Source organism: Cyclopterus lumpus, chromosome 14 (genome assembly GCF_009769545.1).
Source record: "Cyclopterus lumpus isolate fCycLum1 chromosome 14, fCycLum1.pri, whole genome shotgun sequence".
NCBI lineage: Eukaryota > Metazoa > Chordata > Actinopteri > Perciformes > Cyclopteridae > Cyclopterus > Cyclopterus lumpus.
Window position 1 is genome coordinate 12,062,881 of NC_046979.1, and position 72,089 is coordinate 12,134,969.

General features: G+C 41.0%; 2 protein-coding genes across 2 annotated transcripts in view; both read right to left on the reverse strand.

Moving 5' to 3' along the window:
• Positions 1–298: 298 nt before the first annotated feature.
• On the reverse strand, positions 299–53,659 carry LOC117742695 (FRAS1-related extracellular matrix protein 2-like). Its single transcript, XM_034550275.1, has 24 exons — positions 48,519–53,659; positions 45,759–45,848; positions 35,936–36,082; positions 27,528–27,758; positions 22,231–22,356; positions 19,002–19,253; positions 11,859–12,008; positions 11,503–11,712; positions 10,863–11,060; positions 10,283–10,447; positions 9,916–10,098; positions 8,845–8,975; positions 8,251–8,409; positions 7,385–7,688; positions 6,827–6,958; positions 6,147–6,478; positions 3,557–3,749; positions 3,339–3,443; positions 3,030–3,157; positions 2,791–2,925; positions 2,509–2,635; positions 1,699–1,886; positions 1,408–1,554; positions 299–904 (listed from the first exon to the last, which is right to left on the reverse strand). Exons 1-24 carry the CDS (start codon positions 53,491–53,493, stop codon positions 356–358), a joined length of 9,357 nt encoding a protein of 3,118 aa, XP_034406166.1. The 5' UTR covers positions 53,494–53,659; the 3' UTR covers positions 299–355.
• Positions 53,660–65,081: 11,422 nt separating this feature from the next.
• ufm1 (ubiquitin-fold modifier 1) overlaps positions 65,082–72,089 on the reverse strand; it is a 7,366-nt gene continuing 358 nt past the window's right edge. Inside the window, exons 3-6 of the mRNA XM_034550724.1 lie at positions 70,544–70,601; positions 69,042–69,081; positions 67,470–67,502; positions 65,082–65,524 (exon numbers count right to left, since the gene is read on the reverse strand). Of these exons, the coding sequence (XP_034406615.1) occupies positions 65,451–65,524; positions 67,470–67,502; positions 69,042–69,081; positions 70,544–70,601 (205 nt within the window). The 3' untranslated portion in view covers positions 65,082–65,450. The remainder of the gene's footprint in view (positions 65,525–67,469; positions 67,503–69,041; positions 69,082–70,543; positions 70,602–72,089) is intronic.

The following is a 72,089-nucleotide window of genomic DNA, read 5'->3' on the forward strand; positions in this document are numbered from 1 at the left end:
AGCAGCTTCAGGGACTTTAACACCCCGAAGCTCGTGAGTGAGAAATGAAATACTAAATACTATGCTACCAACAGCACAAGTTGGAATGTTAAGTGAAGACACCCAATAGGACTGTACTCTGTTGCAGTGATCAAAGGTTTGTCAAGGATCCAATGCTCTATAAATCCTCCACTAACAGGCACACACACACACACACACACACACACAATAACGCATATGATCAATCTCAGATTTTTGGTGTTATGAAAGCAATTAATTATCAGTAAAAAAAGAAAGAAAAGAAAATCCAAAATTGTATAAAACTCTCACATACTCGTCATCCCTTTGTCCATTTGTGCAGTCACACATCCACAGCTCAGACCTCTGAGCTGTTGTGGCAGTCTTGCATCCTCACCACCAACATGGGCTCTGTACTGACAGACCCTTTGACCACCTCCTCCACCCCCTCCCTCCATCCATCCTTGCCATCCTTCTGTCTGGATCTTAGCACCAGTACAATGGTGACAATGATGAGGATGGTCAGCAGCAGTCCCACCAGTGCCCCCACCATAGTCACCAGACCCTCTTCGTCCTCCTCTGTGTTCAGCTCACTGGGTTCCAGCCCATCGGTAAACAGCTCATTCGACCCCCCCGCCTGTCTCTTGGTGCGGTCCAAAGCGATGTGCATTATATTGGTACCACGGTTGTTGTCTGCTCCGATATCATCAGTAATCTCTGGGACTTCATCGCCAGCCGACCTCCTGGAGCGATGACCTTTTCCGCTCGATGGGGTCAAGGCGATATCATTGCTGGTGGAAACCAAGGAGTGGTACTCCAGGCTGCGCTTTCCAATTCCTCTGTTAGCGTTCTCTTTGGAGCGGACTGTGTAAATAGTGTGAATGTACCACTCACGGCCTGCAGCAACCTGAGAACAAGTGCACATGCATGTTCCAATTTACAAAATGAGAAAACAGAATTGATTACAAGTCCAAAATGACCACACCTTGCAAAAATATCTACATCGATTTTTTTACAAGAGAATTAGACTCATTAGATTTTGGATTTCTGGCAAAAGTGAACTTAACCAGCCTCAAATTGATTTCATGTAATGATGATTAAAAATACAAGACCTCTGCACTGCAGTAGTAACAGCCATCACAATAAAGCCTAATGTCTCTCATCCATTGTGGTCGACACAATACAGCATTCAAACCATCACACGAGGTGGAAGCAAAACATAAAGCACTGAACATACAAAATTGTGGCAAAGCCAACATGTTCCGAGCTCTCCTGTAGCGCAGAATATGTCTCACAATAACACATGTACAGTAAAGCTTTAAAAAAGTGTTATACATTTAACTTACTGGAGCTACCAGTTCAGAATAAAAATCAGCCACTGGCTATGAGAAGCAGTAAGATGATTAATACCTGGAACATGGCTGTCGAGTCCAACCTAAAGCCATCCGAGCCGGGCTGTTTGACGAGGGACATGGCTGATGGATCGTCCACTGCCAGCGCAGCATTAAAACGGACATCACCAAACACACGTGCCTGAGTTTCTGGCTGAGCCTTGTCCTGTTGAGGTGCGTGAGATTGAGGGGAAAAGGGAAGTAAGCAAATCCTTTTTAGTTTGGTTGCAAAATATATTATTATATTATTTTTTATTATGCATCTATCTGCATACTGAAATTGCATTATTAAAAACCTGAATATACTCACAATAATCTTGAATCTATAGAGCAGTGATGGAGAGTCAGCCAGGCAGCCAAATTCAAACCTGGTCGGGTTGTACTTTGGTACATATCCATCAGCACCAGTGCAGAGGAACACCTTCTCGATGCTACAGAAGAAAGAGTCCCCCAGGTTCTGCACAGGGTCCACCATCACACGGCCGTAGATCGTATCACCTAAAATAAAAGATGAAATTAATCCTAAAGCCTCCATTATTATGAACTTTCAATCCAACAGACTATTCAATGGAAGTAAATTGAAATTCATTTAAAAAGGGCCGTAGTCCAGTTTTCAGTAAATGTTTTAGCCAATGAACTGCAAATTCAAGCATTTTACTGTCAAACATTGTCCACGGCATACAACTGCTTTAACATGTATCTTCAAAGTAAATTCACTCTATTCTTTCCATGATGTCAATGTTTTCATATTGGTTGTCTGCCAGGATTGATTTGTGAATGAAATGCTTTGAAGCTAAAATATCCCAAAATAAAATAACTATTTACAAAATAATACAAGCTGATGTAATTATCACTGTGAGGGATTAGCCACAGTAGGTCAAGCAAGGCTTATTTTTGGGGAAGTCAATTTTCATATTGTGCAGACATGAACTCAAACCTACTTCAAAAATGTAGAAAATCAATCTAAAAACTTGGCTAACTTTGCCAAAAATTGACAGAAGTGATGTAAAACAAATTCTACGTGGAGACAATGGGAAACAAACATCTGTAACCACATGTATAGTCTTTTTAAATCTTCCTTGTACTGAAAAGTCTTCAGACATAGGAAGAGGGCACGTACCCTCAGAAAAGGCCACGTCGGTCTCCTGAGCAAAGCCCATGGAGCCATCAGAGAGCCACAAGCTCCTCTTGGACAGCAAGAACATCTGAGTGTTCAGACTGAATTCCACTGCCAGCGGGTCACTCACCTAAAGCGGGACGCATTAAGTGTTGCACAACGAAGCAGGGGAAAGAGACAGTGACAGAGAGAGCGAAAGAAAGAAAATATAATAATAATAATAATAATAATAATAATAATAATAATAATAAAAGAAGCTTAAGGTTGAAACACAGTCTGCCTTACTTGCTGGAATCTGATGTCTAGATCGAAGGTGACTGGTTCTCTGGGACTGCAGACAGGTGGAAGAGTGTATTCCATATTCTGGGCTGTTGTGCAGGGGGTCAGCTTCACTGTGTAGGCCCCAGAGTAGTCTCTCACCTGTACGAGGCAAAGAGGACAGACACAGTGTCAGTCTGGATCTGTCCGTTAAGATGCTTCAGCACAGTGGGACGTTTCAATTTCATGTTTCATGTCACACTTACAGCAAAGTCAGAGGTGAAGGTCCACTGCTGGACTGGCTGGTTGTAGGTGGGCTCACTCCTCACCAAGGTGAGGTTAAAGGTCAGGCCGGGGTGGTCCACACTCATCACCAGGGAGGACATGAAGGTTGCTAGGTGATGAAAGTGAGGGAGAAGTTCATGACGGTAGTCTCATTTACAATCAAAATCAACAGCTATGCCTTAAACTACTCGCTTAAGCAATGCATTTGTATCTTCAGTGACACTCATGTGGATTAGTAAATGTGGCGTGGTTAAAATAATCTGTCTCACCAGCTTTTTTTATTCTGCCACCAGGATGAGACCCCACGAACAGACCCCTGAAACGAGCCTTGGTGCGGAAGTTTACCACCAAACGTCCTTGTTCATTGATGCGCATGCTGGTTGGATACAATGAACCTGACCAAATACAACAAAAACACTGGATTTGACAAAAACCTTTTCTTTTAAATGTGGATGATATCTGGTCAGAAGCAAAACGATGCCACATGCTCACGGCCATGGGCGCTTACCCTGTAACTCGGCCTTTGGGGGACTGCCGATGCCATCCTTCCAGAGAATGGCCGTGTCGTACACAAAAGTGAGGCGCAGCTCCGACTGCAGGTCAAAGTGCTGCCAGCCGCCGGTTCCCACGGGAGAGTGGAACACATACGACACGTAAAGAGGCACACGCAAGGTCACATAGGACTGGACCAGATTCAGCACCTGTAAGGATGTTTCAATCAGTGATGAGTGAAGAACAGTGGCAATTTTAGGCTTTTAATGTAAAATACATTTAAAATGTATTATTGACAAGGCAATTAATAGATCACTGTTTATTTACTTGATATTATGGTTGAAGTTATAAGCAAGAAATCGTAGTATGTATGACTAGAACTGAAGTATCCTTTTAGATAGGGGTGATAGGTTGATATATTAAGTGCTGAGCAGATGTGAAAGATGAACACATTGTTCTCCTCCACGAGACGCTTGAACTCTTTCACTCCTACTCAGTGTTGTCAAACATGCAGAAAATCTTACTGTGGGCAGCGACGTGGGCTCGTATTGTTCTTTTCCATCTTGTTTTTTTGTTGTGACATGATCATATTCACATAGACTTTATAACCTAGAAAAAATAATTCTACCAAACACCTTTTTCTGGATGATTCTATATCATTTGAAAGCAAAGTTAACTTGAATTCTTAGAGGCCAGCCACTAGGTGTCTCTGTTCACCAACATTATACAGTATGTGTGAACTATTTGCTCTCACAAGTTTGACAAACTCAGAGTTTGTCTTAGAAACAGATTGAAAATGCACCACATTGTGTTCGTTGGTCTGTTAATTTGTATTATCAATTACTGCAAATTACTGCACATTACTGTATTGATTGCTGGGCAGGAGATTCATTGTTAGGAGAAACCTTTTTGGGGTTGTTTTTGGTACGTCTCGGATCAACCATTCTTCCTCACTTGAGCACATATATTGTAATATCTAATCTTATTTCTAAAATAACATTGGACCACAAAGCGCCACTACATTAAGAGTCTGGTGTAATGTCATTGCAAACAGAGGGAGTCTCTACCAAAGACCTGAAATGCACTGTGCACACAGCTGAACACCCAGCGAGTTGTGCAAATGCTGAATCAGGATCCAAATGAAAGATTATGTGACTGCTAGCTGTGAGACAAACTACCTTAGCACTAAGGTTTACAAAGCCATCCTTTTATTACAACCTCCTAAAATAAATTCATACTGCATTGAACAGAATAAAGCTAGAGATTGTTCACAGTGGGTTCCCTGGAAATATCATGAACTTTACATTTCTTGCGAGTTCAAACTTTCAATTAGTGCGTGTTCTCACCAGACAAAAATAAATAAATGTATGAAAATACAAAGCTGTCATGAAAATCCAATAATTAAACATTGATCAAGATTCTTAAAATCAAAATCGAATGTTTTTTTTAAAGATGAATTTGGTCTTTTGAGCGGTAGCTGAATTATTTAATTATTTCTGTGTGCTTTGATTCTTGCCCCTGGTAGAAGCTGCAAGATTCTGACTGCTTCTTTTTTTTTTCTCTTTTGGCACTCCTTGATAAAAAACTAAAACATAACCCGAAGGGACAATGTGACAGTGATCTCTCTTAACAAAGTGGACTTGAGGTCTTGGGAAGATGGTGTGCGTCATGTGTAACTATGTGTGCAAGCGGTTCTTGCAGTGACCGGGGACAAATAAACTGATTTCTTTTTTCTTCTTTATCTCCTCCTCACACACACACACACACACACACACACACACAAACACCACACACACTCAGCAGTCTGATTAGCAACAAGAAGCTCACAGATTAAAGGCTGGAGGAACACAAAAGAGCAGCAGGACATGAGCGAGGGAGCAAGGGTCTGTCTCCTAATCCACAATAACAACAAGAACCCAATACTGCAGATCTGTACAGTATCCAACACAAAGAAAAATTGCAATGATGCAACAATGGCAAACGGCTACGAGAAGTTTGTTAGCTTCCATCTAATTGACAGCCGGCACAAAATGACAAAACAGCTGACTTCTTGTGACTTCAACTGTCATGCCACCGAGCTCGTAAAGAAAAACTGGGCAAAGCTGTTGATTGAAAAAAAAGTGACTTCCCTGTCATCATTTCACAGATTTCCTGTAAATCTAAGCTCTACATATTCAGTGTTGCTACAGTAGCAGTGGTGAACATTAGGGGAATGACAGATGGCAGGTTGGTAATGCTTTGTTTATGTGTTTGTTCCTTTGTGCTTTTTGCATGCACACAATCACCAGTTTGGGCACAGAGCTGGCACGCAAACAAACAAACAAACAAACAAACACACACACACACACACACACATAAAAAGCTGGCAAACAGACATGGTAAGTTCTGTCTGTGTGACCCTCTCAATTAGTTGGCTGTAAATAGACTGAACATACAGACAGATGCAAACACAGGTGAACACATACATACACACACACACACACACACACACACACACACACAAAATGTCAACACTCAAACAGATGTACATACAAACCCTCGATTGGAATTTATAAGTTGTAGACGAACGTACACAGAAACACACAGCCATACACACACACACACACCTGTCCATCAGTCCCTATGGTGCCTCCACAGTCTGTGAGCAGCTCAGACATGTGGTAGTAGCTGGTGAACTCCCAGAGACAGGCTTCAAGGTTGAGGTTCCTGTAGAAGCGCAATGTGCTGTTCCCCCGCAGAGAGTTGCTGAACTGATAGGGTGCCGTGTCTCCCATGCTTTCAGAGCTTCGAGTCGAGGCGGTGATGAAGCTGTGACCTGTGGTAACCTCATTGTAGTCAAGCAAGTTGGAGCAGCGGTGGTTTCCGACCCGGATTCCGTCCGGACTTAGAGTCAGTTCAAAGTTCATGAGAGGGCGAGTGGAGATCACCGGAAGCATGCCTGCAAGGCGAAAGGAGACAATGTGATCCTAACTGTGCCCAACTACTGGGAGAAAATTATTATTTCAAATACTCATTGGAAAGAAATAGTTGAATGAAAAGTGATGAAAAGAAAAGCAGGAGAGCAACAGACACAAATGGAAGAAGGAAACCTGGAGGAGACGAGGCAGAAGGAAACTGATTAAAAATCAAGAAGTAAATGTTAAGTAGCGGGTGTGCTGGAGGGGTTCTACAGGGGGGGTTTGATACAATCACGCTCCTGATGATCCACGGACGTGAATATTACACACACACTACATTACTCTTCACTTCCTCTGTGGTACAAGTCCTGCCTCCAGCTCCTACCCACCATCTATATGAGGCATGGTGACAGTCACTTTGATGAGGTTAGGGTGTTTCGGGTCCTCTGCTCCAGTGTAGCGTAGCTTGGCAGAGAAAGGCTCGGCGCCAACGCTCCCCATCTTACGTGGTTGACACATACCTTCATATGACAGAGGAACAGAGAGGAAAGAGTCTGAACGCAAGGACTGACTGCAACACTTTCGAAGGAAAGACGACAAACATACAAAATGTATGAGGGTCTTGTAAAATATGACACAATGTTAACGACACAGTCGTTAAACATGAATGCAACAATGATAGTAATCCTATGAAAAATTATTCATAGGATTCACAGCATACCTTTGCTTTGTATACATTTTGCTCACAATACATTGTTAATTATGCAGCTGTACTGTACAGTGGGTACTGTTCATTCAAAAGCTCTACTACTAAACATTTGTGATGCTTGGAGAACAAAGCCCTTTTGATTCTCATTACAACATTGGGCTAAATCCCCGTTCAATTCTTTCTCCAGAAAACTGGCAACATAAGATATAGAGTCGGATGTTCATTGTTCTGCCCTCACCTTCCTCCTGGCTGATAGTGATGATGGGGCTACTGAGCTCTAAACCCTCATCCCCGTTAGAATTAACAGCTCTAGCAGCACACTGGACCCGGGAGCCTGCCTGGAAGTAGACTGAGTCCAATGTGATCATCTTGGAGGACGTAAAGAAGGTGTCAAAGTCCACCTCCTTCATGGGACTGGTGACGCCATCAGGGCCAGCTGGGGCGCTGATGAGCCAGCGGTAGTGGGTCAAGGTGTCGTTGATGTGCTCGCTGACACAGATAGAGCCCGTCTTGTCATAGTCTGGGTATTTTGTGTTGCAAGCCTGGAGGATGGATAAGGAATAGAGAGAGAGTGGGCGGGTGGGCAGGGACAGCAGAGAGATGGGAAAGATACAGCAGATGCCAGAGGACAAAAGGAGAATAAGGTGCAGAATACAAACGAGTATGCAAGAATTGCCAAGGAAATCCAGATGTTTCAGTGTGCTATGTTTTCATATTCAAGCTCTAAAAATTGAGATATGGGACAAAAGGGTAAGCGTTTAAGTAAGTATTACTTTAAACCTGTTGACACCGTGCCTCTTGAACACGTGTAGCCTAAAAACTGTGTAATGTGTCTTTTGAGGATGAAAAGGCCAACTCCAGAAGGGCATCTTAACTTTGGCTGAAGAAAGTCCTGAGGGATCCCAATGGGCCTTCCACTCCCAGATGATGTGGGTAACTAGCTCCTGCTACCTCATTCCAGAAAAAGCCTACACATTGAACTGTAGTCTGTCAAGTTACAGTTTTACCATTTACAGTGTACTGTTTTTGCAGAGGGAGGAATGCAATTCAAAAGATATCTCCAAAGCAGCTTGTGTCTCAGAGTATAGTTTCAGTTTGACTCACTGTAACACAGATGACAGGGTAGCCGGCTGCTGGATGCAGGTTGTATGGTGTCCTGGCGACATCGTCGTAATAGAGCAGTGACACCACATGAGGCAGAGAGGGGAAGGTGACATCAGCCATGCTGTTGGTCTCCTCGATGTAAACTATCATTTTAGTTACCTGTTCCAGAAAAGAGAGATATAAGACAAATGACAACAACAGACACAGTGCCATTTGTGTTATTATTAATTATTAATGATTAAAGTCATCGCAGAGCTGGATGTGTTTACAATCTCACAATCATGACTGATTCTTGCCTTCTCTTTCTACTCTTCTCTCTCATTTCTCTCACTCTGCTTCATTTCTTTTGCAGGTAATCTATTATTTATTGTGAAATGTTTTCATCGCTCTTTTGGCTGCAACTACAATACAGTTATCTGGGCAAGGACACTCTTGAAAAAGAGATCCCTGGCCTCAGTGGGACTGACCTAAAGAATAAGGGTCAAATCAGAAAAAAATAAAGAGTTAAATAATAGAACAAATTCATCTCTTTTATTTATAACTGGCAGTTTAGACTTTGTGTTTTGTGATGTTTTGGCAGGAACACATCCTGACCTGAGTTTCAGCCACCATGTTTTCATCAGGCTTCAGGTGGAGTGTGAAGGCTTCCCTCATCTCTCGGACGCCATCAAATAGCACCTCCACCTCCACCACGTGTTCCTTATCCCCCTCTTTGAACTCAATGTCTGGCCACACACAAACACAAACACGGACCCCATGAAAAGCTGTTTCAAAACCCATCATCATGAGATGAGCGTGTGTTGCATTGAGGATTTTGGATTTTTACTCTTTTATCTTTTTTGAGTTAAGTTTTCCACAAAAAAACAAGATTCATGTTCTATTACTTTAGTGGAATATCACATCACAAACGCATTGCAGCTTTTTATTTGCATAGTTCCAAAAGTGGTCCATCTTCTGGCGAAGTAAGTAATAGAGCTTTGCATTAGAAATGTGCTGCGCTGAAAAAATAGTGTGTCAATTGAGAAATTCAACGCTGCGTGACTCAAAACTGCTTGGAAATTTGAACGGTGGGTAGTCAGGTATAATTTCAATAGACTGAATGTATGCATATAAATGTTTTAAGCCTTGATGAAGCAAAGAAAGGTTCATTGCGCTTACAGCTGAGTGGCTAGAGAGGGATTTCACCCTGCTGACAAGGCCTGAAATATACTGAAATTCAATTAAAAATTACATGACCCTCCACTGGACGATTGCAGAAATTACCTTTTTCCGCTCGGGATGAAAATAGAAAGTCAATGACCCTCGCCCAAATAAATCCCCCATGCCCATGTGGTGCTGTAAAGGTGGTTTTAGAACATGCATTTATCGTATTAAAAGGCGAAAAAAACAGTGGTTTTGAACGTTTCAGCTTATTTCTTTTGCTAACCATGTTAGTGATGTTTCACACTTTGGGATTCATCCACTGGTTTCCACTCTTTCTTTCTTTCCCTTGTGAACATCAAGTGTGTATTACCTCTGTATGGGAATTATTTTTAATTGCAGCTTGATTTTGAGTCTGCACAGCATTAAACCATTTCTTATATTTAGCTTTTTTTTTTTTATATAAAAAACCCCACAATGTAGCTTTAACCCAGCGAGACAGAAGATGAGGTGTGTGAGGTTTACCTTGAGACACGGGGAAGTAGTCCTCTCCTGAGATAGCTGACCCATCTTTGGTGTGAACACGGACCACTGACACTTTGGATGTGTCACCCAATCGTACCACGGGGATCCTCACAGTTGCCGCGGCGCCGGCTTCCTTCGGTTCACTAACACTGAACTTGGTTTCCAAAAAACGAATGATGGGTTCTGAGATGCATAGAAAGGGAGCACATTATCATAAAACACATTGTTTAATCATCCCTCCCTTTATTATTACTGCTGATGACAATTATGATTTAAAACCATATGTGTTCCATGTGATTCCTTTTTAAAAAATGTTCCATACGTTTCATTCCTCACTCCCCGCCCCTCCTCTGTTCATTACACTTACTGTCAGCTGTGTCCTGGATTTTCAGCAGGGTCTCATTCAGAGCTCCCACGGATGCTCCAAACGGGGAGTCGCTCTTCGCGTTCCCTAAGACCAAACGCAGCTCTTCTCCTTCCTCGTACAGCGTGTCATCAACCAGCGAGAGAATGCATGGCTTCTCCATCTCGCCTAGAGTGTACAGCGAGAAGGTGATGATGGCAAATGTAAAAGAAAATATGAGGTGGAAGAAAGAATAGTATAATTCTTCTTTTTCTTCTTCTTTTTACAGCATGTAGAATTTAATTTATATAACTTAAACCCACAAAACTCTTCCTCAAGAGTTTATCAATCTGTTTGCACATATTTTGGAAAAATAAATACTGAAAAACTGCAGGAGGTAATGTGTGGAACACAGTTAAACTTGCAATAACTTGCAAAATCTGCATACCACTGCAAAAAAAGAAAAGGAAAGTATGACAAAAACAAAACAACATTTCTCGGTTAGAGTTAATTAAAAAGGGTGTCAACTCTCACAACCCACTTAATTGATTAAAACAATTGAGAAAAAAACATGTGTGATATATTTTTGTGATTAATAAAATACCTGGTGAGAAAGTGATGGTAGATGTTTCTGTGTTGGGTCGCTCATCGAAGTCAGAGGCGACCTGAGCAGAACCCTGGCGGGTGTAACAGCGGACCGTGGATTTGTGTCTGATGTCGCCACTGCGGTACAGCGTCGCCGTGATCTGACCGTCACTCTCCTCGCCGGCGTACACCGGCTCGCGGAACTGTACCTTCGGCACTGTTGGTGAAAAAGACAATAATAACACATCAAAGTATGTATTTCATGCTGTTTGGGTTGAATTTAACTCACTGGACTGATTTTAAAGCTAATCAAATAACACAGCTGTCACAACAAGCTTTTTTTATGACTGAAAATAGATAATGAAAGTTGAATACAAAGTTAAAAAAATGTTGCAAGGCTTTCAAGTGTTTCAAGGCTTTCAATGTTTGAGCTAAATGCATTTCGTAGGATTCGTCTTTTGAGGCCCATACATATCTGTACAATCCGTCAGTAAGGCTGACAGACTGACATTGCCATTCCTAGACTCATAACATCAGCATAGAAATAATAATAATGATAATAAAACATTTGATTTGCAAAGTGCTTTAAAATGTACCCAGTAAATACTGAAGGTGAGAAGAGAAACAGTCAAATCTTCTAGGTAAACCAAGTCACTCACAGTCAGACACAGAGTCATTGATGAACACTGTAGCCTTCCCAGGTTCTCCCAGGATGCCGTTCACTGGCATACGAAGGACAAGCTCAAAGTGTTCAGTCCCCTCCAGCTCTGGTTGTCCCAGGTCATCCAGAACGGTGACCCTGAATGTCTGGATGCTGACGCCCGGGGCGAAGTCCAGGTTACGACTGATGCCCACGTAGTCAATCCCGGCTAGAGAGAGGAAGGAAAGAGAGCGGGGATGGAAGGTCAGAAGAAAAAAAGTGAGAAGATGAATAGAATGCAGATGATCTTATTTGTTAATTAAATAATTTCCAATACATCACAAGCAACAACTGACTCTACAACTGGGAGCTTACCTTCTGCAGAGACAGGCTCTGCCTTGCGAGAGCGGACGGTGACGGTGCCGATCTTTGACAGATCGGTCCCTGTCCTCCACACTTTAACCTCCACGTATCCATCACTCTCATCCACATGATACTTTACCCCTCCAAAGTAAAACACCGGAGCTGGAGAGCAAACAAAGTCAACGAGAAATAATCCAATTAGCAGTATTGGTTTATTCCTCTATAAGCTTGTTTATTCTAAAATTAATTTGAGCTTCAACTGTCCAGTGCACATCCGGGCACCGGTGGTTTGTCCTTTGTTAGTTGTCTCATGTTGTTTTGAAGCATAACTCATACTTAACTAAACCATTGATTGATACTTTTGTACCAAACCACTTCTGTTTAATGGCCTTCAACCTCATATGACTCACCTTTGTAGCAAGGTTCAAATGCATTTTATTTATTTATTTATGGTTTAGTGTGTAACTTGTCTCCTCTCCTTATGCATGCCCCTGTGGTAACTGTCAGCAACCATCCGCAGTCTGACATGATTCATTTGTAAAGCCAGCCGCTGGACACAGAGGTCAAACAGCAACAGCCCATTAATCTGAAGTTAAACTGCAGGGAAGCGTGACCTCTCATCCCACCTCACTGTTACCATTGTTCTGACGGAAACCACTGAGTACTTTTAACAAAAAGAAAGATGCAGTTAGCACTGACAAATAAGGCTTCTCTATGTGTGTGTGTGTGTTTGTCTGAATGTGGTATTGTAAGATGGTGAGAGAGAGAGAGAAAGCGGCACCCTAGACTGCTCAAAGGCTTATTTGAACTGGCATTGTTTCCTGAGGCAGCAAAGTGGAGGCAGTCCAGTGTGTATTTGACAGCTTCATCTCTCACAAACCCCCCCGTCAAGTCCCAAAAAAATGACAGAATGAAAGTTCTTCCTTCTCCGTTTTAAGCCTCCACTCTCACTCAGCTCCCTTCTTATATTCTGGCATATAATCCAAAAATAGCATGCGTATTATCATTTTCCTTGTGTCATGATCAAATACTTCAGCAGTCCAGAGATTTCTTTTTTCTCCTGAATAATACTTTTCTAATATATGAACTTTCATATTATATTTATATACTTTAACTGGGCCACATAACAAAAGATATGCACAGTGTAACACATTCTAAGGGAATGAGAAGAAGTACTGCAGTTACGTTTTGACTCTTAATTTAACACAATAAGTGAGTATCACCACATCAAGTGCAGCGCGTCCTCTCGCTCCATCTAAAACCTCGATCCCTCAATGCATCCGTCTTTCTCTCTTACCTTTTCCTCCTACACACTCGGTTTCACCTAACAGATGTAGTGTTGGTTTGTAATGCAAATTTAATTTGTGTATTTACACACTGGCAGCATAAAAAGGGAAATTATAGATTGTGTAGGTGGGAAAAACACATGGATAAAAACATCTCAGCAAATACTCTGGTAAATAGCGCAGGGGCTCGAGTCTTTTGGATAATCATTGTTGCGTAAATGCATGCTTCAAGAATGGTTGCGGAAACGTGGAGCGCACTGTAAACACTATGTCAGCACACATTCCTTTTAAGCCCAGAGGAAACTTCTGCACAAGTGCTAAAATACATGTCTGCGTTCACACATGTCTTGACTGCTGCCGGCGACGACAAATCCTTGACACCACAAGAGGGAGTGAATGATGACTGATGAGTGAGAACTGCATCCCCTCTCCCCTCTGTGGCCACGCCTGTGGTTTAGCACTCTGAAGAGTGTGTGAGGGCCGGGGAAGGTGTCAAGCCAAATTGTGATAATTACCATGTGTGGATGTCTGTAGCCATTTGTGTTTAACTGCACCGTTAAATACAGTGTACAGAGCATTCTCAGCTGTCCTCCAAAGAAGGACCCCTGCTTTTGGAGGTGGGTGACTAATTAGCCCTTACAACATTGTCTGTACATATTAACATGGAACATAAAATACTTGTCTTATCTTTTAAACTGGTGCTTGCACACATCATCATGTATGTTCTGCTACATGCATCATGTTTATTCTTTTAAACTGGTGCTTGCACACATCATCATGTATGTTCTGCTACATGCATCATGTTTATTCTTTCTAACCTTTCTCCAATTTGTGCTTTTAATAATGAAATACTGGCCCAAAGTCAAGAACGGGAGTCCACAAACCAATGGAGGATGTCAAGGTGACTTCGTCCACTTCTTATAAACAGTTCAGGCCTTTAGAAACATATTAAACATCCCAAATGAGCCAGACTAATTTACATATGCAACCTGTCACAGGGGGTTTGCAAGTAGACACTGCTCAACTTTTAGGAGTCACAGGCCAGAAAGGTTGGGAACAACAACGTGATGTGCTGATAATGTTTGCATGCACAGGTCTACTGTATCTTTTATTTGGTTTAACTATTTTGTGCTTCCCTCTGCATAGACCTCTCATGAGTATTTGATAGTCGATCATAACATCCTACTCCATAAACTAGGTCTGAATTAAGCCGTGTTTATGTGGTTCCTTAGAGAGAGAGAGAGAACTCAGCCTGTTGTTGCTGATCGTACTCAATCAAGCGGGCTTACTGTTAGAAAGGGGCACAGTCATCTATCTTTGGTCCATTGCTGTATACATTATACATGAACAACATCATTCTTCCTAATCAATACTTCAATGCTCATTTCTTTTGCCAATTGTTCAGTCCAGCCCTGACTTGTTCCAAGTCTGCCTGTGTTGCTTTCCACTTATCATGCATAATGCAGAAAAGACCAAGTACACGGTATTCCACTCCACCAGTGACCCAGACTTTGCTGCCATTAAGACTCTAAATGTCACTCATATTAATCTTGTTAAGTCATACAAATACTAGGAATGTGGCATACAAATACTAGGAATTTGGCTTGACAAGCAGACTGTCATTCAAGATGCAGCTGTTAGACCCTGTGCATCGTAGCACATTTCGGACTCATTATTGTTCTCTGTAGGTTCTTTGAGGATAGACCTCATGCTGTTCTTCTAGACAGTTCTACTGTAAAGCTTCAAAACTCCCTCTAGTCTCTCCTGTCATTTCAATCTTGTAACTACAGCACACGATCCACTACTTAAACTTAGATATCCGTCTTGCACTAATGTTGGCAGAAGTGGTTTCAGGTACTCTGTGTACCTTTTAAATGGATTGAACTGCAAACTGTCCTCAAATTAAAGTCTTACATTCCCCTTGGAGATTTGTAGCCTTTATGATATATGTGATTGTAAGTGTTTTTAATCCCTTTTTATTGTGTAGTGGTGTTCCTACAGTTTTGTTGATGGTGCTCTTGTGAATGTTTCTTGTTCACAAGATTACATTCTTGTTTCACAGTTTTTTTGTTTGACATTTTCTTTTTATTTCTTAAATTTAATAGGAGGCCACATTAAGGAAGAAAAATGACTTTCTTACTGCTTGCTGCTTGTATGCTATATGAAGATATGTGGTGCAAGATGGCGTTTATGTATAATTAGCAGAATTAAAACAGATAGATTCTCACAACATAGCTCCTAATTTTATTGCTGTGCCTCGTTTCGAGTACGAAGCTCTTTGTACAAATGAGTCGCTATCTTAAATACCCAAATGCACACTTTGTGCTTAAAACGTTACACAGCAATACAGGATCAACAGGATAGATACTTTATTTGAGTTTGAATTATTCTATATATTTATTTGATGTTACGTTAAGTATGTATAATTTGAACATTTGAAAATAAAACACACACACATATATACACACACACACACACACACACACACACACGCACACACACTTCTCATCAACAGCAAGGGTATACTGTACAAACGAGCAAGAAGCTGTTCAATTCTGATGCTCGCTGACTGTGGCCAACACTAAAGCCAGTGAAATATTGAAATGAAGGACTGGGTTTCCAAGAAATACTCAGGGTTAATCTACAATTCTACAAACTCAGCTGTGGTCATATGCACTCAACTACGAAAGTCTGAGTGTCCTCTCTCCTTGGGAGGGCACGAGGAGATGACAACACTCACTTTGAGTCAGAGTGTGCAGCCATGTGGAGCAAGCAACACTCAGGGAGACAGGTACTGTACAGTTTAATCTGATAAAGCACTAAATCTAGCAGACACCCCTGGGTCATTTTTTTTTTTTTTTTTTTTCATCTAAAGTGAGAGAAAGTCTGCGAGCGGAGAGAAAGAGAGAGATAGAGAGAGAGAGAAGTGGGAGCGGGGAAATAGATGGAAAGAGAACGGTGGACTGAACTTGACTTAGACCTGGGGGAAGGAAAAACGGGGCCAGAGCGAGCACTAGCAGTCACACTTAGAGTTTTACAAGTGCTTTTCTCGCCACTTGCCTTTGATGCAGAATTTGAGGTCTAACATTAACTTGGTGTACCCACACACACACACACACACACGCACACACAGACACAGACACAGACACAGACACAGACACACACACACAGACAAACACACACAGACACAGACACAATTAAACACAGAGCGTCGTCACTCTTTTTCTCGGCGAGTTAAGGTTGTATTAAAGTGAAGGGAGGTGCAGTGTGAATGCCTGGGTGCAGGTATTACTGCGCTGTCAGACACTGCATTATCCTCTGGGAGGCTGAAAATGACACATCATCTCTCACTGGAGTCGGGCTTTCACAAACATATTTTCCATTCCTTTGAACTCAGCACCATGACTGAAGTCTTCTGACAATAAACTAACAATAAGACAGTGTGTCATGTTTCTTGTTAACTAGCCCCGAGATGCCTCCACGAGCGAGCGAGCGAACACACACACACCGAACACACACACACACACACACAATTGTATCCCTAAATGAGTTCTCAGTTGTAAGTCATCATTGTTTTATCCATCTCGGTCTGGCAATGGTACGTCCTCTCTGACACTATTACTTCTGATACAAACAATTTGTGACTAAATATAAGGAAGATTGAGAGAAAAAATAGTGAAAGAAAATAGTAAAAGAAATGATTTACAGTAACATCCCCTATTTACAGGATAGAATGGCATAATTCATGTGACATAAGGGAAATAAAACCCATTTAAAACCATTACAGTACATTTAAATCACGCTATACAACTGCATAAGGATGTCATTTCACATGATATAGAGAAAGGTTTTATCCATTAGTTTGGCGCTCTCCAGGTGCTGGTAGCTCACAGGAGAGCTCACTGGATTGCGCTCCCGTGGTGCTCAGTCCTGACAAATACAAACCCAGTGCCAGGATGAATATTCATATCCTCAGACAAGCTAAATAACAACATAAGGTGACTGCTGAAAGAATACATTTATTGCAGCATGACAAATCAGCAAGGAGGTGCGTTGAAACAGGGTTGAAACAGCTGTTTGCGACTTACAGTTCTCAAGGGACATATCTTTAGAAATGGTAAGCACAGCCGATGCCTGCATTTCTTCATCATAGACTAAATAGTTTTTTAATATGCCTTTAATGGAAGTAAAAGTATTTCTGCCAGCTTGTTAAGTGCAATTCAGGCTGCTTACCAACACAGCCACTAGTGGAATGTCTTTGCAGTATTGGATGTAATGTTGATACAGGCAAATGCATAGTAGTAGTAACATAGGTACCACTGTTAAAAATGGGAGTTATGCACTTTGTGCAAGGCTACATGCACCAGTTGAGCTATCTGCAGGCCCCTACTCTTCTATGTTTGCCCCTCTTCTTTTGGCCTTGTGTTTTACTAAATAATTGTTATTGTAAAAGGTTCTAAATTCCATATTAAGAGCATTAATATAACGGCAAACAACTATTTGCAATATAAAGATATAGTGGAGTAATGGCCTGAGGAGAGAATCAAGTCACAATGCCTCTGTGTGTGTGCTAATCCGAGTTTCTCTGTGCACTGTTGCAGTTGTTTGCACTGTTAGGACGATTAGCACTGTTAGCTTCAAGCCGCTGGCTTAGCCGTGGCCATGTTGAGAGCCATGTGGAGGTAATCATAGACTGTCTCTGAATTAGTAGTTTAAGGTTTTCATGATTGATAAGAGCATGCATGACATATGATATGTCTCTTTGATATGAACCTATTTTCTTGTCTTAATAAAGAAATCTTAATATACATCTCAAAATATTGTATTTATTATTATTATTCGCTCATTACTAGCTCAGTCTATCCAACACTGCTGTGTTGTACAACGCTGTCCAGGGTGGGCCAGTATGAAAGAAGTGAGAGGTGAAGTTGACCACTTTAGTTATTTTGAATGGCAGCTAAATGTAGTCAAATCATTTCCCACTACATAATATGAAAAAGTATAAGTACAATTTCTACTGAACAAGTTCAAAAAGGACTCAACTAGGAAAGATGAAAACAAGTATTTACATCAGGAAATCAGGACATTTTCCATAATTTGCATCTCTCTAGTTTGATGCCAGACTGTAAGGACAGGGAAGACATCCTTGAAACTATCTATAAGCCTTGATCATGTAAATTCAAATACTTTTTTTTCAGATTGCTGGGATTTGACCCAAATTTATAACACCAGCACTCTCTTGTCTAGAGAAAAAGGCTGAAGCATGGCATTTAAGAAAAGAAACTTGAGCAGACATTCAATCTTTTTATGTCTATAAAGTAAATCAATGCACAATAGTGAGATGGTGATGAGAACGCCTGTCGATTGGAATAAGTACATCCCAGCATGCTTGTCACTCTCCAGATAAATCCTCCACGCATTGCTCTGCCTGTCAGAATATGTAATCTACTTTGTCCATACAATGTTGTAACGGGATGAAATCAGACCACTTCATAATGTAGTCCCATGGGACTCCTGTGTCTAAATTTAATTAACAATTGTCGATGCCAGGGTGTTTCCAAAATGCCTCAACATCCAGTAGGTCTGTAAACACGCTTAATTGAGTGAACTTCTGTGACATCAAGTGTCTGATGACAATTCCCCGGAACGTCTAGGACTACGGTTACCCAAACACTGTGATCAGCCTCTCTTTGGAGCCAAAACACCTTTTGCAAAGTTTACCATGACCTCTCATCCATGTGATTTGGGTACATCACATTCTAAGGGAAAAGGGTTTAACCAGAGACATTTCTTACTACGAAGTAATTATTACTTGCACAGACAGATCCCTGGAAATAGAAACATGGGAGACAGCACCAGCATGCCTTACCGTCATCCATGTCTTCCAGGATATTGACTTTGGTGGTGGGGTAGTGCATTCCCAGACGTCCCCCGACAGGCAGCGACAGAGTGACATTGAAGCTCTCTTCTCCCTCGTACAAAGAGTCGTCGATAACCACAACCCGACAGTGCTTCTCCCTCTCACCCTTGTCGAAGCGTAGGACGCTGACATGCTCCTCTGGACGGGAGATGTAGTCCGAGTAAGACAGAACGGTATTGGGAATCGTCCCTGAGGCAGAACCTTCAGAGGGACCAGCAAAAGGAGAGAAAGGAAGACATAAAAAGATACTCAACATTTAAAAGATACATAACCTAAACATATAGTTTTTGTAAAACTTGAGCCCTTGGTACAGTTTTTGGTACGGTATTTCTTAGTGCTCAGCTTCAAGTTCATTATTCTTCCTATAATTGATCACTGCATTTGAACTAGTTATCTTCATATACAAAGTCATATTACAATGTAATTTATGTGTAAAATAGTATGATGAAGTTTAGGACATTTAGAGGGGTTAACAAACAACCATGTATAATGTAATAAGATAGATTTTCCTTTTTAGTTTCATAACATTCAGGCTGTAGCCATTGCAGCTTATCGAAATTTGACCTTTAATTGCAGAAAGCATGACAGCCAGTGTATTTGCTTTAATGTCAGAATACAATGGGAACAGACCCCCAGGTTTTCTCAAAATGAAACCTGTGGTGTAGCATTTGGACATTTGACAACAGTGCCTCCATTAGACAAATTAATATATGCATTATCCTTCATGTCTCTAAATGTATTTCATGGGATTTAACTGCCCGAGGAGTACGTACAGGCTAAAATCTGTACATTTTCAAAAACTGTCAGATCTCACCAGCTGCAACTAAGTAAAGTAATTTGAATTCTCACAAAGAGAGTGGTCCTGTTTTCGAGGTTGTATGGAAGCCTGTTATTAGTTTGAATAAACGTCTGTAAAAATTGGAAAAAGCCCCAGATAACAGGTCATTTACATACAGTACTGATGGGCTTAGGCTGCAACTTTCTATTAGTGAGAATGCTAATGCAGGATGAACTCTTCCAGTGTGCTTGAAACACATTTCATTGGCACTGTCAAATGGCACTCCACCATACAAAAGGAAACATTATCATCACAATAACATAATATGGAGACAACATTTTTTACGGAACAGTGTACTTAAACATTAATGAAATGTAAGATATTACTGTTGTCTGGTGATGTTTATGATTATGAATGACAATCTGTGTCAAATAACGTTCAATAATGTTTCATCCATACCTCAAACACTTTCATTATCTATGTAAATACTGGAGGTGTGGTCAAAAAATATTTATTGAGCCTTAAATACAACATTCACCATCTAACATGAGTCAGTCGTGATCAGTCTGACGGGTTAGATGAAGGTAAATGGGTTAGATGAAGGTAAACGGGTTAGATTAAGGTAAATGGGTTAGATGAAGGTAAATGGGTTGGATGAAGGTAAATGGGTTAGATGAAGGTAAACGGGTTAGATGAAGGTAAACGGGTTGGATTAAGGTAAATGGGTTAGATGAGGGTGAACGGGTTAGATGAGGATGAACGGGTTAGATGAAGGTAAAAGGGTTAGATTAAGGCAAATGGGTTAGATGAAGGTAAATGGGTTGGATGAGGGTGAACGGGTTAGATGAGGGTGGATGGGTTAGATGAGGGTGAACGGGTTAGATGAGGGTGAATGGGTTAGATTAGGGTGAATGGGTTAGATGAGTGTGAATGGGTTAGATTAGGGTGAATGGGTTAGATTAGGGTGAATGGGTTAGATGAAGGTAAATGGGTTAGATTAGGGTGAATGGGTTAGATGAAGGTAAACGGGTTAGATTAAGGTAAATGGGTTAGATGAGGGTGAACGGGTTAGATGAGGGTGAAGGGGTTAGATGAAGGTAAATGGGTTAGATTAAGGCAAATGGGTTAGATGAAGGTAAATGGGTTAGATGAGGATGAACGGGTTAGATGAGGGTGGATGGGTTAGATTAGGGTGAATGGGTTAGATGAGGGTAAACGGGTTAGATTAAGGTAAATGGGTTAGATTAAGGCAAATAGGTTAGATGAAGGTAAATGGGTTAGATTAAGGCAAATGGGTTAGATGAGGGTGAATGGGTTAGATGAGGGTAAATGGGTTAGATGAGGGTGAATGGGTTAGATGAGGGTGAATGGGTTGGATGAGGGTGAACGGGTTGGATGAGGGTGAATGGGTTAGATGAGGGTGAACGGGTTAGATGAGGGTGAATGGGTTAGATGAGGGTGAATGAGTTAGATTAGGGTGAATGGGTTAGATTAGGGTGAATGGGTTAGATGAGGGTGAACGGGTTAGATTAGGGTGAATGGGTTAGATGAGTGTGAATGGGTTAGATTAGGGTAAATGGGTTAGATGAGGGTGAATGGGTTAGATTAGGGTGAATGGGTTAGATGAGTGTGAATGGGTTAGATTAGGGTGAATGGGTTAGATTAGGGTGAATGGGTTAGATGAAGGTAAATGGGTTAGATTAGGGTGAATGGGTTAGATGAAGGTAAACAGGTTAGATTAAGGTAAATGGGTTAGATGAGGGTGAACGGGTTAGATGAGGGTGAACGGGTTAGATGAAGGTAAATGGGTTAGATTAAGGCAAATGGGTTAGATGAAGGTAAATGGGTTAGATGAGGATGAACGGGTTAGATGAGGGTGGATGGGTTAGATTAGGGTGAATGGGTTAGATGAGGGTAAACGGGTTAGATTAAGGTAAATGGGTTAGATTAAGGCAAATGGGTTAGATGAAGGTAAATGGGTTAGATTAAGGCAAATGGGTTAGATGAGGGTGAATGGGTTAGATGAGGGTAAATGGGTTAGATGAGGGTGAATGGGTTGGATGAGGGTGAATGGGTTGGATGAGGGTGAACGGGTTAGATGAGGGTGAATGGGTTAGATGAGGGTGAACGGGTTAGATGAGGGTGAATGGGTTAGATGAGGGTGAATGAGTTAGATTAGGGTGAATGGGTTAGATTAGGGTGAATGGGTTAGATGAGGGTGAACGGGTTAGATTAGGGTGAATGGGTTAGATGAGTGTGAATGGGTTAGATTAGGGTAAATGGGTTAGATGAGGGTGAACGGGTTAGATGAGTGTGAATGGGTTAGATTAGGGTAAATGGGTTAGATGAGGGTGAACGGGTTAGATGAGGCCAAACGAGTTAGATGAAGTCTGTCTGTACCCTGCTGCGTGTGGCAGACCACCATGAGCTCCTGGCTGATGTCTCCACTGCGGTGTACCGGGATGAAAAGCTCGCCAACATCTTCCTCCACGGTGTGGATCTGTTCAGGTAAGAACACAGTCGACTCTGTTTGAAGGAAAAAAGAGAACGAGTAGAGGGAGTCAGAGGGAAAAGAGGGCATTGATATGTATTACAATCTACTAACATTCACAGAACATTAGGCCATCAAGGACTGATACAGGCTTTTGTTCTGGCTCTGCATTAGTGAGCTGCAGCTGACATTTTTTTATGCAGATCTATTGAAGTGGTAGTCCTTCAGTGTGCTTATTCATATTCAAAAATAACTCTCCATCACAGTTTCGGTTTGATGCAACCAGAGGTACTCTTCAAAGAGACCCCTCCGGAAGTTTTTCTTACTGCCTGGTATGTCACAGGAAATTACCCATGCAAGCCTCTCAGTTCAGCTGGTAGGTTTGACTCCTCTATACACAGAGGGGTCAGCATTTGTTTTATTATTTTTCTCTTGTTCTCCACGCCTCTCTCCATCTCTGAGAGGAGTTTGTGATTGAGAGAGAGACTTAGAGCCAGTGAAAGCATTATCCATCAAAGCAAAGAATTTACCGGCATTATAGAAACAATAAATGCTGGAGCTTTTTTCCAAAGACGCAAAGGGACCAATACAAAAATAAGCAAGGATAAGTGGACTGAGCTTAAGCTCATCACAGATCTTCTTGTGACTCCCCCTTTGAGTGTTTGACTGAATGAGTGAATGAATGATGGTAGCAGCTTCAAGACACTTTGCTGGTTTACTTGTATAACACACACTTGCATTAAAATGGCGAGGGCTGGAGTGTGAGAAATCAGCGAAAAACAAACAAATGCGGATGTTTAATTCAACACCCAATGTAAAAAGAGACCAACACCTGAGATGACTCTTTAGGATGAAGTCTTCAACATAAGACAAACTTAAGCACCGCATGAAGCCAAAACGGTCTCTTCTCTTACAGTAACTCTCCCTAAATCGTTCTCTCTCCTCTCAATCTTCTCCCTTCTCCTCCATTTCTCCTTTCCATCGTTGCCCACAATCTGTCACTCCCCAGGGGGTACAGGGACGCATAGCAGGGGATTAGGGTCCACTGTTTACTTATTACACACACATACTGCTTTACACTCCTTTTCTTCTCTCTCCCCACACCGCACACCTCCTCATAGTTCTTTCACATGTCACCTCACACTTTGCTCTTCAGGTGCCACCAAATCCACCAAAGTCTTAGAAAAGCAAAATGATAGCCAAGTGGGTCAAGTTCACCTCCTGGTGGAAAACAAACAGCCAGCCATTCTGAAACATTCATGTGGTGAAAAAAAGAAACACGCTTTTGCAGAGGATGTTAAAATAGTAAAACATTTGCACCTGATCTTGCCAAAATGTTATAAAATATAATCAGTTTGGTTGTTATTTATACGCCTAGAACCCCTCCATTATTGATAATTTCATGAATATTCTATAGTTGCAAGGATATTTTCTTTGTTTCTACAGTCTGATTATTGTTTTTTTTATTGCGTTTTATTCTTCACTAGGCATTAAATGTAACTGTAAATGTAAACCAAAACAGCCTTTAGAGGCCTACAGTTGATAGCACTGTGCGACTAAACACTACACAACACACTGTTCAAAGCAGCAGCAAACTTACAAAAAGCAATCCCTCGTCTGATGTGTCCAATATTAGTCAAGGATTGTACATTCTAACTGAGACAAAGCTCTCATGATTACACAAGGATGTGCTTGGCTACAGCCGGCCTTGCGATCTCAGACAAAAAAAAAATGACAAAGCAGAAAACAGTTCTTCATCACTTAGTGGAATGACCTTGGTGTAAAATGCAGTGGAGTACCAGCTCTACTGATATATGGTCGACGCTGCTGTATAGAGGAAGCAAGAAGGAAATGTAGCAAGATGCTGGGATTGCTTGCAGGAAACAGTCAAACAGCAGGCTGCCACCTTCATCTTCAGCACTGTGCATGGATTATATATGAAGAAAAGCCCAAAGTTTTGCAGGAGGAAGGCTGGGCTATATTGCACCCCGTAATCAAAACATTTTTTGGCTGCTGCAGCACTGGTAGCGGGTGCACCACAGGAAACCACACTACAGGACAAGCCCACTCCTTGTTATTAATCAAAGTGGCAACAGGAACATATAGAAGGGTGGTGAAGGGTACGCATTGTTAAAACACTATAAAAAGAAACTAGTAAAAAAAAAGCTCTCGCCTTCGTGCAGGCAAACAGAGACTGAGTGCTTGTTAAGTTCTCCCTAATTTTTTAACACTTTTGGTTAAGGCGTAGCTATCCTCTCGCCTACCCTCTAAAGCTGTTAGCCTAGCTGACATATCCTCTGGGGGTGGGGGAGCAGGGGGGATCCTGAGCTAACCAGAAGACAAGACAAAGCCAGTTTTCATCATTAGAGAAAGAAGCTGGAGTACAGCTAACGCCACAGGCATAGCTGGAGCTTCACTTGCCCATTAGAGTACAGAGTGGCACATCTCTGTCACATTAGACAATCCCTGGAGATGATAGAAAACAAACCAGCCCCTGCCCTCCACACACAACATAATTAACCCACAGGGGAGGATGGTTTGAGGAGGAAGAATGTGAGAGGAGAGATAGAGATAACGACATAGTGAAAGTGAGGGAACGAGAAGACAAATGAGATAGAGAGAGAATGATGACAGCAGCTGTTGTGCGACACTATAATGGAAAATTCAGTGTTTTTTTTGTTGCACATCTATAATTACTTCAAAGTTGCACTCAGGAGAGGCATACATAAAACTGACTGTAAAGCTGCAAAAGAGAAAATCTGACTTTGACGGAGCGGCCAGTTTGTTACACAACACACTATTCTATTAGCATTTCAGTTTAAAGGCAAAGACACAAAGAGTGAAAATGGCAGATGACAATCAATATAAGTTAAAAAAGCGACAGACTGAAGTTGTATGTGGGCGTGCGTCAGACACTTTCTCTACTTAACCATTAAGGTTTGACCAAAGTTGACCACCGCTAAACAGCAATATCAAATTTGGCTGGCAAATACTGTACAAGGTTGTGGATTCAAGTATTCTTGTTTCAAAGCAATTAAAAATCCACAACCATGTATCACATATCACATATGTTGTGTGAAGCATCAGACAACTTGGCACACAGAGAATGAAGGATTGTCCACATAAGCACTGTCTGCTGTAGATATGGAGTCATGTCGAACCTCAGAGGATGCACATGGCATGACAATCAGTGGGGATTTCTTGTCGGGAAAATGATTGTGATGTGTGCTGTGTTTACTCACTCAACGGAAATACTGAGTAGAATGCTTATTCCTAAAACACAATGACACAAACAAGCAGTATGATTAGAGCTTATTTATTTGTCCATTACCGTCCGACCAAACAATATTTGCCAGCCAAATTTAATATTGCTGTTTGAGGACTCAGGATTCAAAAAACACCACAGCACAGAGACAGCATTGGTGAAAATTACTAATGACCTTCTATAATTGCATCAGATAAAGGACTCATCTCATGTAATTTTTTTGTTTGATCCTAGTGCTGCGTTCGACACCATCGACCATGATATTCTATTAGAGAGATTAGATCAGTCGATTGGCATTTCAGGTACTGCACTAAGCTGGTTTAAATCCTATTTATCAGATCGATCTCAATTTGTATTTGTAAACGATGAAGCCTCAATGACCACCAGGGTTAATCACGGAGGTCCACAAGGTTCTGTGCTTGGACCAATTTTATTGACCTTATGCTTCCTTTAGGCAACATTATCAGGAAACACTCCATAAACTTTCATTGCTATGCAGACGATACTCAATTATATCTATCGATCAAACCAGAGGAGACCAACCAGCTCGCTAAACTTCAAGCATGTCTTAAAGGCATAAAAACATGGATGACCTGCAACTTCTTGATGTTAAACTCAGACAAAACTGAAGTTATTTTACTCGGCCCTGAACACCTCAGAGATGAATTATCTGGTGATGTGGTTTCTGTAGATGGCATTGCCCTGGCATCCAACACCACTGTAAAGAATCTCGGCGTTATCTTTGACCGAGACTTGTCCTTTAACGCCCACTTTAAGCAAATCTCAAGGACTGCATTTTTTCATCTACGTACCATTAAAAAAATTAGACACATATTTCACCCGTTTGTTACTTCTGGACTGGATTACTGCAATTTATTATGAGGCTGCTCTAATAAGTCTCTTACATTTCTCCAGTTGATCCAGAATACTGCAGCTCGTGTACTCACAAAAACTAAGAAAAGAGATCACATTACTCCTGTATTAGCTGCTCTGCACTGGCTCCCTGTATAATCAAGAATCACATTTAAAATAGTTAGGGCTGTCTCAGGTTTGCCTGGTCCAGCACCTAGATATGCTGTTATAGGCCTATAGACTGCTGGGGGACATCTTAGGATCCACTGAGCTCCTCTCTCCTCTTCTCTATCTCCTTCTGGACTAATTAATTTCTCTTTATTGCACATTACTAATTCTACTTCTTCCCCGGAGTCTTTGTGCCTTCTCGCCTCACAGGTTTCCATTGGTTGTGGTCCATGCCTACTACTCGTTATTCATAATTTCTGTTATATTCATTTAACGTGTTGTAACTTTGTAATGCTGTTCATTCTGTACACATGACATCTATTGCTTCTGTCCACCCAGGGAGAGGGATCCTCCTCTGTTGCTCTCCTGAAGGTTTCTTCCCTTTTTCCCCCGTGAAAGGTTTTTTTCATGTGAGGTCCTGGGACAGGGATGTCGTATGTGTACAGATTGTAGAGGCTAATTTGTAATTTGAGAATCTTGGCTATACAAAATAAACTGAATTGAATTGAATAAGGTAAAAAAACTCTGGGTTGGATATTCTATGAATACTCCATACTGTCTTTGAGGCAGTTACAGTTTTATTCTAATTTTCAGGAATGAATATCACATGGAAAAGGGATACTAAACTCACACAAGACAAGACAATATAAAAGAAAACTGTGCATCTCTGTTATAGAGGGATGTTGTCAACACCTAATATTCTGCATCTGTATTCAGTAGCTAGAACGTGTTACTGCCAGGAGAGAAAAGAGTATTCAGACTAAATGTGCAAAATATATAAATACATGTCAGCTTTTACAGTCTATTGTGATTAAAATGTGGAGAAAAATACCTCCAATATATTGTCCCCACCAAGCAGTATTCAACGGTCTGAGCCTAAAGTATACATGTGTGTGCTGAGTGCAGAATTTAAGGACTGACCGTCACTAGGATCCAGAATCTCAACTGTTGCTGTGGCAGGGAACTCCATCACTCCCATCACAGGCTCCGATAGCAAAATCTGGAAGGTCTCCGCCTGCTCGTACTTCTCATCAGTCAGTATGCGAACCCGCCACGTGGCTCTGGTCTGTCCCGGGTTGAACTGGACCTGCCTCTGGGACTTGCCCTTGAAATCCTCATCCTTCTTCGCACTACCATCCTGGGTGCCAATGCCTGAAGGATAGAGAAAGTGATTGACGTAAAAAAGGAAAAGGAAAAGAGGTCAGATGAGTGAAAAAACAAGACAGATGGGATAAAGTAAAGATAAAAACAAAGAAAGCAACCATTAAAGGATGACAGAAGGGAGAGAAACAGATGAAAAACAGATTGGATATTCACACCCTGTAAAGTTGTTCAGAGAGTGGTGTGAGAAAAGAGCGTGCTATTTCTCTTCACTGATCACTTACAGAGCCTCAGGAATGTGTGAAATGAATTTGTGACAGCGTTTAAACAACCATCTTCCACCTTCCTGAGATGGATTAGCTCCCGCGATATTTTCCCGAGGGTTAGGTATTCATGCAAGTCTGTGTGTCTCCTTTTGTCTTCAAATGTCTCTTATTTCATTTATAATAGGGCTTTAATTGAAATCCACTTCACAACGATCCATCCAACATGCATGCTCATCAATACACCTTCTTCAAAGTCGCACAGATTACTAGCACGACTGGGTTTCACATCAAATGAACATCAAGGAAACCAAGGTGCCATAAGCCATACAATTATGTATTACATTTGGAAATATGCTGTTCATATTCCTATGTCTACATTCAAAAGAGCCTGGTGACAAACACATGCAGATGAGACTGGAGACTGGAGACTGGAGACATTAGATCATACACACAGTAAGATCTGCATGCGCTGTGAGCATTGTATGCAACATTTAAACTGAGAATAATCATGCACAAAAGCAGTACACACTTTTACGCAGTCACACCAATTCATGCTTGTGTAACTGTGAGGACTTGTAGTGATTATATGCATTCACAAACCCCCAACACAATTATGGAAAAATGGGTCTGAAAGCCTCAAGATTGTTATGAATGGTTTGTGCTGAATGGAAATGCTGCCTTGCATTACTGAGTTCATTTTTAGTTTTGCCAAGAGTAACGGACTGAATATAGTGCAGAATATATGGGTGTGGGGTATGACCACTGCACATGTTTATACAATACTCCAAAACACCAATAATCCAGCAAATACTTTCACTCACTGTTTTGGATGAATTTCAAGTTGACCACAGACAACCGTAATGAAATGAAACTCAAGCTCACATTTGACCTGATCTGTACACAGCAGCACATTACATATTATTTTGGCAAGGCATTGTTATCTCTGAAAATGCTTTGTTTATCTGCTTTTTTTTCTCAACAGAAAAATCTAATAATGCTGCTATTGCTCACTGCTGTTCCACTAATGCACAACAACAAACCTCCTTCTCTGGGCCATTGCAAGTCTTTTGGGGATATCCAAGACACGACTTGGAAGTTCAATCAGATCAACTCGTGATTCACTGTTTCACTTCCTGGGTGCTCCTTGTATGAGCTTCATCTGGGTCAAGTTTCCTGTGGTCAAAAATATGAATTGACAACACTTCTTCAAGAAATAGCTGCATTTTGAATTTACCATTAAAGAGTAGTCAAATTAATACTGTACGTGACTAAGCTTAAACCCAAGTCCTGTTTCTCACCTGAAAAATAAAATAAAAGGTTGAAGTTTTGCTACACGTGCAAGTTTTGATTCAAAGAATTCATCCTCTGAGAAACATACATGTGTTTTGCGATTTTTCTTGCGGATGTCATTTTTAGCTTGCTTGAGGTGTGAGAGAAAAGATAAGTCGGGCAACTGAAAAGATCAATACCATGACCATCGCCAGCATATTTTCATGGCAATCTATGGAGAAATGAATTGTTCAGATATTTGGCAGTGGACACGAGTTTTGCTTGGATAAACGTACTCACCAAGAAACATCGCCCTTGTTACATGTTTGACTACAAAGCTTTGGAAAGGGACACAACCGCACCAGAGCCCTCGTTTGGAAGCTACAGCGGTGACTGAGCGGAGGCCATTTCATTTGGGTTTCTAGACTATAGCGTTGCAGAGATACCACTTTCTAATTGCACATGTAGTGCCTGCTCCCAGCGTATCAACTGTTGGGCTGTTGTGCCAAAAATCATCTAAAAACAGATTGCCGGTCGGATCAGAAATGTCAATTTGTTTCAATACAGAAACTCAAAATACAATCAACATGACGTGTGTATGGACCACTTGTGGCCGCCAGCTCGTCTTGTGCAGCAACAAGTGCAACTTCTCCACTAACAACGAAGAATACTATCAAGAAAGGCAATTACAGATGACTCAACAAGGTGTCCTCATATCAGAGGATTGTTATCTATCTCATCTTTCTATCTTTAAGATCAGTTGCTCCACATCAAAAAACACACACACACACACACACACACACACACACACACACACACACACACACACACACACACACACACATGTAAAAGAGAGACAGTGTTGATCTCAAAGGATTGGAGCCTCATTGAGCCACCCTTGCTGGACTCCCCTTAAGAGAGATAAGCGATGCCTCAGGTCGCACTGGGGTTCCTTCTCAGCAGGTGGAGAAATACTCACCGAGGGCTTTTGATCACTATGGTGCTGTTCCTCAGAGCTATAGTCCCATGTGTTGTGTCTCAATCACTCTCACACACACACACACACACACACACAAGTTCTGTTTATATCCGCAAATCTTCCTTCTTTTGTTCTGCATTGAGTTTGTTTCACTATTATAAGCAAATATTGCAACAAGCCGAGTTTGGCTGAATGCAAATTCCAAAAAGAAATGATGGAGAATATGATTGCAGGTACCTTCGTGCTCATTATATGATAATGCATTGTTAACAATCCTGCCTTTATTTCTCAGAACAAGGACAGACCAGAAAGGATTACACAAAAGAAAAACTGTCAAGGAGTGAGCTTTGATTTATTCGAAAAATAAAAAAAGAAGAATGAGAACTAAATTCCATCATGTTGCCAGATGGGGTTCCTCATATTACTTATATAGCAAAGAAGATATGAGTAAAAGAGGAAAGGAAAGAGGTTTAGAGGATGAAGACTGTTTATGATGGGAACAGAGCAAGAAGACAAAGACAAAGATGGAGAAGAACCAACAGAGATACACTGCAATGGGGATCAACCACAGAAGCTGTGGGAAAAGAAGGACGTGAGAAAATAGAAGAGAAGCAAGAACAGAAAGTGAATGTGCGCTGCGTTAGAGAAGAAGGTAGATAAAAGACGGATGACAAAGGAAGAGTAGGTGGAGGAAGAATATAAGACAGCCTATGGCATAGACCCAGGGCTATAACGCAGTAAGGGGGGAGGAAGAAAAGACATGATGTCTTTGAGGAGGAAAAGCAGGTTAGAAGCAAAAGGACCAAACACTCTCTGAGATGAGGTGAGGAGTTTAGGGATGAAAAGAACAGAAGGTAAAACAGGTTAAGTGGGTGGACAAGTCAGTGGGACTGTGTCACAGGAGGCCAGGGAACGCGACAGAACTCAATTTAAGACAAGACACAGCAGGTGGGGAAGAGAGCACACACACCCATGGAGAATTAAGCTGAAGGTTAATATCGTCGTCATTAGTCATTTTTGAGAGTGAGAGATTGAAAACAGTGGTAGAAGAATCCAATCTGATCCGGGTGCTCTTGTCTAGCCCCGTTCTGTCTGAGCTCTCGGGGCATTTGTGATCCTTGATCTCATCTTTGCTTTCCTCCTTCCCTGATCTCCACCGGTACGTCCCGTAGTGACGGAGCATATGCTCTCCCTCACCGTTGCCTGGCTGGCACCACGGCAGTTTTCATCAGCTAACCCTCGCAACAGCAGCAATCTTCTGACACCATCGCTGGCTGTACAATCTACCCACTTTCAAACCCTGAGACACGGCATGGCTAATCTAACGTAATACACCTAGACACACAACTACATCATGTAGTGTCTCCTAGTGTCATCAGTTCATATGTGGCTTTTAATCTGTTTTTCTTTTCCAGTTTTTTTCCCCCATTGGATTTGGAATGAAACAATGACACTGAAGTTAAAGTGGGTGTTCAGATCAAGAAGATTAATCAGTTTGTCAAAAAAAGCTGAAAATGAACTGGCAACTTTGATAACTGATTAATAGTTAAAGTCACCTATTTATAAAAAACTGAACATTTGATGATTTTCTCTGTTTTTCGTCGGCCCCAATACAAGTGTTTTTTATTGCTGAAGAGCAGACTAAGAAAATCCCAAAAACTAGCAAGAGGTGAAAATGGCAGCAGTTTAGGCCCCGGTAGGGCTTCACAATGCAGGACACCGAGTCCCTGTTGATATCTGCGTGTCGTAGACTTCAGACAGTCATCGACTGGCAAGGATTTGCAACCAAATACTAAATGTGATTGTTCCACTATCCTCCCTCATATTGGAGGTAAACAGGGTTTCAGTTTCTATGCTGTTAAAGCAGAGTTGACAATTTAGTCACATAGCTATTATTTAATTTTTTGAATCCAATTAAGTTATCTTTGCCACTTTGATTCTCTTAAAAGTTAACGACCTATGTCAAAATGTGTTTCTGTTTCTTTGCCCATTAGATTCCAATCCAAATTAGAAAGGCAATGACATAAGTGAGCGATATTACAACTTGAGTACCATCAGCACAGAAGTCTGTCAGCTTTAATAGTTAACTGACAATCAATGATGTAAAGGCAAAACAAGGCCACTTATGAATGGGCCAGTCAAGCATCCTTCACGGACATTGCTAAATTATGCACTGTGGTGAGGATAAAAATCAATAAGACTTCAGCCAAACACATGAAAGTTAAATAAGCAAAGAGGAACACAAGTAGAGCCTCAACAACACCGACTCTTTATGAGATATTTGCTTTGCACCAACAACTACTGCCTAATAATCAATTGACACCAAACATCAATCAAAGCTACTATTACTGGGGCGGCATTGTATTGGATTGTGTTGAATGGTGTTCCTGCTATTTTGTCCACCTTGTGTATGTCGCCACTCTGTTATCGGTTCATTCGCTCCATTCGCTCCATTCTTCTGTTCACCAGCCCAGCAAATTGAAATCTATGAGAGTTATTAGGCTTCGATCACTTTCTGTATCTCATTTGGTGTTGCCCTGAACTAGACTGTATTTCATCATCAGTGTCTGAACAGATCCACACTGAGCATATAGACACAACAATACATACTGTAGAGGTGCATACATGCAAGCAAACTTACACATTTCATTTAAAATACTAGTGTCAGGGTGACTTTGGTTTGGTGCCATTATGTAAGCTCTACTTTTAATTATTCCTTCTCTGTCATCTTCCTTCAAGTAGTTCAAGTTCCTCCACTATAAAACTGCCTCAGCTCAACACGTTGTAGCTACGTCGGCCGAGAAGGAAATCACATTGATGCATTTTAGCACCACGTCTACATACAATCGAGTCGTTCATTTAAAAGGAGGTCTTGAAAGCAAATGTGTGTGTGGCGTGTTGTGTGTCTGTGGTCAGAGATAACCAGGTGCTCACGCATCAACTGTGCAAAGAGATGAGAGTCAGAATGAAAGCTTTCATGTGTGCCCAAGAGATACACTCAAAACATTCCCAAGAGGAATCACATTTACACACACACACACACACACACACACACACACACAAACACACACACACACACACACACACACACACACACACACACACACACACACACACACACAGGTAGATACATATTAAAACTTACATAAACTGCTGCACTGTGATAACACCTGACCTGACGATTAAAAGGGATCAGAGTGATGATGAGCGGTGGGAGAGAGTAAAAGCTGCTTACAGCTGCTGCTTCTCCCAGAATGAGCTGCAGCGTGACAACGTTTGGAATAAGGGGAGCGTTCAGGGACAAAATCATCCTCGTCCTCTTAACCTTCGACGCAATCCACGCAATCCACGCAATCCACGCAAACACTCAGACATAAGCACAAAAACATGGTGGGCTGTTGTTTTTTAACATTAAATCACCGACATCTGCTGGTCAAAAAGCTCATTAAAAGCAGAGAGCCAGCACTGTGTTCTCTGCCCACTCTCTGTTTTGTACAGTGATAAGTGCTGCAGCCGGCACAATGCTCACTTTAAGTTTGCTGATGATTCACAGAATCCTGTGAAATTTCTCATTCATTTTTAAATACAGCCAACAGGCTAAGAGAAGCCCTTCATACAAAAACAGAAGAACATCCACTACAGATGGACGATAAGCTGAAATTTAAGGGCAAAACAGGTCAAATTTGACAAAGTCAACTTGACTCAAGTCCCCGTTGGCATGATTCTTAGCTCAACGCCATAGCAACGCTGTGTGAAACTGCAATGCCTCATCTTCAACGTGACACTCGCCAAACCTTTTCATCAGCAACCAAAAAGAGGAATATCTGCAGTTTGTCACCTTTGTGGCGTAGTTTTAGGGGCTGCCATTTTATGACCACTATTGACGTTAGTTTGGCTAATTAAAAATGGTGGCTTTGTGTGGAATGTCTCCTGTTGCACTAGTGACGATGCTTTCGGATCAGTCACTGGTCTGCAGTGTTTTAACTTTACCTTCTTGGCTCAACTCGCTTTGGACCTCAACCGAAGTGGTACCAAAAAAAGAAGGCCTAGAGCCGAGCCATGCAGACGAAAGATCTTCGTGCAATCTCACTCTTTCTTTTACACAGCTGTTCAGGGAACTGTCGGATCAAATCCACCTAGAGTACATAAAGCAGCTTAACAAAGACTGAGGCATTGGCTTGCTTTGCCTCCCGTCTGCAAAATGCAGTTGCTACAACCAACAATGAACTGGTGTAAGTGGGAGAGAATAAAAGTAGCCTAATTATTACTTCTACTTCAAATAACATTGTGAAAAGACAAACCAGCCGACCAATAACAGTTGTGCCAGTATAAATGTCAGGTGGTTAATAGTGACACTAATGATGTCAGTGATGTTACTTCATCAATGACTTGACCTAACTTCAGTATTCTCACCAGTAGTCATACTGTCAGAGCTTTCTTTGTAGATTTCATTGTATCCACCTGCTCTATGCAATGCATTTCTATTACTTCTTGACACAGTCTCATATTGATTGATTTCTCATGCACTCACAAACCACTTGCCCAGCTGGGTCAAATAAAGCTGAACTATGAAAATCAATGAATTCATGTCTGTTGGAACACTCTTGTATCAAACATATTTTTCTTGTATGGTAAAAATAAGTTACAGGGCATCACATTGACCTTACATCAATCTCATCTGGCTTCCCCAAACTCATAATATAACATTATTATTGCAAACCTTAAAATGGCTCAAGGCCAAACAAAATGGCTTTGGCTTAGAGGATAAATCTGGTTACAGTGTGTGTTGAAAGGAAATGTTGCAATTGCTGTCAGGGATTATGTTTGGTCTGTATGTGTGTGTATTTGAGAGCAGAAATCCAGTTGAATGATGAGGTGACTTTTGCCTTTGACTGCAAATGACAACATTGTGTACACTATCCACCATCAGACAAGTAAAACAGTAGAACACTTTAGGTTGATTTCCATAGCATTTTGACCTTAGCACTTGTTTCTTTTATGCTTGTTACACACACACACACACACACACACAGAGGAACGTAGAACTGACAAAAAAATTACATTAAAAGTAAAAATGATATTAAAAGTAGCCTAATGTAAATTAAAGAAAAGTTTAAATGGCTGCTACAGAAAAGGAAAGCGTTATAGATTGTCAATCTGACAGAAAGAAACAGGACTGAGAGGCTGCAGTCACACTAAGAGCTCTGTGAGGCTATAGCAAGGCACAACTGTGCTTTGAGCTAAATACCAACATCAGCATGCTAACGTTTGCAACTTAGCGAAAAACAATGTACAGCTTGGGCTGATGGGAATGTCATTAATATCTGGTCCAAAAACCAAATACCGGACGTGATGATGGCGCTAGATAAAAACTCAGAGCATCAACAAATCCTAACAATTGTGTTTAACAGACTTAATTTCAATTCATCCAATTGTTGTTGAGACAGCTAACTCAAAACTTTGAATGTCAAACTTATGGTGTCGCAAAAGATAGTCACAGGGTTCATTAAAGTATTTAGGATGCATCACCTGGGGACCATGAATATCTGTACAAAATGTTGTAGCAATACATCCAGCAGTTGTCAATATTTATATTTCGGTCTGGACCAAGGTGGTGGACAGATTGCCTCAGAGCCAACTCGCTGGCCCGGCTAATAAACCATGTCCTCTTGGATCTGAGAATAAGAGAACGAGAGAAATACAATCAGACTGACCAATGAAAGACGTCTCTCCCAGGTAGCCTCTCCGTCTGAGCACCACCTCCAGGAACTTGTCCTCCTCGTCCACCACGTAGTACTCTTTCTCCAGAGAGATCCAGGCCCAGTCCAGACGGAACTGCTTTCCCTTGATCTCGTTCCCACCTGGACAAAACACATACATACATGTTGTTACTCCTGATTGTAAATGTTTTTTTCCATCCTATTTTTTGTTTTCTGCTATTTCATTTAAAAAACAAAGTCTCTTTTACCTACCTGAATAGACTAAATGTGTGTCTTCTTCAACAACCCTTTGCAAGTGTGAACATAGTGTCTCCGTAAGTGCTGGGGTGTGCCTGTGCTCATTTAACTACCAAATGTTCAATATTCTGTGGGGGCAATTACTGTAAAACTGTAATGAATTACTTTTATAATTCCTTCCAAATGTTCCCAACACATCTGCTGCAGAATATTTTCAGATTTTCTTTAAAAAAAAACATACAAAGTTCTACTTTTCTATATCTTACAGTCAATCTTGTCATGTGGTCTCGAATTATATTAAAATTATCCTTTGTTGAACATAATCTTTGTCTTGCTCGTGCACATTTGATGCATGCCAGCCAATCAGTGTTGCAAATGGCCACATTAGTGCTAATGGAGCTACTTAATAGCTGCTACTTTAATAAGTGGACAGGAAGGATGTGGCTTTGTGAGGCTAATTTACCCACCTGCAGGTGAAAGGAAGGAGCTTCAAAATAATGAAAGGATATAATTAGGTAGCATTGTAAAACTAGAATAAAAGAAGTGGAGGAGGAGGACCTTTTTCTCTTTTCTCTGCTTGTGTATAGTGATAAACAATGACTAAGTATGCATGGCATTCCTGTGAGTGCAGTGTGTGCGTTACTGGCAGAAGGAAATGCAGAGGTGGAGGACGGCTTGCGCAAACGTAACGTGTAGGTTGTCAGAAAGGAAATCTCATTTAGTTCTATTGAGGACAATTTAAAAGCTGTTTGTTCTTTCAAATCCTTTATGCTTCTAAAATACTGGAGCAGTTAAAAGCAAAGCGCTTCACCTCCATCATCACAGAGGTCATTAATGGCAGCAAGGCAGCATCGTTGTTCAAACCTCATTGTGCAAAAAAGGTGGTAATCCTCTGTTACGAATCCTGCACTGACAATCTGATAACGTATAAAAATAGTATGAGACCTTATCCCGATCAATAAAATATTACCATAAATCGTGGAGATGATACCCTCCAAATCCATAAGTACACAGGTTCAGCTCTGATAGAATACTGCTCGAACATGCCGACATGGTGCTAAAACACAGCAGAGGTGAAAAGTTTAACACTTTCTGGCTTGGCAGACATAGCTACAACATGCCGAGTTGAGGAGACTGCGAATATATTCAGAGCTCATGTATCCTCCCAAAAAGCCTGTAGGCCCAGTTCAGGCTCCACTTAGTGGTTGCCATTACAAAATTGCACACACACACACACACACACGGGGCTTTCCTAACAAAACTCAACACAACACCCTAAGTTTTGTAGAACTAATTAGGGATCATAGTTTCAGGACATTGATAAATCTGCAGAAAAAAACTTTTTTTAGGCCGGTCTGTGATGTAAGAACTACTTCATAGTATACTAACTGACAGCCATATCTATATTTTATAATAATAATGGGTTCAATTAAAAAAGGCATGTCATCATATATGTTCAGTATTGCAAGTGAACATGTACTACACATCGTCTAAATTCTCTTTCAGCAACGACAGTGCAACAGTGCTCTGCAGGTAGTGGACCAATTAGTAGTTGAACACACTTGATGTGCTTCTTCCACAGTATCCCACAACTTCTCTTGCTAAAAATATGTAGATCCTTGACCCAAAAAGAAGACCTTCCGAGAAGGTACAATTATTTGTTCAAAACTAGAACAAAACAATTGCTCCTGACCCTTACATATCGTACACCTGAGAATCTGCTCTAAATGTGCTGCTAGACACAAGACAAGAAGCTCACACTTCGGATTAAGTCTGCAAAGTCATACATGTTGAGGTTATGTAGTCAGGAAACAAAACATTAGTATTAAAGTCAAACTGAAGTTGTAAAGTTAGTATTGTAAAGCAGAATCTGTCAGTCAAATTATTGATCTGATTCTGATCCGAGTTTAATCAGACATAAAGAGATATCTCTGAACATCGGCGATATTGAGTGCCACAACAACAAATACTCCTTAGATTAAAATGAAAACAAACCAACTGGAACAAAGTACAACATTATTTCTTCCTTTTCATATACATTTAATAATGATATGTATAATGATGATTCACTGTAAGCACCACTTTAATTTTTTCTTAGCACACAACCATCACCAGTAGGACCACTGATGTGTTGTTGTGAAGGTTACTGCACGTCACTAAGTGGAGTGTCAACAAAATGTTATGACTTATTTTATGCCGTATGCTGGACTGTATGTTACATGCGTCACAGCCACAATGAATGTGTATAGCTCACACACACACACACACACACACACACACACACACACACACACACACACACATAAAGGTGGAATATCATTAATAGCTTGTGGGGATGTGTGAAACAAATGTTAAAGTGTGTGTGAGTGTGATATTGAGGTGTGGAGTGAAGGTCCCTATCCTGCATGAGGTCGCCTCTAATAGACTAATGCAGGAGTAAGAGCCAAGTCATTTAGATTAGAAACATCACCACCATGATAATTAAAAAAAAAAAATAGATATTCACTGCTGTATCTTTTTATTCCACACAAATGTGAGATCAACCTCTTAGCTTCAGTCTTTAAAAATCAGGGCTGTATTGACTTTCCGTGTGTGTGTGTGTGTGTGTGTATTTGCATGTGTGAGACTTTAGATCCAAAATCAAAGGAAGTGTTTCACAGTGAGGCGATGCCGTCTGCTGCTCAGTACATTTATTCTGCTGCTGGCGGTGCGGCCCTTTCTTCACTGTTACGTCTCCATCTGCCTTCTGTGCTCCTTTGTATACAGGTCCCCGTCTCCCAGCACAACTGGCAACCAACAATCCCGATGATCTCTCAAACCATAACAAACCTTCGAGAAACATGGGACTAGGAAGTAATCGGAAAGTCTGGTATCCATTCAGTTGGCAGCGATTTCCTTTTTACAAAGCATGTAGCATGTGAAGCGCTGCAACACCCTCCGAGTTAAAATAGACTACCAGCGATACTTTTGTAGTAATAGGAGCCCACGCACCATCCATCTGACAGGAGTACCTCTCCAGATAAATTGCAATGCTTGACAAAATACAAATACCTTACCTCAGGATGTTTCAATACCTTTTAGTTTATTCTGACAGATGTGTGCCAGTCGCTGTACAAACGTCGGGAGGCTTGCTGTGTGTGCAACTAGTGGCAAAGAGGATGACACAAAGACTGTGATGGGTTCAGTACTCAGCTGTGTCTTTATTCTACAAGGTGTGTGTTGCCATGCATGTATGTATCCGACTGAAATCAGGTCATTTTACAGGTCTTTTAGCAGCACCCTGATGCATTGTCTGTGTCTGTGTGTATTGTATGTGTGTATCCAACTATATTTGCACTTCGCCCAAGGCAATCAGCATGATACTGGAAATCTCCTGAGGTGTGGCGAGATATATCAGTAGGCTGACCAGGAATTCATGGCCCTGGGCAGACATGAGTATTTAAAATGCCGCTCAACTCGAGGGAAAGTTGAAGCCAATGCTTGTGAGCTTTCTTCGTTGTTAATTTACCAGGATCAAGTACAGTTCAACTGTCGGACTGACGATTAACTCATTATTTCCACTAGTCACGGCGTTTGATCAATCACTTCACAGGACGTCAATATAAACTAAATGGAAGGACGAATCAGACACAGCATATGTAATTGTGTCTCTGTGTGTGCCTTTAGGCAACACAGGAAGTGAAGGGCACATTCATTACCCCACCTCACCCATCTTAAATAGATAAAAGTTGCATGCAACAGAGTAATGTTTCCTCCCTCCACTCAATAGTCGTGAGGCATGCTGCAGAAACACCTGAAGCGACCTGGCACATGAAACCATAGGAAACTGACATCTGGGGCAGAGGATCCTTACTCCTTTGAAGTTCTTGTAGTATTCTTAATAACCGTGAGGTTTTTTCACAGATGTCTACAAAGACAGACGTATATGACCCTGGGCATAGCTGAAAGGAAGAAGCCTCTGGGACCAAGAAATGGTGGAGCCTTGAGGTGTATATGTGCATCTGCAGTTATGCATGAGTATGTAGTCGTACGCCTGTTTCAGTGTGTAAACACCTGCATGTTTCTGTGCGTGCCGAGTGTCAGATTAATGTCTTCTGCAGGATTGTTTCGTGCTGATCACAGAACTCCAGCACACCGATCACTCCAGCAAGTCTCCCTGTGCCACTAATATAATATTTAATAGAGGGATGAGTTTAATGTATCTTGGGATGGTTACTGGCCCTCCTGAGAGCCAACTGTGTTAAGCACAGAGATGATAATCTAGCAACTGAATTATCTGGTTTCTCCTTCCCACTGTTTTTTTCACTCATTTCCCTCCTTAAAACACAATTTTATTTTGCCAGAAAATGTTCATATGTACTTTAACTGTATTTTTAGATTACAATGTGAACAGAAAAATGCTAATAAAATATCACTTTACAATTTCATGGTCAAATGACTTAAATACAAATTAAAGGTTGACATCCATTCAAAATCATATACCAGGAAACAAAGACGGTAAGGATAACTTATGAAGGCCAAACAACAGAGATGGAGATTTGTATAGAGAAAGACGTATGGTGACAATCTTATGACAAAAACTAACTCCTAAGATAAAAAAAGAGTCAAGTCAAAAATGTAAATCAGAACATTTCCGAGGCAAAATAAATGATCTGGCTTTTTGTTTACTCTTGAGATTAGGGTGTTTGGTCATGCTCGCGTGTTTACACATGGAGCGTTAGCTGTCAAGCATCGAGAGATGCAAAATCAAAGATGATTAACATGATGAAAAATCTCTTCAACAAGTCTCACACTCATCTCAACGCTGTAATTAGATGCAGATCATCGCAAGCGACATTCACAACTGCAGAAGTTGCTGTAATCCTACAACAGAGAGATCCATCAGCACCAACGCTGACAGGCCAACACGGCAGGCGGGCACAGACAGCAAGAAAAGACAGCGAGAGTGCGACAGTGAAACCCAATTCTGATGCCCGAGACAGAGCCGACACAATAAACCGCAGCATACTTTGAGATTACACTCAGCAAGATAGTAGGGCGAATATTAAGAGTGTACCTCGAGCGGAAAAGAGGACACTGATAGGCGGTGAGACGGACAAAAATAACACTAAAGAACAAAATATATAATGAACATGGGTGCCGAGCAGCAGAGTAAAAGACTGAATAAACCACATCCAGCAAGATCTAACACCGACAGTGGGAGAAGGGAGAGATGAAGAGGATAAAGATAGGAGTTTGGTCCTCGGAGAAGTGAGTGACAGTGAATTCCTGAATGCAGACAGATAAAGAAACATCCTCTCCTAAAGCAAGGCAACATGTTAGTGTGTGTGTGTGTGTGTGTGTGTGTGTGTGTGTGTTTGTGTATGTGTGCCACTTGCTGATGTATACCTTCGGCCCTGATCTGTAAACTTTGCTGAACATGTTGACAACAAAAAAAGGGATTAACCTCAATTTGTGACAGTCAGTTTAAGCCTGTAATTGATTTTTTTAGGATCTTATATATATATATATATATATATATATATATATATATATATATATAACACCTTCCAAAGCAGGTGAGATGCATTATTGAAGAGGATTGGAAAAAAGGTATAGCAAATTGACTTTCAACTTTAGAAAAGAAAAAAAAGATAGCTTTTTCAATTCTAAAAACTCCTGCAATCTAAACCGGATTATCCCATTTACATTCAGTGTGTTATGGATGACTTTAAACTTCTTTGCCAAGACATAATCAGAATCTGTTATTCTACTATTGAGTTAAAGAGTTTGAAAGTCATTATAAAAGCAATTTTAAAATTGACTGCTGAATGCTTATAAATAATTTGCTCCGCATATCATTCAACAGAGAAGAGGGAAACACAGACCTTTTGAAGAGAGGTCATACGGATCCACACCCAATCGCACATCATGCACAAACAAAACTGATGGTGAAGAACTGGTGTCTTTGCAGTGTAGTCTGCGTCACACAGTGTGTTGTCATATTCAAGAGATATTTGTTAAGACCAAAGATATGCAATGTGTATTGTGTTCATACAAGGCTGCAGGTGATGTTTTAGGGGACATATTGTAACTCTGGATAAAGCAGTGTTAGGTCATGGTTGCTATTGTGCAAGAGAGGTGAGGATGGGATGAAAGGATTCTATTGTAATCATCAACCTTGTTTGCAGTGGGAGGAGAAACGTACTGAAAAAAGACTGGATGAGCAGAGAGACTAAATATGCAGGTCTTATTCAGCCTTCTCAGAAAATATCTTTCTGTATTGAAGTGTAACTAAATAAAAATGACAAACAAAATCTATGTATTTTAAGAAGCTGGGTGCCGTAAGATAAAACATAAAATTCGCCCACGCCCCCCTCAGTGGAATCTAGCTGTGCACAGCTTCTGTTATAGATATCTCAAAACTTGGAAAATAAAATCCAAACTATCTGCTCTGCTCGAGTTAAGTGAGAAAATGTGTGCTTTTGTAATTCCAATGAACAGGCCAGTTAAGAAGAACTGAACGAATAGATTATTAATCGATCAGTCAATTGAGGATTCGCTCTTCTTTGTTTGTTGTGTTTGTAAATAGTACATGTGAATTTTTTGACAAAACATGTCGACAGTTTTATAGATAGAGAAAAAAATTGGCAGACCAATCAGCAGTGAAAATAATAATTAGTTTTAGACCTACTTTACATGATTTTTTCAAATTTCTCTCGTGTCATTTTTTTGTTTTGTTGCTCCATTATAACTGTCGACTGAACATTCAACTTCCAAAGAGAAGCCTGGGAAACCAGCCATGCTGCAGCCCATTACCGTTAACTACAGTGATCCCAGCAGGTTTAACCTGTGACAGAAGGTTCTTCCTGTCACTCTTCCCCTGTAGATGAGCCTGTAATAGGGCCACGTAATTACCAGTGGCTGCCTCGGAGCTCTGCCCAGCTCAGACGCCCAGGGCTCTCATTACCCACAATGCTGCCTGGGCTTTTAAATATCAAACACCTCTTTGTGCTGGAAGCCCCACCGGCCCTTAGCCTACGGCTACTCCTCTGTGCTCTGCTGTGCATGCATGTGTGGGATTATGTGCATGATTGTCTACCAATGCACATCTGGATTAGTGTACCTGCTTACATGAATATAATGTTTCACATAATGCTCACTTCCTGTAAAATACAGGCTTATAGACACGGAAGAGTTGATTCGGGGGATTTTAAAGGGAGGAAGAAAACTGAGCAGGATACTTTGCACTTTGTTGTACCTGCTGCTGTGAATCACCCTTGTGTTGCCTTTTAGCAGTATGTTAATAGGGTTATATCTGGAATCAGTGCCACAACCCTCTTGCAAGGGAGGGATGCCCAAGTGGATCCAGTTAACCTATGGATTAATTATTTAAACTCTGTACGTCAATTACAGAGCTCTTTTTTAAATCAATTAGTCAACGTTTCTTCTTGAATGTGCATGAAGGAACCGTTACTCGTCTACACATTATCATTTTCTCCAAAGTCCATTAATAACACAGTATGAAAGTGCAGGGCTATATCACAAAACCATTAGTTTTAGTTTGTAGCCAAACATTGTGCAATACATGGTATTTTTCCTGTGTAATGTGGATGTCATTTTTGGATGTTGATGGTTACGGCATATAGTCGTTTTAAACTTGAGGAGAGAATCACCAAAAGTTATCTATGATTTAAACGTTACATTCTAAAACACCACATGTAGTCCTGGGATTGAGAAGTATTGTGAACATCTCTTCAAAGTCTGCTCAATTCAAATACCTCAATAATATGAGTGCTTCTGGAAGTTCTTGAACCATCATATTTTATTATGAAGGAAGTAAATGCACAGGCTGAGAGAACTTGTTCAACTGGTTCCAAGTGCATTCTCTACATAAACACGTGCTATTTATAGTAAGTGCACCTCTTCTTTTTACTGTACATTAAAGGGAGGACTGCTCAAAGAAATGTGTGGTGTATTTTTAAATTTGTAATTTTTACACATAGAATTAGGCTGACATTTGCACACGTACAATAAGATTGTGGTGGAGTTGAAAAAAATTGAGGGTGAGCGCCACTGAGTGAATTAAAAAATAAGAAAGGAAACAACAACTACACCCGTAACCTCCTGTGATCTGACTGCTTTAACAAAAAATAATAACGTGGACTTGTGGTTGTGGCGCCACAAAGGCTTTATGAAAAAATAAATCGTGGGTATTACATTTCTCTAATCTGAAATCTAGATATTTGTATTACTTTTAATGCCCACAATATATTTCTGTGGACATAGAATCATTACTTATATTGGTTACAGCAGCTCCAAAAGGACAAAAGAAACACAAGCAAGCAATGAAAATATGCTTTAAAAAAAAACTTTGTTTAGGATTGCAACTAACATATTCTTCCACTCTTGTATGTGTCTGCATCATTTCTTCATTTGGAGTGCAATATCCTTAACGTTAATGCTATGCCTCAAAGCTTTTGATCTCAGACAAATGCAACCAGCTCTTCAGCGCTCCTTCAATCGCAGAAATGTCCTAAACAAGACTCCCAGTTGTTGATTGCTTAATGAGCTGCTGCCTCAGTAGATGGACTGAGGCAGCAACTAATTTCATGCCTATCCCAAGCAAACATATAGAATGAAATTCAGAATTTAAAGAGGCCATTTCATGTTCATAAATCCGGAAGTAAATTATCATCATTTGCATCTCAAACACAGAGGATGTTGCACATAAAAATTAAAATATGTTGATCAAACTGAAAGTGCTCTTTGCTTTAAGTACGAGAGTGTCTGGAGGCAGACACTTGAAATATTGACATAAACATGGTTTAGACTGAACAACTCTGAACAAATTTGATCTGCAATATGTAATGGGTAGCTCATATTCTCAATACATGTTGGTTAAGATTGTCTCTATTCTGACAAAAAAAGCCCTGGGAAATCAGCCTCGGTTCAAGATAGAATATACTGTAATGCAGCTTGACATATGCTGCATTCACAAATTACACAGGGAGTCGCATTAAATCAGAAAACTGTGAAAGAGATCTGTGCTAATCTTGGCACCTCGAAAATTCCTTTCCTATCTTTGGTGAACCTGTGAGCCTCATCAGCAAGTTGAGGACGGAGCATCAGTTGTAGCGTACAGTCACAGACTAAAGGGCCTCGGCCGGCCCACGCACATTGATATTCTGACCCACAACTGCAAGGCGGCTTTGAATAGCAGATCCCTTTGTCGGCAAATCCTGAATCAAATGAAGTCAGAGCAAATGTACGTCGCTTTACAACGATTTACAAAATTAAACTGAGCTGGAATATCATATAAAGTGTGATTCTCTGAACCCTGAAAACTAGAGTAGAAACTCGGAGAGAAGAGAGCTACAGATTCACCCGGCGAGATGAGTCTTAAGGTGAGAGAGACTATACCAAAAAGTGACAGGTTTGATCTTCACCCGAGCCAATTTGTCTGCATCAACATTTTGTTTAAATGTCATTTGGTAACACATTCAGGACCTTTCAGCTCATAAACCAAAAAGCCTCTGTGGAAAAAGAAAGGTGGCTGAAATTAAAATGCACGTATAAAGATAAAAAGGTGAAATGTTACCCTTATCCTCAACAGAGAAATGGAAGAGATCAGAAGTAGCATTTTCTTCCTTCCGTAACACGTAGCAGATGTTCAGGTCATCAATATCAGCTGGAACGGGAAAGGAACAATGAGTTAGGAGTGATACAACGGGTATATTAATCAGGGCTGCAAAATTCATGCAAATATGGTAAAATCCTGTCAACATCAAAACCAACATTGGAAAACAAAGCAAATAATAACATATATTGTTGCTGTAATTAATAACACGCCAATGGCTACTGTTATGTTAATGATGCATGATGACATGTTTAACCTTACTTTAATAATCACAAGGTGATGGCTAAATTGTAAATTGTATATCTTATTATTATTATTATTATATTAGAGTGTTGCCCTTGTCAAGATTAAAAACATATATTCATGAAACAATTATCATTTTAAAGATTAAAACAAAATTGAAGTTTCACGCTGGATACACAGAAATAGCCTCAGACACCCTTTGAAGTTGTATTATGGCTTTCTGGTTTGTTCAAACACTCTCTGTCGAATAATTGTTCAAAGATGGAAGCTGTCCTGCTTCAACACCATATCAGCGACAGTAACAGCAGGTCTCTCGTATCACACTGATTCCATTCCTTATCAGCACTCAGCATGAACAAGTTTCTACCAGGGAACGCTTTCTGAAAGTCATGCATCCGTAATCCTGGACGATAAGGCCGCAACCTCACATCCGAGACGGCTCGAGCTAAACCAACAAAAAAATGTTTAAATCCTGAACCTGCAAAGCTCTGTGTCAATAGCCCAGAAAACCAGGTGACAATGGCTCCTTAATGACAGACGGGGGCAAGAATGTTAAAGGCGGGATTCCGCTGGATTACTATTGTACACTTACACAGCTGTTTTCACGAGCTTCTTGAATTACAGGGTTTCTGCCTGCCTATTTTTCCCTCATTCTCCAGGAACGTCTATTACACTGCCGAAAAATCATCTAGAATGTGAAAGGGCTTGGCCTCTGCGAACCCTGTCCTTCAATAATAGATGTCAGCTGAATGAGGTTCATAAAAGTATAAACCCCTGACTCCTGGCTGGGATGCCTCTAAAACCTCTTAGGTGGCTTCCTGTCATTGCTGCCTCTCATAACATGAAAAAAAACAACTACACAACCATTTTTGTACAATTTTTCGTGAGAGTATCGTAGCGTTTGTTTCTTCACATTAGCGAGCATCGATCTGATCGGGAGAGGCGGCAAGGAAAGGGTCTCCTCTGACGCAGCCCTGAACCAGAAGACCTTGCAAATGTAAAGTCAACACGGTGAACCAAGGGGAACATTGTTCATCAAATATTTAAAAATAACGCCTCATGGGATGTGCCCTGGAAATAGGAATAGTAAATAAAGAGCGAGGGATTGTCTCTTTCACCTGACTGACTCCTCTGACGAGCCCATTTGCTCTCGCTCACTCACTCTCTCACGCCCCTTGCCTCATTCTTTATTTCTCTCATGCCAGCCACACCTCCCCCCTTTCCTCCTGCCTCCTCTGCGCTCTCTTCCATGTTGCTTGCTCTCTCTGGCCCCTTTTCTGCCCCTTTGCCTTTCTTTCTCGCGGCACTCTTGTCTAATCTTCGCCCTCTTTTTTTTTTCAAAGAGCACATGCACGCGGTGCGGTGGCTGTCTGAAGTGTCGACTTGTTCACGCTCTTTCTTCAGCCCCCTGTCTGAGGTTTTGCCAAGCTGTGGCACGAGCAGGTGAATTTCCTTACTTGTTTGTATAATTGCCTCAGCGGGACGTGAAAAAACGCATTGATTGCGTCGCTTTAAACCTCAATCAACAGCATTGTTGCCTTGATTCTGTGTGTGTCATCAATAAATAGACATGCACACATGCAGGAATGGACTAATTCAGTTCAGGCGGCATATCTCGCTCTCTATGGAAATGTTCAGGTTTCCATTTGAATATTTAAGACTAATTGCTATGAATCATGTTCAATTTGTACCGACTGACCGGGTCAAACCACGGGAATGGTCCGCAACTAAAAGCCATCCCTTCATTAAAAGATCTGCTCTGACCTTTTCACATGATCCTCTCCTCCTGTCTTGCTTTCTTTAACAAACCACTGTTGAGAACATCAGATGTGAACATCTCCCCGGTGATGCAGAAATAATACATTATTCATCTCTAACTGTCTACACGACATTTGTGCCAAACATCAGCCTCTAACTTTGGTCTGCTAATTATGATTTGATGAGGAAGTCACATCTAAATCAGGCCTACAAATTAACTATTGAAATTCCCAAACCTGCACTTGTCACACATATGAATAATTATTACTCCATAAATTAAAATTGTGTGAAGCATTACACAAAACGTACAGGTTTGCAAGGATTTTTTACTTGAACATTTTAGTCTGAATAAAGTATTTGGGAATATCATTATTTCATTACAAAAAGTGATGTTTAAAACCGCTTCCATTTGCCAAATAAACAAAGTAATGATACTCAACAATGTTTAAAGATGTTTGAGTAAAAAACAAAAGCATTTTTTTCATGTTAAATTTACATTACTGTAGTTTAACTTACTAATAATGTAATGTAATATTTATTGTAACAGTATATTAGAGTGGGATGAGCATTAAGGTAATTTTGTTTACAAGAACTGATAATTACATTATTAATTCAGCCACTGAACAGTACTTAACAAAATCATTGTCATTTGATTATGCCATCCACACGCAATATTTGTGCAAAGGTCATGCATTATAATACTGGTGGGTGTTTGTTTACCTTGACTAAATGTGTTGATGGAGTTGTTCCCATGTGCCAGGTTAACGATGTAACCATGTTTGGGCTGCGTGGTGATGTGGAACACCAAGGAGGCCAGGGTGCTGTCTTTGTCCTCTGCTCGCAGCACTTTGGAGCTGATGGGGAACCCCAGGTGACCCGTGGCCAAGATCCTTAAAGCAGGGGCACCTTTATTCACCACGATCTGAGGGACGCCGTTGTCAATAGCCACAATGGTGATCTTCATGGTTTGAGGGCGCCGAGTCTCAAACACAGTGTCTGGGAATACGTAAAAGTCAGTGTGTGTGCCATCGGCGACTGTGAAGGAGAAGGAGTCCTCTGATGATTCAGTTCCGTCGTGTTTGTAGCTGATGAGGTTTTCATTGAGGTCTTGTTTGGTGAAGCTGGTGACGGGCGTGGACCGGTTGTAAAGAAGTTTACCATGAACCGGTACCTGGGTGACTGAGAATTTCAGCAGCCTCTCAGCTGTGTCCTGGTCCTCTGCAGTGAGCTCAAATGGCGTAATCAGCTTAATATGCCCTTCTGTGACAACCAAACTATTTACAGTAACAACAGGTTTCTTATTATCGACATCCATAATGGAGACTCTGAAGGTTCTGAAAATAGGATTGTAGCCGTCAGTGACTTCAAATTCAAAACTGTCCATTTTTACCTCGTCGTCTGAGGTGTGAATGTAGTAAATCTTACTGCCGGCCAGCTGGAGCTGAGTAAAAGCAACAATGGGAATCCCAGGAGTATCTGTACACTCCAAGTGGCCTCTGACAGGGGCCCTTGTGACAGTGAAGATTAAATGCTCATCAGGGCTGTTGAGGTCAGTAGTGCTGAGAAGATCTGTGGTCAATGTCACTCTGCCCCCTTCTCTCAGAGACACACCTTTACTGACTACATCGGGGAACACCATGTCAATACTGCCCACAGTGATGTAGAAGTAACGATCAATTAGTGGGTTCATTCCATCTGTGACATCAAATTTAATCAAGTCTCGGATGCCCTCCTGACCGTTGTGTGTGTAAAGTATAAGCCCTGCATCAATGTCAGCTTGTGTGAAATTCATGCCTAGCGTGATGTTCTCCAGAGAACCGGATGGGGATTTCCTCTGCAAGACACCCTGACCAGGCCCAAACCGGGTGATGTATGTGAGTGTATCGTCATCTGAATCTAAATCTGTTGCTTTGAGCACTTTGTTGTTGATCTCTTTGGTCTCCCCAATTTCCACCTCCACGCCGTCGTTGATGAGCATTCTGGGGGTCTCGTCATCAACAGCAATGATCATAATTATGGCTGTTTTCTGCACAGAGAACTTTCCATCTGTCAGAGTGACATCAAAGCTGTCCTCTGTTGTCTCCGAGTCATCATGCTCATAAATAATACTTGATGCCTCCCTAATCTGCTCCAAAGTGAAATTAGTCACCAAAACTGAGCCTGTGGATAGCTGGTTTAAAATGGCACCGTGTTTGGGAGGTTTGGAAATGATGAACATCAGCTCCTCAGGTGGAACATCGGCATCGGCCCCGTTCAGAATCGGAGTGTCGATGACGATGTTCATTCCCTCCATCACGACTATCTCCCTCAAATAAATCTCTGGCTTTTCATCATTTGATGGGATGATGACAATTGGGAAGAAATGGTTCTCTGAGAAATTGATCCCATCAGAGCACCTAAATGTGAACCTGTCTTCCACTGGCTCTACCCCTTTGTGAATGCTCTGCACATAGTGGATATTCCCCTCCCTGATGTCTCTGATGGTAAAAGCACTGATAGCTGTTCCTGACCTGGACTTTTCTGAGCCTGGGGCAGGTGATATATTTTCCACATAGCCGGCAGTGGGCTGAACAATGATGGTGCAAAGGATATCATCCGTTGGAGTGTCATTATCATCAGCGTTTAAGTGCTGAGGGCCAATGGCGTATTTCTTCCCTTCAATGACACTGAATTGAATCCCAACTCCGACCTCAGGGGCCTCGCTGTCAACAGGAAGGATAGTGACTTGAACATGGACCCCGTTGACCTTATTTCCACCCACTGTCCAATCATGGGACATGTCTGTGAGAGTCAAATTGAAGCCATCCGGCTCAGAGGAGAGACCTATCTCCCCACCGGTGTGTGCATACACAACCACACCATTGATAATATCAGCCTGTGTAAAACTTGTGGCAGGCACTCCTTTAAGTAATATGTCACCCCTTACTGGAGGATCTTCCACAATAAAGGTCAGCAGGAGGTCATCTGTGTCGTCATCATGGCCTTGAATGACATTAGTTGTGATTTCTGTGGCTCCGTTTTCCAGCACATCCATATGAGAGCCGATTGTTCCCGGAGGCAGATTGACGGTTGGAGTTTCATCATCGACAGGCTTTACATTAACTTTGACTGTCACGGTTACAACATGAATCCCATCACTAACATCCAGCTGAAATTCATCGCTCATCGTCTCCTCCCCACCATGACTATATGATGTCTTCCCCGCTGAGATATCCTCAAGTCTGAAAAGCCCTTTTTTCTCTAGATCAGTGAATGCAACCTGGACCTGGCCATATTTAGCGGGCTGGCTTAGAGTAAAAGTAATCTGTTTGCTCTCTGTATCGAGGTCTGTGGCGTCTAGCTCCGCAATACTGATGATGTGCATTCCACGTTCAAACACAGTAAAGCCTGTGTTTGTAATCTGAGGGGGTTTGTTGTTGACAGGCTGGAGGTAAATAGTGAACGCTCCTTCTACGCTGTTCCCAGTCGTGTCTTCAACAGTGTAACGAAACTGCACGACGTGGGCTGTAATTCCCAGCTCAACATCTGGGGGGTCGTAGGAGATCTTATGGTGGTTAATTTGAGCTTGTGTGAACTCAGTGACTTCAGTATCGGGGCTGTCTGTCAAAATCAAAGAACCAAACACAACTGGGTTGTTTTCATCTGTATCCATCGGGGGCTGGATAACTGTGTATTTGAGGTCACGGTCCTCAGAGTCCAAATCGGTGTAGCGCAGAACTTCCTTGCTAAAGTGAGTGAGCCTGAACTCCTGAACCGTCATCTGCAGGGTGGTGCCAGGGAACAGCTCAGGGGGTATGTCATCTATGGGTAAAACACGGATTATAAATGCACTCTCTCCTGACTCATTAGGGGGGTCGTTGTCATCCTGAACTGTGAACACTAACTGATCCATGATGGTGTCTGTGCTGTGAGGGCCTGTGTGCTTGTAAAACAACTTTCCATCAGTGATATCCTTCTGAAGCCACTCTGTCACCTCCTTCTCATACACTTCATCCTCAGCATTGAATTTCCAAGAGGAGGGGTCCTCTGGGGCATCTGACTGTCTTAAGAGCACTGTGCCAATGGTGGAAAAGGGAGTGACAATGGTGAATTTAATAGTTGAGTCCTCAGAGTCAATATCGGCCGCGCTGAGCATGAGGGGAGATATAGGCATCATCTGGTTTTTGAATAGCACCAGGCCGGTGTTGGCATTAATAATCGGTGGCTCGTCATCCGTGGGAACGATTGTAATGGGAAACAAGAATTCTACTTCGTTTTTTCCATCCGACATCTTGAAGACAATGTTGTCGCTGTATGTGTCGCTCCCATCGTGCTGGTACACAACGACCCCTGTTGTGAGGTCGGCAGGTGTGAAGAGTTTCCTGTGAGAGCCCAGCACCATGAGGTTCCCGTGGCGCAGCCCATCCACCACTGTGACTGTGACTGTGTCCAGGTCGTCTTCATCACTGATCTCCAAGTTATGGGCGCTGAAGAGAGGCCGAGACTGCCCCTCGTACAGCAGCTGACCCGTGTTACGCGTCACGACAGGAGCCAAAGAGTTCATCGGCTTCACAACTATCATAAAAGCAAAGGGGTCTGAGACAGCCCCATCTGTATCGACCACCTCAAACTCAAGCTGGAAAATCCTCTCAGTGTCCGAGTCCAGGGAGGGGGGCTTGTAAGCAATCTTCAGATCACGCAAGTCTCGCTGGTAGAACGACGTGATTGGGAGGTTTCTGTCATCAGTGCTGACTATGTAGCCCTCCTCATAAGATAAGGGAGAGGTGATGTTGAAAATAAGCTCATCTGGGTCTGACTCGGCATCCTCAGCAGCGAGCATGTCAGGTGTGAGGGCGGTCATGACGAACTGGCTGATCTCCATCATCATCATGGACACGAAGCTGGGTTTGGGGGGAGTGTTTTCTTCCCCCGCTTTGATGCGAATCATGAGATGGAAATACTCCTGTTTCACTAAGTTGCCCTCCTTATCGTGCAGCTCCACAACCATGGGAACGTAGTCCCTATTGGGAGACTTGTGGTCAAATGTGTGCTCATAGCGGATGTCAGCCTGTGTGAATTCATCGCAGTCCATCATTTTGGAAAGTTTCCCCCCGTCGATGAGCCTTCCATACCTCGGCAGTGGGCTCCCGCTGGTCAGGGATGTGACCTCACATTTATTTGAGTCTCTGTCATAAGAAAACTCTAAAACCTTCTTATTAATGGGGTTACTGGTCGCTTTGAGGTGATCAACAGTGAGAGGCATGTTTTTGGTGAGTAATTCTAGCTGAGTAAAAACTACTTCAACCTCCATCATGAACGGGATAATAACGGTTTCAGTTTGCGCGTCATACCTGAGCTGCAGCCTCACTCTGTCTTCAGCCGGACTTCTCGACCCGTAGTGCACGTATGTCACATCGTTGGGACCGAAATCACACGGAAACTTTTTGGGCGAGAGATGGCCCGGTCTCTGTGAGAGCGGGTCGTTATCCAGGACGGTGATGCTGCACCGGTCCCCCGGCTGCGTTTGAATCACCAAATCGTTGACGGGATCAATGAAGACCGACCTCCCGAAAGGCACGCGTATTCCGCTGTTGGCCACCAAGATTGCGTCTTCAGACAGTTCCGATCTCAGCGCGTAAAATAGTCCAGAGCTGTCGGGCTGCGCGAGAACAATACCTGTTACTGAGAAACACAGGAGAAGTCCACGGAACAACATAGCGACGGATGTGATCCGACCCGCACGGGAGCAGTCACTCGGTCGAGGTGGTGTTGAACAACGCTCCGGTCTTCTTTGTCTTCTTTCTCAGGAAGGTATGTCCAAAGTGTTGGGAGTCAGCTGGATGACTGCACGCTGATGACTCCCGTGCGTCGAGCGGTCCGGACCCTCGACATGCTCCGCGAGAATAGCGCGCAGGAGTTTTAACTTCTGACACTTGAGAGCCTGTGAACAAGTGCCACCGCCCACCTCTGCGCTTATTGGAGGGTCTTTAGGTCTTGTTACCTCAGCCCTGTCGCCAATGGGCAGCGCAGCTGACATTCACATGGAGAGGGGCGGGGACTAGGAGATGAGTTGAATTACACGGATTCATCACACACACTGAGTTTCTCCTGCCGGAGTCTCTTAACGAGATACAGGTCCAATGGAGATTCAAGGTAGCATGCCCCTAAAACACTATCCTAGTTAAGTAGTGCTCATGAGACTTAACACTGATCACAATCATGTCACCTGTGGACATATTCCATATATTCTCAATACTTATATTCTCTATACATATATTCTCTATACACGTAGATACACACTTATTCTTTACATTCCGTAAGTGTAATATTTCCTGCTCTGCTATTTTAATATATAATTGTACTGTATATATTGTAACCATGCTTGCAAACAAATTTCGCCTTGGGGATGAATACAGTATCTATCTATCTATCTATCTATCTATCTATCTATCTATCTATCTATCTATCTATCTATCTATCTATCTGTCTATCTATGCTATGGCAGAAAGACAAAGTTCAATAACTCTGTTGTGTGACTGCTTGGACGATAGAGGCATATCTGACTTATTAAAGGACTGAATACGTGATTTTAATATTTCAAAACTGTTTTTGTTTTTTACTAGCAGGCTAGTACGCTGCCATGTCCATTATTCATTTTTATGATCATTATTTTTTACATCTTCAGAAAATAAAGCTCAGGGGCATCTAAAACTGCGTAGCTGCAAAGTCTCTTGATCCAGAGTGATCATGGATCTTTGTAGCACGTCATCTGTCTCTCTCACTCCAAAAATATTCCTGTCTCTACTGTTAGAACTGATTGTTGTGGAATTCCCTGAACTCTAAACAATCTTGAGTGCAACACAAACCTAATTATGTTGCTGAAATCTTTACTGAGAAATGTAAAATGAGGTTTTTTGGAGTAAAATGGAGTATCGATTATATTCAATTCATGGCTTAACCTATTGATTGCATAACATATTTTGGGCTTTATTCCTTAAATAAAGGGACATGTTCATTAGTCTGGTCGGTGTTGTTTTATTAGTCCTCTCACACTTCCTGCAGACAGGTGTTGTGTTAACAACTTGATAGAAGTGAAAGACTGGCTCGTTCATGCATGCATGCATACATTTTTGTTTTGCTGGTTCTGAAATTGTGGAATATAAGCAGATGAATGTGAGCCTCTACCAAGAAAAAAAATGCTGTACACCTTTCCTTGCAGTAAGCTAGAGAACAAATGACCCTGCCCCTGTCAGTGTAAACTATGATACAAATAACTGAAATCTATAATACTGCCATAAACAGCAGTGTCGGGATGTGAAATGTACCTTTGGCTGACAGGGACCACAAAATGCTGCAAATTGTTTCTTAAGACTGTAGAAAATCTATCCACCTAGACCGTAATGGTCCGAGGGGGAAATGTACTGCAAGTAAGAACATCTGTCAAGGCGAGAATAAACCCATTTCTTTCGCTGTAAGTGAGCTTTTTGATGTGATCAATTCCCCGTCATTCAGAAGCGTGTGCAAAAATGTGTATGATTACTGAGAAACATGATGAACTTTCCAGGATCTTACACAAGTTCATCAAAGACATCAGCACTGTGTATCCACAATATTGTATACAATTCATACTGACACCATTAGGATTTAAATTCATAGGGTTGCTTTCTTTCGCCAGGAAACTGGTTACACATTTCCAATATAAATATTTAAAAAGTTCCATGCTGTTCCCACAAACCTGACAGCCCTGAGACTCAAAAATCCCCCATACATAAGCCTGATGCTTAGAAGTACTGGTTGTGACTGCATTTGTTCTCGACTCAACACCACCCACGTTTAAAATTCCAGGTGATTAGAGGGTTTCTAGTGCCTTGTTATTTCAAAGTATGAGGCACCCCCAGCTTTTCCAGCTGTCATTCCTTTTATATGTACCTGAACATTCTTCTTGTGACTTAACATGAGAGAAACCATTCAGATGTGCAGATGTTAAATATTCACTGTGAGAAGTGAGTACCTTTATACAGATTATACTGGATATGGAAGTCTGCTGAGAGACAGAGGGGGTGATGCGGAACAAAGGAGGGATGTAAAGATCCTTATTAAGTCAACAAATTAGAGACGAGTGAACATTTCCACAGGAAAACATTCATAGGAATCCATATGATGATGATGAGAACCTTTTGGATTACCACTATTTTGAAACCATGGGTCTCTATTTCTGTTCATCTAAACTAATTTGCACTGGCTCATCCCTGCAGCCCATCTCTATCACACTCCAAACTTTTGGAAAGTCCAGCCTCTGATTTATGACATATTCATATGTTAGTGGATGTGGGGTTCCTTCAGCACAGCAGCTGCCTCGCTGTGATAAGGCCACACATGGAGATTCTGGGGTTTGAGCATACATGCAATGGGAAAGATTCAAAACTGTCAGGTAATGAGGCAGCATGAGGTTTAGCCACCCATCAGCTTGTTGCATTTGCAACCTCTTGGCGTTCATTCCTCAAATCACAAAAGGCATTCTCCTCTTATCGTAAAAGCTACATCATTTGAATAGACATTTTGTGATGAGCTAAGACCACATTCCTCATTAAAAGTGTAATTAATATTCAATAATGTAGCGCACAATTCTATTCAGCAGCAGGAGCACACAGAGCAGATTCTTCTCAGTAAATTTGACTCATTTGTATAAACCATATGGTGAAATAAGATGAAAGTTGTTTGGCCTGTGAATGTACGAAGCTGTGAGTTTTGTCCGGTTAGCCATCAAAAAGTCCCAAGCTAACTACTAACAAGACAATGCAGATCCTCACCAGAAGCTTTCATCTGTGATGATGTGTCAAAGCTGAGTTTGACAGTATACGGGAGGTATCTTTCTTTTGTGGGAATTTATTTGCCTCTAATGTATTCCTGACTTTACAATATGCTTTTGCAGATGTCCAGCAGGGTCCGTGCACACATCAGTCAACTGTACAAGGAGAAGCTGCATGATTTCTATCTTCATAGCAATGGGTTGGTTTTATTGTTTTAGAAGAACATCTCACTCTTAAAAAGACCCACAACTCCAATCAATATTGTAGCCTCTGGGAATTTATTCATACCGTAAATGCATTTAAGGCACATAACTGCATTTCTTATACATACGCAAAGCGGTGGAAGTAAACTTGTGTGTTATTTGTGCTTGAGTTTTGTCATTTTATACCACTTTATAATTCTACTTCACTACCCTTCAGATGAAAATACACATTTTGACTTATACTTACTTGCATATCAATATTTTATATACAAGACAATTGATCAGTCTAAAATATAATTAATTAGTTTAAACTACTGACCAGAATAAAGCAGTTTTAATTAGTTTCTACTTGACCAGCTACAACATTTAAATTCAGTTTATATATTAATGCACCATGAATAATAATACAGCAAAGTAATATGACTCACTCAAATCTGCATGCATATACCTCTACTTGAAAGTAAAGTACATTTTACTGATAAATCTGTACTTTTATTTGCAACGTATTTGCACATTGAGTGCTATCACTACTCAAGTAAAGGATCGGAATACCCCTTCCACCACTTCTTCATGCATATACATCACACAGCTGTTGCTCTCATGCTTTCAACACTCAACATCAATGAAAGGAGCCAGCCACCTGTCACTCTTCGCTCTGTCTACACCATCTTCATCAACGCAGAGGACCTGTTGTTTCTCGAGGAAGCCCACGCATAGAAGCAATGGCTCGGCATGCAAAGCCACTCTTCCTACTTTACTTACTGGGTCATCTGAAAGTGTAATGGGAACCTCCACTCCCATCCCCATTGCACACTCTGGACGGCACACAAATTGTAGAGATTCACATCTGGTCCGTCTTTGTTCCCTTATTACAGTCGTGAACAAGTAGGCATTCAGAGGACCCACCGAGAGCGCTCTTCTCAGCGCCGCCGCTCTGTAATCATCAACACAATGACCGTGAGAGTGTACGCAGAGTGCCGTTCTGGTGAACGTTTACTGTGTGGCGAAACTGCCGGTCTGTTCCTGCGTCTTACTCATTTACATTACAGATGACAGTGCTCCTGAAGGCTTTTGCCTTTCAGTCAGAAGGACAAGGTTTTCATTACGAATAGAGGGGAATTGGGTACATGTCTGTTTTCTCTGAATCAGTTTCAGTTTCAGTTTCAGTTTCAGTTTCAAGTTTACCTGAAATGCAAAAGAGCCTCTATGTTGAACTGATGGCATTAATGTCTTGTTTACAGCTCGTATTTAAAACTTGTGCCAGGTTTGGCTTTGGGACATGCCCCTCATGGAGGGTATACCTATATTTCATGTGATTTCACAGAGGTGATGAGTCTAATAAGGAACAAGCCTGCCACACTCCATTAGACAAAGCCCTCAGCCCTGCAGGCAATGTGCAGCAATTGTTGTCAGCTCTTGTGGCCTTTTGGAGGAGAACATGTATTATAATGCTTTTACAGTCTGTTCTTGTTCAAGAATGAAGAAGAGAACATAATTGAAGGGAAGACTTTTCAAACCATTGAAACACTTCTTAGCATATTTTCAAAACTTCCATTTTAATTGTTCTATTTTTACATAAATCCTTTTGGAGCGTAGTACCAGATAAGAATAGAAGGCCCTCAGAGAAGAACACATTAAGTTGTTTATTTTCCACAGACCAAATTTTACCTTGGAAAAAAATAAGAAACTTACTTACTACACAGTTAGTTACACAGCATATGCAATTCAGGCTGCGAAGAATTTAGCAGATTATTGAGTCTTAAGGGATAACAAGAAAAATGTGACAACAATAAAAGAAACATCTCCGTTCTTCTGCATTTAAATAAGGCAGATCAATCATTTAAAAGCAGTCAGGATTCTCATCTGAATAATGAGAGAAATGGTGTTATTATTTTTTAATAGGCTACTGCTCTCTTGTGGTGAAGAGCGGCAGCAGCATTCCAGGAATCAGCTCATGACTCGAGTGTGAAAGGTTATCAGGTGTTGACAACTAGACATACATCAAGTTGCTTTGACAGCTCGAGAACTAAACATGTTTATTGCTCATGCTCGTGTGTCACAGTGATTTATTTCCACTGATCACAACACCAATGTTAAAGTTGTTTGCATGGCTCAAGGCTGAGAGCGGTAAACAGAATCAGAGGGTTTCCACATTGTGCATGTAAGACTATAAGAAAGAAACACTGCACAAAGGCACCGAGAAAGAAATCATGTTCAATCTGAAAGCTGCATTTGTCCACCTTGCAGATAAAATAAATCCTTCACGGACACTGTGTGAAAGCTGCACTGTTAAAGACAGACTTTGAAGAGAAGAGAGAGAGTCTTACTGCCTAATAAAGCTTCAGCCGTCACGAATTTAGAACCAGAACAGAGAGGACGGCTGCATTGAAGGTTAACAGCAGTCCAGACATCATTTAACCCAACTCTGTTCTTTCCTCTGTTCAAATGAGCAGTTTCTTGTCAACACCTGTAGACACACACACACACACACACACACACACACACACACACACACACACACACACACACACACACACACACACACACACACACACACACATATAACCTCAGTTGTGTCTTATCAGCAGACACGTTACAGTTTACTGTGACAAACAGACTCCGCTGTGTGAAAGTTGGGGTTTAGAAGTACTGGGATGAACTTGCACTGCAGTGTGAGAGGAAGGGAAAGATTATAAAATAAAATAGAAATGTCAAAAATATTCAATTAAATGAGATATGTACTTCATATAATATTGCTTAAAATGGGCTCCAAGAATACATTTGAATGTGTTGTTAACAACTCAAACATGTCTAGATTTAACCAATTACAAAGACTCAAGATGGCCAGAGCTGCCTAACCGACAGAAACAAAGCTTTCTATCATCATCCTACACTTTACAGTTGTTGGCCATTTAGTATTGCACTTGTTTAAAGTTGGTTGACCTGTGTGGAGGATGCGATATTTTGACTTTTCAGTCTTTATATGGAGACTGACACTCAATTATATCTTTCATCTCTGTTTCTTTCAAACCCCACACCTTCAATTTGTAACACAGACTCTCTGTTAAACATCAAACTCTCAAGTCCAGGCTGAGATAACCCTGATGACACCGTCAGCTTTTCTTCTTCACAGAGCTCCCTCCAGAACCCCAGAAGACAGAATACAACTGACAAGACAAGTTATTCTTCTAGTAATACTTTGGGATAGACACCATGGCTCCCACTGGAGGAACACATTATGGACTTGGGGGCTAGTATTTAAATTCTGATTTAATTTCATGACTCTTGTGAGACGAAAATTGTGTTAGCTTAAGACCCCATAATGATAAATGCATACAGGAGGATTCATCTGGCTGTTATTGCTCTTGTTATGCAAATTATGTTTTAGACTCAGGTGGATTTGGTTATCCAATCAAAATTAAGACACACGATTCCTTCTGCTAGTGAGACCTGTAATATTACATAATGTATAGCAAGGTGCTCCTCAGATGCTGAATCATCTGATCAAGATCAGTTTACTTCATATCTAATTGGTGATCATCCTTTTCAACCAGTTAATGAAAAATACCTTCTGCCTCTCACGACCTCTCACCTTGTTGGCCATCGCTGTTTGTCTGATGGCCAACTCTTGTCTCCAGAATTGCATGCAAGCTGAATGTCACCTTTTGGATATGAAATGAATCATCCCTTTTTGTATCTCTTCTAGGTTTGTTTAGTGCAGACCGTGTTTCTGTGGTGAAAACGTTCACATTCGCTTCAAGCACCGGTACTCTCCTTAGTAAAGCTGGATTCAAAAGTGCAAATATGTCCACATCAACATTCATTACAATCATGTCAAATAGGAACCATCCATCCATCCATTATCAGCCGCTTATCCGGGGTCGGGTCGCGGTGGCAGCAGGTTCAGCAGGCCGACCCAGGCTTCCCTCTCACCCGCAGCACTTTCCAGCTCATTCTGGGGGATCCCGAGGCGTTCCAAGGCCAGCCGGGAGATATAATCCCTCCAGCGTGTCCTCGGTCTTTCCCGGGGCCTCCTACCAGTTGGACGTGCCCGGAAAACCTCTAATGGGAGGCGTCCAGGAGGCATCCTGACTAGATGCCCGAACCACCTCAGCTGACTCCTTTCAAATAGGAACATTTCAGTTAATTCATAACGTAGTTAGCAATAACCAGCATTGACATGTTGTATGTTGTATCAATTAATGTTGTTTTGCTAACATTAATTGACTTGCTCGTGTAGTCTTCATGTTAGAGATGATTTCACATATAACATGAATGTAAACTACAATAACTGAGTTTACATTGAAATAAAGTGTTAATTTATAGGTATCATCTATAGTTTTCAACTGCAAAGATAAACTCTACAAGTTTAAAAAGCATTTGAAAGTCGCCTAACTCAACAGTTTTTCTCCTTTTAGTTAAGTGGTCTCTTACATCTCTCGAGGCAGTCCGAGAGCTAATCTTTTATAATCCCCTCGTTATTTGTATCTCTTCTCTCTCTGCACCAACTTCATGTCCCAATGTGTTTAACAGGCTTGTGGGAGTATTAATAAACCCCTCAGAGAGTGTTTTCTAAGGACACAACAGCCACCGGCTGAGTTTAGCTTGTTTGTGCTATATCCATGAAGCTTGGTAAAACAGAGAGAGAAAAGTCTGAGCCAGTGTTATTTTCCAACAGCAGCTCATTTTGTCCCAGTGATAGTGATGTGTATGTGCACCCGGAGAGCAGGGATATGGTGTGAGGCTTCACAACTGCTCTCTATCTCTGCCTTGGTTTGTTGTTTTTAGCCATTCGTTCCATGGGGCTTTATGGATGGTGATGCCACTTTGGTCCAGACTAAAATACCTCAACAACTATTGGATGCTTCGGGCTTTCATGGTCACCAGACGATGAATCTGAACTTTCTTGCACAACCGTGAGGTCGACGTTTTAGTTTTAAGTGAAATGTTGAGATAACTATCGGACGGATTGTCATGAAATTTAAAACATACTTTGGTGACACTCTGACTTGTCTTGTAACACCCCCGTCAGGTCAACGCTTGTTGTTTATGACCAAATATCTGCATTACTTTAGTTTTTTCCCCTATCACTTTGGCTGTACTTTGTTTAGTAGTTAGAACATGTTAGGATGCTAACACATAAAAAAGCCTGTTAGCATGCTAATGTTAGCATTTAGCTCATAGCAGTGCTCTCCCTGCCTGACAGAGCTACTAGCATGACTGGAGACTAGACCTGCACCTTGAGGCCTGATAGCAGTACACTACCAAGAATATACTTCAGTGGATTACTAAGATTACTTACAGAAAAAGAGAAACGCTCATTGATCTACAGCTTCTGTATACAAATATTTACCAAAAGAAGAAAGAAAGATAAAACCAAGAGATGCTCTAAAATGCTGCTTTAATGCCACATTATATATCTCACTTTAGCTTGAAGGATATCAGATCTTTGATAAGGAAGAATCTTCCTCTTGGCGAAGATATGGAGAGTTTATCCCTCATTGCTGAATCAGAGACAATTCCAGCATAGCTCAATATGCTGGGTGCCTAAATATCTATACTACCAAGATGAATTAGTAGTAGACTTTATGCAGAGGAAGAGATAGAACAACATGAATCAGAGAGGTCCAACAGTGGGTGTGCTCCCTATGGGGGTTCCCTCTAGCTGCCATACTAATTTCAAGACAGAAGGGGGCAGAAATAGGTCATTCATATAATTAAATAATCTTGATGCAGAGCCTCGACTGGCTTTTCCCCTGAAGTTAGATCTCACCTGCATGGCTGTGTGCATGAGGTGATTGAGGTTCCAGCTCATTTTGGACACCTGCATATGTGCTGCATGTGTTTGAGTGACAGAAGTGTGAGAATTAATTGAAAATGAGCTGAATGGGCTGTCAGATGGGGGCTGTTTCCATTTCCTGGTTCCCTATGTTTTCATCTGACTTACTGATCTGTGGCCGCTGGTTTTATCTGTACTCTGTGTCTGTGGAGGAACACCTGATCTTATTTTAGATTGGCTGCTTTTAATGGGAGGCCACAAGGTCAATGGGAAAACCCATTTTAAAGCAAGTGGGTCTTGATTCCTCTATCTCTTCTTCTCACACACCCAGCTTCATGCACGGCCACGGCGATCAGTCAGTAGGACTCTCATCCCCGCAGAGTCCGCATTCTGTTTCCTGTTTCTCTGCACGTCTGCCATGTTTAAAACTGAGATTTAAAAAACTTCAAACCATGCTCTGACTCAACATGATCTGTGCATGGACCAACTTTGATTGCAAGACAAATCAATCAATGCGACAAGTTTGCTCATTGTGATTTTTTTCAAATGTATTAAATCCACAACTGAAGCACATTTTTAAACAGATAATTTACATTGCAACATGTATAACAACTGTCGTTTTTACTTGTTTATGTGTCTGAATAACACATCTGCTACAATTTGAGGAGAAACTGACGTCAGATTATGGAGGCAAATTCAAGAGGGTGGAGACCAGCGGAGGATGCTCAGTTCATTGTAACCCAATTAACCAGCTAGTAAACATCTCTGTTCCTCCGTATTTCATGCCAAATGTTGAATCAGCCCACAGCTACACACACACATCCCCATCTCTCTTTCTTTTTGCATTGCCTCATTTCAACTGAAGGACTCTGCAGTTTTTGGCAGGGACTCTCAGCCTGACCATGATGTAGCATCCGCCTGCAGAATCGTCTCCACAGCAGTCAATAGACTGCGTTTTATCGTTATGTTCCCTGGGAGCCATGATGGACTTGCAGACGTCTGGAATGGTTCTGCTACTGATGCATTGGCGGATCAAAAGAAATTCCTCTCTTGTGTGAGTCCCAGTCAGGATTTCATGTGGGCAACAGTGTGAGCCAGCTCTGTGAGCAGTTCATCCTGAGCTCAGGCCAGACGGCTCAACCTGAAATGAGATTATGAAGCATCTCTTTCCCTCATGCTTGTAGAAATACAAAATTCAGCACATATTTTTGTTTCAGTGTGAAATTTCAAAGAATCAGAGGATGTGATGAAATGAGCAGATTTCTTTCCTTTTAGATAATCAATATCTAAGCGAGCACGTAAAAAAAAGCTCAAATATTTATGCTAGCCTGAAAGCAACTCCTTGATAAGTTAAGTTTTAATTTAACCAGGAACACAGAGTGCTTATTAATATTTTTTTCTTGCACTTTGTGGTCTTTTCCCATTTGCACTTCTGGGTACATTTCTGGTGAATGTACCCAGCAGAGACTTTGATTAAAATAAATGAGAAAATCCATTTGTGATGGCACTCCAGCCCCCACGCCTATCTGAGTCTGCATCTTAATGGATGCTGAAACACAACGGCGTGCTTTCTCTTGTGCATTACAGCATGCGCGCTCCATTATTCTCTCTAGACAACTTTTTCTTTACCAAGTATAGATTTAGTTTTTTCCGGGGTGGAGAAAGGGAACCAATTGATAAACAAATGACTCTCCGATAAAACTGATTGTGAAGAGGAAAATATACCCTGTTCAGAGAAACAATAAAGCACATTTCAGACCAAACTACTGGTCTACCCATTAGTCAAGTTTGTTTTGGATGAGAATCATTTTGAGACTTAATATGAAGGTATGTTTTCTAATTCTGCCAGCAGATCATGGCATAAAAAAAGATACAGGACCACAATCTGCAATTAAACAGTGAATTTATTTTCTGATTAAAATCTATGACTTTGGTGGTGTGGGATGAATAGCTATTGATAGCCATTATTTTGAGGCCTCCACAAATCCCAAAAATAAATCAAAGCTTTTTGGATGCCTGCTTGGTTTTCTCACCACCTGCTCCTCAGCCCATAATTAAACTAGCAGTGCATATTACATAGTTCTACTTTACTCTCTATTACTCAATGCAGTCCGTTTTATATTTATTGTGGGATAGGACATAATACATAGCGAGTACAAACTGATGTTAAAATGTAACCTGACAGAGGGCAGCAAAGATCCACGTGCCTGCACCGATTGACAGATGAACATGTCCTCACATTAGCTGACAACTAAATGCTCCTTGAGTTATGGAAGGAGCTGGTCCACAATACAAGTCAAGTACACGTTTATGTATCTTGTGTTTGAGAAATACTGCTAAAGAATATTGTATCTCAAAATACAGTATGTGAATAGACAATTTACCTGCACATCAACAGCCACTTAATATAACAATGGTCCTTAAAAACATGTTGTACACATATTTTAACCTCTCATATTTCCATATTCATAATGCTGAGGAAGACAAAAGTAAACATTGCAATACAGGCATGTGTTGTTGTTAGTTAAACTGATTTATTGACCTTTACAAAGATACAAAAGCGACAACTGTTTGTTAACCTTAGCTAAATCATTTCCACAATGCATCTGCTGTGTTTGTGTATATTCATGACTCAGTACCTCTGGAAACTCTCGATGTCACACCGATCTGTTAATGAGCAACATAACAGAGTGAAGAAGCAGGGAGCATGCAAGTGTGTGTGCATCACATCGCCAAGTTTAAATATACATATTCTCTTGCGAGTCACTGTCAGTTGTGGGCCGGAAGATAAATATGGCACAAGCTGAGGTGTTTCCTGGGTCTCAAGTGTTATATGATTCTGCCGGGTGAGTCATTATGTCGTCAACAAGGAAAAGCAGCATCAGTCTCCTTGTCCTCCCACTCTGTCTCTGGGAATGATGCGAAGCTCTGAGCCATGTTTAAGAAACACATTGCCTGCAACAAAAGATAGAGCACCATGTAAAGATCACAGTGTATGATCGGTGTTCTTTAAAAAGGAGTTATTGTTATTGTTAGTGAAGCTGACACATGCCAAATCACAAGCTGGGAGAGAAAGTTGGACTTTTTACTATCAGACAGGATGGTTTGTCCAAAATAGTCATTGACAACTATTTGACTTTGTTAGCATGACTGTATATGATTTGTTTAAACCTTAATATGAAGAATAAATATAACGCAGTAATCAAATTTAAATGTATAGATTCGTTCACAAAGTTGCACACAAGTTGAGCAGTCACACAAACATCTGGATTAACGGTTTCACGACATGCTCAGAAATGTCTAAACTGGAGGATTGAATTATTTCCTGGCGTCTCCCTTAACGGTAGCCAGTTAATCAGACATCAGGTGGATTTAGGGCGAGAACACACACATCGCATTCATTGGAAGAATTTAATAATGCTGCATGATGAAACCACAGATAGCAAATTCAGTTATTAATTTGTTAATTCAACTATCAATCATGCTGAGATCATTGATGTATTACTCATTCATGTTATGCCACATGTATGTTATTGGCCTTACAAAGACACGTTAAGAAAAAGAGATCGCAATATTACACATGATCAATTTCCACCGTGTACTCAGGTCGATGAACAAGCGGCAGAGTGGCTGCAGTGGTTGAAAAGGGCAATCTGACCGAAGTGTCTGAACAGAGGCTATTCTTGGCAGCACACATCTTGAATGTAATGCAGATAAAAAAGCGTTTGTGAATGCTCAACACTCTTTCCTTTCTTAACAGAAAAGACTCAGCGCTGCATTCGGTCAAAGCAGGCTTTAGCTTATCCTGCTCTATGCAGAAAATCCAGTCATCCATTCCATTACTCGGTAATACACAGTATACACAGTAAGTATGAACCTCAGGGAAACACAAAGGAGGCTGACATGGAGAAAACGTGACTCACCAGGGCTTGGCAATAATGTGGGATTCTTAAATCGAGTGAATTATGACTAAAAAGCATGTTGCATCTAGTTCGCCTCCAGTAGGAGGTCATATTTTAATTGAATTTAACATTAAATACTGCCTCTCGAGGCCTTGCATCTATATTCATGAATCAGTAAACACAATGAGCCTTCTCCAACACGGATATGTCAGTCAAATTAGGATTATTTCAGTGATTTCATCTTATTTAACACCAATATATATATATATATATATATATATATATATATATATATATATATATGTAGCTGGATGTTTAAACGCACCTAATGGTGATAAAACCTTGCATTATGGTGCACGATTAGGTCCCCCTTGAGTTAGGGACAGATTGGGTGAAGTTACTCTACAAATAAATATTTTCAACACGTCCTTTTGAGGGCAGGATCATGTGCCTGGTCTCCCTTGCTCTTTTAAAATAACATCAACAAACCGGTAAGTGTTTTTTCTGTTTTTCTTCAGAATATTTCTTCTGTATTTAACATAGATTTCTCACCCTCACAGTCTGAATCATTGCCCACTGCTAGACATCTCTGAATGGTCTTTTACATCCATCAAGAACAGTTAAATTATACTCTTCATATCGGATTTAAATAATAACACAGATTATATTGTCTGGGACTGCTTGATCGCAGATTGATTTGTAACATTGCCTCAAGTAAGGTTTTTCATACTTACTTTTCTTTGTCTTCTTTGTGCAACCACCCACATAAGTCACTGTCGCTGAGGGCTTTATCCAATTAATCTTTAAGACTATTAACACAATGCCTCCAGCATTACCAAAGTGCCTTATGAAACATGCTATATTCAAGTTCTGCTTTCAAGTGACAAAGAGCTTAAAAAGCCCCAAGTTTGATTATGTATTAATGTACCTTAATATGTTAGAATGAAATGAAAAGCACCATCTAGAGTGGCTTTTGTGGAGATGTTTTTTTTTCTCACCTGCTGTCTGGGCGGGGTTGATTCCTATTCCATCTGCAAGGCCACCATGAAAGAAATGTAAACCGAAAATATTGTCAGGCAAATAGCATTAGCACATAAATGAAAATAATTAGCAATATCCCTAGTTCATCCATAATGATGTTGCAATAGGCAAAACAAATATATTAAGTCAATCTGAGTGTGCCTCAGTAGCAGGCAATTCCATCTGGATGGTAACAGACCAGCCATTATTCTGCACTGATAAAACTAAAATTCATATTTGACCTGGCAGACATATCTCAGCCATTTCAACACAAATCTCATCTCAACCTTATTTGGCAAAGTCATCCGTCCAATTTTTCCCACAGAACCCTAAACATGTCATCTTTCTAAGAGAAAATATATCAGGCAGACTTTCTCTAAACTTCTCTTCCTCATTTGCCTCACACTGTCCATACAGAGGTAAACAAAAACATAAATCAGATTTGATGTGGCACCGCATGGTTTAATTTTAATTTTACAATTAGACCATTTACTGTTATTTGTTCTGGTTATTACTATAACTGTGGCTACAAGTGACCGGTAGGAGGATGAATCCAGCAAAATATTTTTTTTTACATTTTATTGGCTCAGCTTAATTTAGACATCTGTATAGCTGTAACATTAAAACACTTTCCACCCAGGCTGAAGGTCAAACTGCTTTAGTTATATTTTTATTTTTAGCCTCAGCACACAAGTGAATAAATTGAGTAAGAAGCAATACTAGTTGCAGCATATCAAGTAATTGCAATATATGACATATTTAATAACAATTTCTGCTGTATGTGAGCTCTAATTGGTGAGTTAACTCGTCTCTCATGTGAAGATCAAATGTGTCAATCATAGGCCAGTGTGTGTTGGTGTGGGTCTGGGGTCAGAGATCTTGAGATTCCTGCTGGTAGCCAATCCAGATCAATACAGGCCATAGATCACGTATTGCCTCTTAAACAAAATGAATAGCAGAAACAGAGTACTGCTTGTACTTTGTGGATTGATTGTCAAAACTGTTGCACGGTCTGGGAGTTTAAAGTGAATACAACTCAGCAATTTTCTCCTTTGAAATATCAGGACCGGGACTCAAAGTACATCAATACATTTGCCGTAAATTCCACATGGTAATCGTGTAATGTTACGGATGATACCTCCTATCCTCTCGGAGAGGGCGTATTAAAGGAGCCTTATGTCTGATAATGTACAGCAGCAGGAAAGTCAATGGGAATTTCAGGGAAAGTTTATTTCTCAAGGTAAAGTACAGATTTTTTGTAAAAGTAAAAAATGTGATAATGTACAGCAAGCAGGTCATTATAGCTAAATGAACCCAGACTGATTTGACAGCATTTCATTTCAGCATCACACTGCTGTTCAGATTTATTTAGTTAGAGCTTGTTAAAATTCTCAGCTTGTGGTTGAAGTTTTGAAACTCAGCTGAGTGTTCAAACATATCTGTCAAAACACATGGTTTCTAAGGAATGAGAAGATATTCTAAAATTACTGTCAAGCTGGTAAAAATGTCAACAAAAAACACAAGTTGAAAGACTTTTCCCCTAAACTCACCATTTGTTATTATTGCACTGGTTGCTGATGGCACTTTGAACTGCAAAAGATACGGAGAAATTCCCCATTAGTGAAATTCATCCAAAAATATTTTGGTTGAATATTCAGAGACATGTTGCAACCCAATTCCACTTGGCCTGAAGACACAGTGTGAATAAATCATCAAAAAGAAAAGCTTTTTCACAGAGTCAGCGCACTGAGAAGCACTGACTCTGCTGGGTGACATCTTCAAAATTGGAGCCGTTAAGATGTCTTCAGAAGCAAACTTGGTGGAACAAGCAGAAAGAAAAGGCTGTGTCTATTGACAACTTTTACTTACCTTGACTTGTACACACACACACACACACACACACACACACGCACACACACACACAGTTAGGCGACAGCCTGGGGAAAAGATAGCCACGCTTAAATTTCTGGAAGAAAATCACTCAGCATGGTCACAATGCATGTCCTACTTCAGTGTTGAAGAAGAGGATGTGGGCTGGTGAGATTTGCAGTGAAAGGATAGAGGGAGCAGTCTGTCACCAGGGAGATACGGTTAGCTGAATGCTGCTCACCAAACTACTGGCCAGGTACCACATGCAGTACACGTGCAATACAATTTAGATCAGAAATGAACGGTTGCTGCACTTTGTTTCATGTAGCATATCATTGGAGGATAAAACCGTTTGAATCGCCGACTGTTGGGGAATTCTTAAATACAATAATTTACATTTACAGTTTATCTTTCAACACTGTTATCATGATCACTGAAAGCAAAGCTCCAAATACACCCTTGCTAATTACACGTATAAATTGTCACTGGCTAAGAACACTTAATTCTACAAACCACTTTGTGAGCCTTTGACAAACAATAGCAATATTGATTCTGTTTAAAACGGTCTGTCTTGTCACACTCTGTAGAAGCAGCACATGCAGCATCTCTAATGCTTCATCAGTATTATGGTATGCGTGTACGGTGTGTGTGACACATGGTCAATTACATGGCCCTAGACAGCTGCCTTGATTAGTTTTAGGGGCCAATAATATATAAAAAAATTAAAAGAAAAAAACTTGTTTATTTGTTTCTCACATTATAATAAGACACATAACAAACATTCTTATTGCATATACTGGGTGTGCATGTAAATACAATAAACAAATCTTTCTGTGTTTGCATTGGAGGAAATACTTTCCCACTAATCTTTTTTTAATCTCTTACGCAATTATATTTTTCCTGCTTTATCCTTCTAAGATTTCACCTTTTAAGCATGCCGAGTCTAGTTGTAAATGCATTTTAGTGTTTTTTTTAATCTGCATTGAATGATAAATAAATATATGCATATATACCATATCTCCATATACATCTATTGGACACTAGGGCTAAATAAAATGTGTGCAGTGCAGTCCCACATGAAAACAATATCAAAGACTATCGTTAGTTTATACATGTCCAGTTTATATATCCCTCCCTGTTGATGACTATACACAGTAATAGAATAGCACAAACATAAGCTTACCTCCTCAGCTGCAAACTTCAAAACTGCAGTAAACGGTGTGCTGTCTGGGACACTGAGTCTGTAACAAAACAATGATTTTAAAAACACCATAAAAACAATATTTTACTTCACCACCCATTTCTTTACTATTTCATTGTTAAAGCACGAGTGCCACATGATTAAATATCATCTCTCCAACTTTGAGCCTGAACTGCTTTAGTCACTTACACCTTAACCGCTGCAAAAGTGCAATTTTGTAGCAGACCATTTATTTTGACTTCCATGGAGTATAAAACAGGGCTCAATTGAGTGTAACATAACATTCTGTCTGAGTAATTTATGCCATGGATATGGCATGAATATGTTTTCAGTTGGATGCTTCTGAATCCTGCAGTTCGAGGGCTTTGCAGAACAGAAATCAACAGACATATTTTCTGAGATGTGGGGTAAAAAATAAAACAAAAAATTGCAAGTTTAGAGACGCAGTCACCAAGTAACCAAGTATAGAAGGAGCTGAGGTGGTGGCGGCAACATTAATTGACACAGTAAGTACAGCAACAAGGAGCCGACCATATGCAGCGGCTTCACCATCATGAGGGAGAGTGAAAGCTCGTCACATTATGAAGACCAACATGTTGCCGTATTTGAGAGAGAGTGCTAATGTGTTTGAATGTGACTGGGCATCATACAAATAAGCTAAATGGATTCACAGTGCGTTGAAGTCCAGTCCTCTGCCAGAATGAATACGATGCCTTATTTACCGTCGTTATTATGGCTAGACCACGTCTGACCTCATTAGAGAAATTACTTCCCGTCAACACATAATGGCTGTGGGGGAAAAAAGACGCTAAAAGTTCAGTTGCCATTTTGAGCCCAATTTTCATCTGTCAACAGTATCAGGCAGATTTGCTGTTTTCTGCAACAACGTGGCTCATTTTAGCACCATATTTAATATGCACAGGACAAAAATACCAATGAAAGGGATCAAAAATATGAAAATTCCATCACAATGCAAAATAACAAAGATTACAAAACCTATTGCTGACATATTTAGTATGATATGATTTGCTATGTAAATCAGACAGAGAGGACCACAAACTCAATCTCTGTTTTTAACACCAGTTTGATGCTGCCAAATGAATGTCACAGACATAACTTGTTACTTTTACCTGTTTAAATGCACTGCTCACAGCAGTCTGTCAAGGACTGTAGCTTTCCAAGGTCCAGTGTGCATTCATGCCTTTGTATGTTTCTATTGCTGCTGCTCCTCCTGTCTGTCATGTCACAGGACTATGTTGTCACAGAATAATAAGCCCAATGACACTGTGTTTTTATATTAACGAAGACCACTGCAAGACCAGATGTTAACGCTGCTTGTCCATTTCATTTAAAATAGATCATGTGTAAACCGGAAGTTACCGAAAGTGATGGCTCGTAACGTTATACACGTGTATTAATTATCGGCATGTGAATCACAGTTTTACACTAACATATGTTGTCTCACTGGCCACGTCCTCTGTAGTGGAGTTAAACACACCAGAAAAGGTTTCAACGGCATCATGAAATA

Coding starts and splice junctions, on each gene's coding strand:
- LOC117742695 (XM_034550275.1), bottom strand. CDS start 53,493: ATGTTGTTCCGTGGACTTCTCCTGTGTTTCTCAGTAACAGGTATTGTT. Junction 2,636..2,790: donor TAGACATCAGATTCCAGCAA/GTAAGGCAGACT, acceptor GTCCCGCTTTAG/GTGAGTGACCCGCTGGCAGT. Junction 1,555..1,698: donor TCTATAGATTCAAGATTATT/GTGAGTATATTC, acceptor GCACCTCAACAG/GACAAGGCTCAGCCAGAAAC.